A 72089-nucleotide genomic window follows, 5' to 3' on the forward strand; every position below is an offset into this window, starting at 1 on the left:
TTGGTAGGTCTGTATTGTAGTCTGGTAGTTTTGTAGGTATGAGAGATATCTGGGCTGTCTCGGTGAATGCCTTAGCGAAGCTGGGTGGTTACTAGAGACAACGTGTAAACCAGCTATTTTAATACAGTGATACAGGTGCTGTATGAAATACATATAAAATGCCAATGTGACCACAGGAAGAAGAAAATATCAGCTGAAGTATAAACAAGCAATACAGAAAACTTAACTAGAAGGATAGTTCTTAGCTTGAGTCTAGAATACTAAGAGGAATAAAACAGGTGGACAAAGAATTCCGGTATCCCAGACATTCCTTACAAAAAAAAAATGTCAAATTCTACTAATCCTAAAACTGCATGGAGCTTGGAGAATGGTGAGAAATTTCTAAATGGCCAGAAGAAATCTGTTGGACAGGTATAGCTTTAAAAATGTATAATTTACAATATTTATATTTTTAGCAAGATTTAAGTAAACAGCAAAGAAATCAACTTCTCTCAAACTTTTAACCAGGTCTAATTTTTAGCTGGTATGAAGCTGTTTATTTCTTCTGCTTATGAGGAATTGCAGTAAGATAGACACAAACTGCTACAATTATTTCTTTTTTTATGTAAATAAAAAATACAATACTTGTCACCCTGAGTGGGAGCTGTATTCCAAGAAAATATTTAGTGAATGCACTTTCTCTTTGGCCATGGCAGTAAAAGGCATGTTGGCAGAGGGCATGGTTTCTGTATTTGATCATATACTTCACAAAAGAAACTATTTGCTTTCATTAACTTAGAGTTTCCAGAATGGAATTTAAATAATCCTTGTTTTTAATGAAAAAAAAAATGTTATCCTGTATTCCACACTGAGGTGATAGGTTCAGCAATAGTAGTTGCTGTGTAAAGTGCTAAGTCCTTTCCTATGTTTGTTTCTTTCTAACACCAGGTTATGCCGTCTAGTTAAAATTTTACTAAGGCTGTAATTCAATAAGTCTTGTTTGTTAACAAGACTATGTTAATCATATCCATTGTTGTATGTGTATGTGAGAGAGAGGACGTATTTTCTCTCACGAATGTACTTTTACATAAGAAAAGATTAAAACCCCTTTTCTTAAAAATATTCAACTAAACATTTTCTTTAAAAAGTAAAAAAGAAAGGTAAAATAAATAAAAAGTATACAACCCAAATTCCAGTTCTCTGTGTTGAAAATTTTGAATTGAATCATGTAGTGTGCAATATTGAGGACTATCTAAAATTATAGATGTGTTGTACTGCTGATTCTGAGTAAACCCAGTGAAAATTATTCAACTTTTAATTTTCTAATTCTTTGAAATAAGTTTTGGCTTGCATACATCAAGGTATGTTATATAGAGCAATTATGTATATTCCATTAAGAAAGACATATCAAGGAGTGTCTGGGTCACTCAGTTAAGCATCCAATTCTTGGTGTCCACTAGAGTCATGATCTCATGGTTTGTGAGTTTAAGCCCCACATTGGGCTCTGTGCTGACAGTTTGGAGCCTGCTTGGGATTCTCTCCCTTTTTCTCCCTCTCTCTCTGAAAATAAATAAACAAACTTAAAAAATAATGGGGCACCTGGGTGGCTCAGTCGGTTAAGCGTCCAACTCTTGATTTTGGCTCAGGTCATGATCTCACAGTTTGTGAGTTTGAGTCCTGCATTGGGCTCTGTGCTGACAGTGTGGAACCTGCTTGGGATTCTCTGTTTCCCTCTCTCTCTGTCCCTCCCATGCTCATACTCTCTCTCTCCCTCTCAAAATAAATAAACATAAAAAAAAGGAAGACCTATCCAAACTAAGCTTGTATTAAGTTCCCAGGACCAACATTAGCATCCTGAGGATGTGTTAGAAATGCAGAACACTGGGCACCACCCCAAAGTACTTAATCAATATCAGCTTTTTAACAAGATCTCCAGGCGAGTCATTGTACATTAAGTTTAAGAAGCACTATTGTAACTGCACCATTATTAAATAACAGTGTGGAGCAGAAAGTTAAAATTCCTGATGAAATGCACAAACCTTTTACCTGTCTATTACTGATACACCAAAGTTTCAAAGAACTTCTAGGATAATCCTTTGGTACATGAAAGAATTTATAAAGTCTATGATGGCAGAATAGTATTTTGAGATAGTAAACTATTTCTATTTTTTCACTGTTTTATTCCTGTAGTTTTTTCTTTCCCATAACTCCCCTTCAAACAGCAAATAGACACTATGTTCACTTGCCTTACCGGAGCGATATGGTGTGGTACAAAGCAGAAATTGTATGAATGATCATGGTTTCCCAAAGGCAGAGCTCTTAGACAAGTGGTTTCAAAATTATGCTCTTCAGATTAAAAGCATACCACAGATGTGTTTTGTTAGTAAAGCACTTGTTTATTTTAGTTTTTAATGCAGAAGTATGTGGTCAAAAGGATTCTTTTCTTCTTGCCTCCATTGCCAAGAAGAGGGTTGGGAGCTCCTTAAAAAGTCAAGGCTAAACTTCCCTATTAAACTAGTGGATGTAACAAAAATGAAGATTAAGTTCTTAAAAAAATCAATACCCAATGCTCATATAGCACTTATTATGTGCAAGGGATTGTTCTAAGTAGGCCTCTTTGAGGGAGTTAGCCACACAAATGTCTGGGGAAAGGTGTTCTAAATGTAGGAAACAGCTACTATGCAGTATCCAACATGGCAGCATGCCCATCCAGTGCTAGTCAAGTAGGCTTGTGTGGCTACACCAGAGTAATCCAAGAAGAAAGCAAAAGAAAACTGGATCAGAGAGGTCACAGGGATCTTCACTGGTTTAGGCCATTGGAGAACCATGTCTTACACACTGAGTAAGACAGGACATATTTCAGGGCTAACTCTGTTCTTCATAGTGTTTGTTCCGTACTTTATTTTTTTTATTTTTGTTTTTCCAATATATGAAGTTTATTGTCAAATTGGTTTCCATACAACACCCAGTGCTCATCTCAAAAGGTGCCCTCCTAAATACCCATCACCCACCCTCTCATCCCTCCCACCCCCATCAACCCTCAGTTCTCAGTTTTTAACAGTCTCTTATGCTTTGGCTCTCTTCCACTCTAACCTCTTTTTTTTTTTCCTTCCCCTCACCCATGGGTTTCTGTTGTTTCTCAGGATCCACATAAGAGTGAAACCATATGATATCTGTCCTAATCTGTATGGCTTATTTCACTTAGCATAACACTCTCCATTTCCATCCATGTTGCTACAAAGGGCCATATTTCATTCTTTCTCATTGCCACGAAGTATTCCATTGTGTATATAAACCACAATTTCTTTTTCCATTCATCAGTTGATGGACATTTAGGCTCTTTCCATAATTTGGCTATTGTTGAGAGTGCTGCTATAAACATTGGGATACAAGTGCCCCTATGCATCAGTACTCCTGGATCTCTTGGATAAATTCCTAGCAGTGCTATTGCTGGGTCATAGGGTAGGTCTATTTTTAATTTTTTGAGGAAACTCCACACTGTTTTCCAGAGTGGCTGCACCAATTTGCATTCCCACTAACAGTGCAAGAAGGTTCCCATTCCTCCACATCCTCTCCAGCATCTATAGTCTCCTGATTTGTTCGTTTTGGCCACTCTGACTGGCATGAGGTGATATCTGAGTGTGGTTTTGATTTCTTTTCCCTGGGGAGGAGCGACGTTGAGCATCTTTTCATGTGCCTGTTGGCCATCCGGATGTCTTCTTTAGAGAAGTGTCTATTCATGTTTTCTGCCCATTTCTTCACTGGGTTATTTGTTTTTCGGGTGTGGAGTTTGGTGAGCTCTTTATAGATTTTGGATACTAGCCCTTTGTCTGATATGTCATTTGCGAATATCTTTTCCCATTCCGTTGGTTGCCTTTTAGTTTTGTTGGTTGTTTCCTTTGCTGTGCAGAAGCTTTTTATCTTCATAAGGTCCCAGTAGTTCATTTTTGCTTTTAATTCCCTTGCCTTTGGGGATGTGTCGAGTAAGAGATTGCTACAGCTGAGGTCAGAGAGGTCTTTTCCTGCTTCTCCTCTAAGGTTTTGATGGTTTCCTGTCTCACATTCAGGTCCTTTATCCATTTTGAGTTTATTTTTGTGAATGGTGTGAGAAAGTGGTCTAGTTTCAATCTTCTGCATGTTGCTGTCCAGTTCTCCCAGCACCATTTGTTAAAGAGACTGTCTTTTTTCCATTGTATGTTCTTTCCTGCTTTGTCAAAGATGAATTGGCCATAGTTTTGTGGGTCCAATTCTGGAGTCTCTATTCTATTCCATTGGTCTCTGTGTCTGTTTTTGTGCCAATACCATGCTGTCTTGATGATGACAGCTTTGTAGTAGAGGCTAAAGTCTGGGACTGTGATGACTCCCACTTTGGTCTTCTTCTTCAATATAACTTTGGCTATCTGGGGTCTTTTGTGGTTCCATACAAATTTTAGGATTGCTTGTTCTAGCTTCGAGAAGAATGCTGGTGCACATGTGATTGGGATTGCATTGAATATGTAGATAGCTTTGGGTAGTATTGACATTTTGACAATATTTATTCTTCCAATCCATGAGCAGGGAATGTCTTTCCATTTCTTTATATCTTCTTCAATTTCCTTTATAAACTTTCTATAGTTTTCAGCATACAGATCTTTTACATCTTTGGTTAGATTTATCCCTAGGTATTTTATGCTTCTTGGTGCAATTGTGAATGGGATCAGTTTCTTTATTTGTCTTTCTGTTGCTTCATTATTAGTGTATAAGAATGCAACTGATTTCTGTACATTGATTTTGTATCCTGCACCTTTGCTAAATTCATGTATCAGTTCTAGCAGACTTCTGGTGGAGTCTATCGGATTTTCCATGTATAATTTCATGTCATCTGCAAAAAGTGAAAGCTTAACTTCATCTTTGCCAATTTGGATGCCTTTGATTTCCTTTTGTTGTCTGATTGCTGATGCTAGCACTTCCAGCACTATGTTAAACAACAGCGGTGAGAGTGGACATCCCTGTCATGTTCCTGATCTCAGGGAAAAAGCTCTCAGTTTTTCCCCATTGAGGATGATGTTAGCTGTGGGCTTTTCATAAATGGCTTTTATGATCTTTAAGTATGTTCCTTCTATCCCGACTTTCTCGAGGGTTTTTATTAAGAAAGTTTGCTGCATTGTGTCAAAGGCCTTTTCTGCATCGATTGATAGGATCATATGGTTCTTATCTTTTCTTTTATTAATGTGATGTATCACGTTGATTGATTTGCGAATGTTGAACCAGCCCTGCATCCCAGGAATGAATCCCACTTGATCATGGTGAATAATTCTTTTTATATGCCGTTGAATTCGATTTGCTAGTATCTTATTGAGAATTTTTGCATCCATATTCATCAGGGATATTGGCCTGTAGTTCTCTTTTTTTAATGGGTCTCTCTGGTTTAGGAATCAAAGTAATACTGCCTCTTTACCCTTCCTACCCTCTTCCGTGGGCCTCTCATCTGTGCTTGGCTCCGGAGTCTCCGTTCTCCTAGTCTTCTGGCGGTTTTCTGGGTTATTTAGGCAGGTGTAGGTGGAATCTAAGTGATCAGCAGGATGCGCGTGAGCCCAGTGTCCTACGACGCCATCTTCCCAGGATCCCCTGTTCCGTACTTTATTTAATTCTTAGCTCTAATTTCTCCTCTTCAGAGAGACCTCCCCGATGACCAAATCCAACGTGCTTCACCTCGTATTCTCTAACTACTTATCTTGCTTTGAATTTTTATATGTTTATTACTAACTAAAATTGCTTTATGTATTTACTTTTCATCTGTGAAATCAGATCGATTTCATTTGTTGGAATGAAAAAGCCAACAGAACATGACTTTGGTCTTGCTTATTTCTCTATCTCTCTGGTCTAGGACAGTGTCTGGCTTATGATAAGCTAAATAGATTGTTGTGTTTAAAAGGCAAATAATGAATGTATATTTGTATTTTATAAAAGAACATTGAACTGCTAAGAATCATCCTTGGAAAGGTAAGAAAATTGGGCTCACACAAGTTTAGTTTGTGCATGGACGGAATATTGGAGAGGGGGGATGTTTTAAAGAGAATGATATAATGATTAACCTTATGTATTAGATTAGTCAGGTTCTGCAGAGAAACAGAATAGGACATTTTATACATATATACACACATACACATACACATACATTATCTCCTCCTACAGAGAGAGAGAGAGAGAGAGAGAGAGAGAGAGAGAGAGATGTATGTATGGAGGATTGGCTCACATGATTATGGAGGCTGAATGTGAGCTAAACAACCAGAAAAATGAATAATGCAGTTCTAGTCTGAGTCAAAAGACCTGACAGCCAAGATCACCTGTCAGAAAAAGGCCAGTGTTCCAGCTCAGCAGTCAGGCTAAGAGACTAAATTCTCCCTTTGCCACTTTTTTTGTTTTTCAATATTGAGACCCTAAATGGACTAAATGATGCTCACTTATATTGGAGAGGGTCATATGCTTTTGTAATCTATTGATGCCGATAGTAATCTCATCTGGAAACACTCTCACAGACATAACCAGAAATAATGGTAATCCAAATATAGGAGCACCTCCTGCCCCAGTCATTGGCATATCATATTCACCATCATAGCATGGAATTTAAACTAGCCATGAAAACAAGTGAAGGTAAGAACATGGTGACATGGTGAAAACTTATGAAAGTCCATAGATTTGGAGTTTTGAGATCAAAGTATTGACTGAAGAAATACTACTAGATGAGGAAAGCAGGGTGCTTGGTGGCACTATTTAGGGAACGAGAAATTAAGAAATCTCAGTTATCTCTACCCAGTTATCGGTAATGTAGTTTTCGGGCTTGTGTGGCTGAGGTTGCAAAATTTTGGAGATGACGAGTTCAAAGGTCCAAAAGTTTAGGGTGTTATTTGAGTCATTCTGATGCTTAAGCTCCCAAAGAGTAATGATGGAGAGGAGGACAGTGAGTCATGCGTAAGTTCCGTATGAATGGGGAGGGGGCTGGTGCTGTGATCATATCCAAGCTAAAATTTCGCTATATCATCATTCCTCTTATGAAATTCCTTTAAGTCCTCCTATCTCTAAAACAGGTCTATTAAATTAATGAATTAATTTTGTGTTGTGAAGATCTTCTTGATATAGCCTTTCCTTCTTCACCGTTAGCTCCTGCAGTTTCACCCAACTCACCTTACATGGAGGTATAGTGATCTCCTGTTACATGCTATGGCACATAGTATTTTCTCTGCATTAAGTGCACTTATTGTTTATTATTTTTCTGCCCTGTAAACCCTAATTATTAAGAGATGAGTGATTTCCTCTTCTGTGAAGTCTTCTTTGTTGTTGGTAGAGATAATTTCTCCATTCTGTGGCCTACTTTTGTGCCTCATTGATTTTTCACTTATTTTATTTATGCATATTGTCATAATTTGTCTTTCTCACAGGTAAGACAGTAATGTTGAGGATGTTTCATTCTAGTGTTGATACATCACATGCCCTCAATAAAGATTTCTTTGCTGAATCAGCTAATAATGATTAAATTAACAGGCTTATTAGGTGATTTATGAGTTATTGCTAAAGAATTTTTTTATTTCAGTATGGCCTAAAGGCAGTAGAAATCCTACTGTAAGTTTGCTATTGAGAAAAGTTTTGTTCCTTATTGCTGTCTAGAATGATGAACGTTTTTAAAAATTTTTTTTAATGTTTATTTTTTGAGAGAGAGAGACAGAGTACAAGCAGGGGAGGAGCAGAGAGAGGGAGACACAGAATCTGAAGCAGGCTCCAGGCTCTGAGCTGAGCTGTTAGCACAGAGCCCGATGCGGGGCCTTGAACTCACAGAAGGTGAGATCATGACCTGAGCCAAAGTGTGACGCTTAACCGACTGAGCCACTCAGGTGCCCCTAGAACGATAAACATTTTGACATTTCCTTGTAATATGTTGTAATGATGTGTAAATATAGGCCATGACCACAAAATTTATCTTCCTGTTTTTCCTCACTTCTTCTAACCAGAATTATTGCTCAAACTCTAGTATTTCTTGGGACATAATAGTTTCATAGAATGGAAATAAAAAAATCAGATCAAGGATAAGGGGTAATATCAATAAACTCTTTGCAACTGTTTAGCAGGTTAGCAAAAATGTTGCTTGATAAACTAGGTATGCCAGTAAAAAGCATTATCATGAAGGTATTCCTTTAAAAATTTATTAAAAATTAACACATACAGATTTTAGGGTAGAAATTAATATGATTATTGAAAAGATTATTATGTTTTACAAAGGAGCTGCTTAAAGTGATTAGTTTATATTTCATTAGTATCTCTTTTTTGATACTGGATAGATTAAGCAGATGGAAAATATGCTTCTAGAATGTCTTTGGAATTATGGCTATGGGTTTCTTAAATATGTTAGAAAGACTGCTGGCAGATGTGCATGAAAGCAAAGAAAACCTTTGTGTAACAACAACAACAACAACAACAACAACAACAACAAAAAGTCCATAGATTTTAAACTATGTTAAGGTACTCAGGCAAGTAAGGCATGTTTTGAATAGGATAACTGGTAGCATTGTCAATAAAATCACCTTGCTCAGCATACTTAAGCCATATTTTTGGTGGAGAAAATCCCATTGTTTTGTCAAGATATGAGAAAGTAATGGCATTTGTTCTTTCTTATATGTCTGTTTTACTGAACTAGTTTTCAACCTGTCAGGCATCTAAGAAGAAACAAGGATTTTTTCTATGTCTAGCTAACTGAAAACAAAACAAGATTGCTTTTTTTTCTAGTTATAAATATTAGATTTGTCTTTTATTCTTTATTTATTTAAAAGTTTTTTTTTAATTATTCTAGAGACAGAGAGCAAGTAGAGGAGGGGAGCAGAAGCAGAGAGAGGGAGAGAGAGAGAGAGAGAGAGAGAGGAAGAAAACAAATCTCAAGCATGCTAACTTGGAGCCCGACATGGGCTCAATCCCACAACCCTGGGATCATGACCTGAACCAAAATCAAGAGGAGGATGCTCAATCGTGAGCCACCCAGGTGCCCCCAGATTTTCCTTTTCTTCTTAAGAGAAGTGTTGCTCAGATTTCTTGGGAAAATTTGGTTTTGAGTTGGGGCTACTGAAAGGTGACACTTGGTGCAAAAAAGTAGGATACCATTTTCTTCGGATTTATCTCTTTGCAGTTCAGTGACTGAAGAAACACAGGCATTTGCAATTGGCTAAAAAGAATTCTCTTTAAATTTTTTTTAATTCTGGGAATGATCAACAACAATGAAAAAGTTTCACTCACCATATAGCTCATTTCTTATTCATCAAGATTGAGCATTTGGGTGTTCAATTCACTTTGTAAGAGTGAATAAAAATTAAGAAACTAAAGAAAGTACACTTAAAATTTTTTTTAAATGGTTATTTATTTTTGAGAGTGAGTGAGACAGAGCATCAGGGGAAGAGCAGAGAGAGAGACACACACAGAATCTGAAGCAGGCTCCAGGTTCTGAGCTGTCAGCACAGAGCCTGATATGGGACTTGAACCCACAAACCGTGAGATCATGATCTGAGATTAAATCAAAAGTAGGACACTTAACCAACTGAGCCACCTAGGCACCCCAAGAAAGTACAATTTAAGAAGAATAGGGAAATAGAACTTTAAGGCCATCAGTACTTTTTCCCTCAAATTTAATGTCCTGAATAGATGATAAAAACATTAATCTTTTGTTTCTTATAGTCCAGGTGTATCATTTTATGCTAAATTTTATCTTTTCATACTACCTTATCATTTTACTCTATCTCATAAAATTAATAATAATTAACAAAAATAAATTGAAATTATAATAACTTAAGCTTTTGATGCTTAAAAACAGGGGAGATCAGAGTGATCAGGGAAAGCCTATTAAAATTACCAGGGGCTGTTCTAGAAGGAGACTGGGCCCACTACGGTGAAATTCAGTATAAATAAGCCTTTGTTGGGGAACCTAGAAATTTTATTTCACTTCACCTAAATCTGCTAGAATGCCTAGAGTAAGACTTTTAATGCCTTTTTATATGCCTGATAGGGTCTGCATGTGATAGATGCTATCTTGAGTCATCATTCTCACATGACTCATCTTTTGAAATAAAATGGATGCACTTCATCTCATTAAAAAACATGTTATTTGAATGCATATTGTGGAGTTTCTTATGCTTTTAAAAGTGATACTATAATGTTGCTAGAATCCTAGCATTAACATTTTTAAATGACAGTGCTTCAGGTGGTAGCAGTATTTTGACTTACTTGGAAATCGGCTTTTGAGGAGGGAGTTTACTTTTACCTAATGAAGTTATAGGTATAAAATTGAGCACAAGTGGGATAAATGTTGGTTCAGTTTTCTCTTTTTAAAACACTCCTTGGATTCTGGAGCACTGTGTTGACATTGTTTCTATTTGCCTTACCAGAATCTCTTCCATTGGGAGCTCTTCTTTCTTTGGTACTCCAGTGTGGTCGGTCTTTTTCTTTCTTTCTCTTTCTTTCTTTCTTTCTTTCTTTCTTTCTTTCTTTCTTTCTTTCTTTCTTTCTTTCTTTCTTTCTTTCTTTCTTTCAGTTTACTTATTTTTGAGAGAGACAGAGAAGGTGTGAACAGGGGAGAAGCAGAGAGAGAGAGGGAGAGAGAGAATCCCAAGCAGTTTCTGTGCTGTCACCACAGAGCCCAATGCGGAGCTCAAACTCATGAAACCATGAGATCATGACCTGAGCTGAAACCAAGAGTTGGATGCTTAACCGACTGAGCCACCCAGGAGCCCCTACTCCAGTGTGGTTTTTCAGTCTATTACCTACTGCTCTCTCACCCTCCTCAAAGGATGAGGGCTGGCTTGTAGTTCCAGTTGGCCATTCACAGGCAGCAATCTAAAGGGACAGTCTATAAATATCTGCCACTGTATTTGCTCTGGTTCCTGGTTCCTGTGGCCTTGTGTTTCACCTCTTCTGTGATTCCATGAGTTAGTCTGTTCTCAAACAAACAACCCATCAGTCCCTCTAGTTTTTAAATGTTCTTACCATTGGAAAATTAATGAAGGTCTGGATACCCAAAGGAGGTGGCTGCTGATAGAGAGGAAGGCCAGGACTTAGAAAAGGGTGAGTAGTTGTCTGTGATGCAGAGGCTCACATATAACTTTGCTGAAGGCTCTTCTAAGTCATTTTGGGACTAACTGACTAGCTGTCTGGGTTGCTAGTGCCCAGTTTATAGAGCCATTATGACATCTTGCCTCACATGTTTATGGGAAGGATATTAAAACAGGTGGCCTGTCATGGGGAGATTTTTTTACCCAAATATCTAAATTTAGCTATCAACAGTTATTTGTATGTGTTGAATAAGGAAATCTCCAAGGTATAAACTTTATAGTTTTCCAGATACAATCTAAAACTCTTGTCAGCTTTGTCCTCAATATACGATAAGTGAGGATTTAGAAATCAAATATCTAGCAGAAAAAAAGCAGATTTCATGTGTCCCAACTCTGTCTATTGCTTCTCATATAAAAATCAGTTAAATATGACCTCTTTCTGTGGCTTTTATCCTGAGCTTTTGGCTGAAAAGGCAAGAATTGTTTATAGGCCAGTTAGTGTAATCTCAATATTGATTCCTACCTCTTAAGGCTTCTTCAAAGCTTTTGTCAGAACACTCACACAAGAATCAGAGTGGGCAGAAATTGATTTTGGAGAGCAAATCCTTCTTTTGAGTACACATTAAAAAAAAAGAAAAAAACTGTGACCTAACCTTTCTCCTTTTCACATTTTCTAGTGCAGTTTATTTTAGCTTTTAGATGCTTTCCTGTTTTGGTAAATAATAAGGTAAACATCTTTTTTATATGTCAACCTGGTGGATGTTGGGAAGAAGTTAGAGGGAGAAGGTAGCTACATATAAGCTGCTATTGAGGATAATACACTCAAGCTTGACTGGTCTAAACATGACTTGCCTCCTATCAGCTGGAGTGCTGACACAGGAAACTGCAATAAAGCAGCTATAAAACAGAAGTCTTAAATTTGGCATTCTTTGGTCGAGATAAATAAACTCCTATGAGACGTACTGGTTTTTCTCTCCACTAACATTTGTTGGCCCAAGAGAATTATAAATCCATCCATTGTATTTTTTGCCAAACCTACTTCCAAAGAAGTGAAGCTAAAGACTCTGGACTCAGTAAGGCAAGTAGGCAAGGCATGTGAGCTGTGAGACTGGCAGGTGAGTTTTAAGACAGGGAGCCTAGAATAATCCAGAAGCCCATGTTGGAGGTTAAATTCAGATTGAAAACACAGTGGATAGTGACAACGAAGTATCTGTCTGAATGTTGTGAGCCCTGCAGTATATCTCAGGATAAGAGGATGGATAATGGAGGCATAATCAACATAAAACTGGTTAAGAATGGGATATAGGAGGCAGAGACTCGCCAGATGCCTTGATGTATTGGAGCATATGTATGGTGGTTTTAGCAGGGACCTGTGCATTTACCTTTGGTTGAAGATGGAGCTGATAAGGACCTGTTTTTACATCTCCCATAAGTCTAGGTCTTCATCATTTTAACCATTAGAGTAATATATTCAGGAGCATTCTTGAATTAGCAGTTAGATTGCCATTACCATTGATTCCTCTAGGCAAAAACCCTACATAGTAGACCAGGTGGTGGGTTTGATCCTGAACTCTGATGAGCTCTGAAGCTTCCTTATAACATAATCCAGGTTCCATTGCAGAAAATTACTGCAGGTCTCTCAGATACAAGGAAGAAAATAAGTTCTTAGTGATTTGAACATATTAGAGAGGAATGAATAAAATATGAATGTGTGGGTGGGTTTACATTAATAGTGGCAATTAGAAACATAAATTTACCAGACTGATGACTTGTGCCATTTTTGAGGGCTTTATGCACTTAACCCCTAGCTTCTAGAATGAGTGAGGGATACATAAGTACTGGAACTATATACTGCTTGTTATTTATATATATTCTGCCTGGATTTGACATGTTCATGGATCTCCACTTCCCCTAGCAATGACCCTTGAAGTCATCTATGTGTGGTCTGTGTCTGATGTTTAGAACTTCAGCCATAACATTGAGTGAGATGGGTAGGACAAGGAGTTAGTGAGAATGGGATTCATAGTTTCTTCTAAAAAAACACTGTGAGTGTAGATAAGCAACATTAATTGTGTCATAATATTGTATGTAAAAAAGCCATATTGTCAGTCAAACATAGAAACTATGCCCATCTATAAAGAATTCCTGCTTGAGAAGTAATATTCTGCAAGGAGTATTATTTATCGCATTTTCATCTTTTTTCAGAAACCGAAACTTGATGGTAATATTTTGTTACAAATACCAGATCTGGGGGTGCCCGGGTAGCTCAGTTGGTTAAGCATCCGACTTCAGCTTAGTTCATGATCTCGCAGTTCATGGGTTTGAGCCCCAAGTCGGGCTGTGGGATGACAGCTCAAAGCCTGGAACCTGCTTCAGATTCTATGTCTCCCTCTCTCTCTGCCTCTCCCCCTCTCGTGCTCTGTCTCTCTCAAAAATAAATATTAAAAAAAAAATTTAAAGAGTGCCAGATCTGTCATGGGTAGACATTTTTTATGGAAACACATAGATATATTGGATATAGCAATCAAATTTCTTTTAGACTCACAGACCTTATATGTCAGAAAAAAGAATTTTAATATAATAATATAAATAATATAAATATATAAAAATTAATATCAATAAAAATAAATAATATAAATATATAAATAAATATATAATAATATAAATAATATAAATAAATATAAATACTGGGGCGCCTGGGTGGCGCAGTCGGTTAAGCGTCTGACTTTAGCCAGGTCACAATCTCACGGTCCGTGAGTTCTAGCCCCACGTCTTCGAGCCCCGCGTCAGGCTCTGGGCTGATGGCTCAGAGCCTAGAGCCTGTTTCCGATTCTGTGTCTCCCTCTCTCTCTGCCCCTCCCCCGTTCATGCTCTGTCTCTCTCTGTCCCAAAAATAAATAAACGTTGAAAAAAAATTAAAAAAAATAAATAAATACTAATATCTTTCTTAGTATAATTATAAATATACTTGGTTATCAATTCTAGACGTTATATTATGAATATACGTGTACTTTATTTCTTCTTTAACAAAAAAATGGTGAGGGAATTTAGCCCTTACAATGAAGGTTTTAATTCCTCTTTCCTTGGGCTTTAATGACTTCCTATGTGACTCGTGGTTTCACCCCACCTAATGTGATAGGGAAGGTCATTTGGAATAGAAGATGCATACTTACTGTGTGTCTTAGTATGGAAGGTATCAGGAACCTGAGTAAAACGAAAAAAAACAGCCACAATCCCTGCCCTCACAGAGTTTGAAATTTAATTTGGAAACAAAAGATATTATTCAAATCATCTTTTAAACAAATGGGAATTACTACAGTAAATAACATGGAAAAGAGTCATGGGAGTCACAAAGAGGATGACTTGGCTTTAGGTAAGGAATTTCGGGGGAGGCTTCCCTGAGGTGATGGTCCATTGCACTCTAGTGTGAACAAAGATTCTTAGGAAGATGTGAATATTCCAGGCTGTGGGGATGGATTGTCTGTGTGGCAGTGAACAAAGACGAAGCAGTTGAAGTGGGATCAGCAAGGCAGAGCATGATGTGAAGTGAGAGTGAGGTTGTTGATAGGTTAGAACAAAACCATGCTGGACCTTGGAACCCTGACAAAGAACCTTGCCTTTATTCTAAGAACATTGAGTATCCATCCAAAAATTCAAAAGCAGAGAGGTGGAATAATCAGATGTTTCTTTTGAAAAGATGGCTCTATCCTCAAGGTGGCGAATTGAAGGGAAGTGGAGGCCAAACTTGTCTTTTTCTGGAAGAAGAAATATCATAGCTTTTGGATTTGCAACTGGTAAAAGTTTGCCTTCAGTACATTGTTTATTGTGGATTGTTATTTGAAGATGTCTCTCCTTTAGTACTCTCTGCAAAATGTGTAATCCTAGGCACTCATTAAAGGAAAATGTTCTGTGTTTTTGTGATGCTGTGGCTTCTAACCTGAGCATTCTTACCTATATCTGTGTTCTCTCTTGTCATAAGCTCTGTGCTCCCTATCATGGCCCAAACAAAATACAACAGACTTTTTTTTTTCTTCTACTTGAGCTCTTATAAAATAAACCATAACATAAGGGTTTTGAGGGGACATGTCTTGGAAACTTATTCCTGACATTTGGGACAAATCTCCTACCTAGTTGTTTAAACTAGATCCTGCCAATTCCCTCTCTAGAATCATGTGTTTTGAAAATTAATTCATGAACCAATTTCATTAAAACCTGGAACTGTTTTTTTTTTTTTTTTTTTTTCCGTATGGGAGCCTGCTTTTCAAACTGAAGTAACAGTTTGCATACCAGGTTGGACTATAAGTTTTAAGGGAACAGAAAAGAAAGGAAAAAAAATGTTTTCAAAAGCCATTAGAAAGCTATTATGTGTTTGACAGATGGTATTGTCTCACCTTAACCTCACAATTAGATGAGGAAGTATTATTAACATCTCGAATACTGTAGCTAAGAAAAAGGATTTATTACTTTATAAATTTACATATGTAATTCTTGTTATAGACTAATGCCTTCCAGCTTCTCTATAAAATCTAGGCGGTGCATCTTTCTTTCTTTAGCTGTAACAATGAGGTTAGATAGTAACCTTTTATCCCTTGTAGAACAAGGCTGGTGAGTCTCTTTACTCCCAGACATTAGTGATAGCATAACTAGGGAAAGGGCCTGAGGCAGGATAGGTGTAGACTGAGGTAGGGAAACATTTTTCAGGAGATGAGATCCATCACTCACCCTACGACTACCACCTCTGCCATCACCATCATCACTGTCTCTCAAAATAGCACTATAACTGCTCTCATTATTGCAACTTACCACTTACTTTTGCTGGTATTCTTAACATAGTTATCAGTATAGCTATCATCAAAACACCACCACTGTTGCTATTGCCTTATTTTTATCTAAGCTATCCTGCCAGTGGAGCCACCACCGTGTCTGCTATTTATCATCACCCTCATCACCTTGATGACACTTCATGTAGCTAAGTCAGCTCTTCATTTCTTTTTATACATGGGACTGGATTTATCCACAAGGGATTCTGATCACAGTTTTAAATTCTCTGCAGCTTACTCCCAGCCTCTTAGAGAAGAATACCAAGTCTATGAAAAGCTATAGACAGGTTTCTAGAAAAAAGCACTTGACAGCAGGAGGGATAAAGAGGTACATGTTAAAAGAGATAATATGAACTGAAGAAGAACAGGCTACTTCAGAAGAGATTAAAGATCAAGTAAGTTAATACTATCAAAAGAGACAGGTTGTAACTAGAGGGATTGAAGAAGAAATTAATGAGAGAACTTGGAGTTAATTGGGAGAGGAGAAAAGATACAGACTATAACTCTAGATTAAAAGCCCTTTATTACCACTGTAGATAAATCATTAATCACCAGATACTTGGGGGGAAAATGGAAGAATTTTCCATTTTATATTTATCTGACTACTAGGAATCCATAAGATAATCTAGATAATGCTCATTCAAAACAAAATGTAAAAAGAAAAATAAACAGGGATAGAACTTAAAAAAAAACATTGGTGGTAAGAGGCAATCTCAAATGATATTCTCTATTTATTTTGAATAATAACAATATTGGTCAAAACCTGTAAGTTTTGCTTATTGTTTCTCCCTCCTTTGGCTGTAGGAAAGATAAAAAATTATAAAGTAAGTCCCTTGGATAGATTATTTCTATTTGAAATGAAGCCTCAACAGCTCACCCTTGATTGGGAAACAAAGCAGAACCCTAGAGCATCCACATAAAAATAAGGTGGGTACTTGTTAGGCAGAGTGCACTCTGGCACGTTCCTTAAAATAAAGAAAAATACAAATTTCACACCAAATTCACAGTCCTTGCCGCTTAAACTCAAACCCCTAAGCTCAACAGGAAATCTGTCTAAACCTACAAAATGAACCTTGTGACTATAGCTTTGAGAGAGATTTTTATATAGGTTCCAGATAAATTAGAAAACCAAGTGGTTCTGTCTATAACAAAAGTAGTCAAATTAAGGTCAGGATAGAGTTTACTCTTCCAAAAAATATGTACAGTAAAAAGAAAATGCTTAGTAACCTTGAAAGTGACCTCAACAGAAAAGTAAACAACCAAACAAAAGCAATCATGGAAACAATAAAATCTAGTTTATATTTAGTTATAATCGGTAATAGTCCAAACTATACATGCAAATGCATTAAATTCTCACTGAAAATAACAAGGTTCACAAGCATGGAAAAAGCATCTGTCTATTATATGCAAATGATACAGCAAAAACAACTGAACAGAGGAAATTTGAAAAGGATAGAGAAAACTGTAAGGGATATTAAAAAGAGAAGAGGAGTAGATATTTTAAATTGGAGAATTTAAAAAGCATGAATAGAAAACAGAATACAGGATTAAAGTTGAAATTTTCAGAAAAAGGATTTAACTTATGAGCATTTACCAGTTGTTAACATAGAAAGGAGATATGTAAGTCCAGATACAAAGAGATGTATGGGAAAAATGAGAGCTATGAATCAGCCTGATTCTCATTCACTTGTAGGCAACTGTTAAGATAAGGTCTGATGAAACCTGAATTGTCAAAGAAACAGACCTCTGTTCCCATTATCCAATACTGAGTTCAAGAAAGTATTTGGATCAGGCCAAGTTGGCCTGGGGAGGCTGGGTGTGAAATATGAGATATTGTTTTAGTTTTTGTTTCTTTGGGAATTTTAAAAGGTATTTTGTGTAGAGGTTACTGTTTGCCAGCATCATAGAATGCATTATATGTCTGCCTCCGAGATTAATGAGATGAACTGGCCCAGGTGAGAAGTCTGCAACACATTTATCCAGCTAAGGCTTCATGTAGAAATGCTTCATTAATGCGGGAGGGAGAGAGCTGTGCTCTCAGTAGTATCACATGACATATACTCACATGTCATCTTGCTAGGGAAGTACAGTCACCTGGAATTTCTTAGATCTGTGGTTTGATTTCTTTCTTCAGTTTTGGAAAATTCTCTGCTCTCGTCTTTTTAAATATTCCATTGCCTCGTTCTGTCTTTTTTTCTCATTCTGGGATGCCAGTACTGTGAATCTTGGAACTTCAGTCTGGATTTTTTTTTCCTGAACTATTTTCAAAATTAATAATTCAAGATTAATAATTTTCAAGATTAATAATTAACTCTTTAGCTGTATCTGATCTGCTCTTAAGCACACATGTACTAGGTTCTTAATTACATTTCCATTTCCACTTGATTTTTAGAATTTAAAAATATAGTTTTTGTCATCTGTCTAAATTCTGCATCTTATTTGTGTTCCTGAATATATTAATTTTAGCATTTATTTATTTTTTATTTAGACAACAAGCATTTGTTAACTATATACTGTCTATCAAATCCATAACAAGTGTTGGTGTTAACAAAAATGAATGAGGCTTGGTCTTTAATTGTTTATTTTATTTTATTTTTTTACTTAAATCCAAGTTAGTTAACATGTAGTGTAATAATGGTTTCAAGAGTAGAATTTAGTGATTCATCACTTACATATGACACCCAGTGCTCATCCCAAAGAGTGCCTTCCTTAATGCCCATCATCCATTAAGCCCACCCCCCCACCCAATACCCCACCAGCAACCCTCAGTTTGCTCTCTGTATTTAAGTCTCTTATGGTTTGTCTCCCTAATTATAGCAAGTTTAAAGCCTCTGTGTGATAACTCTAATGTACAGCTTACCTGTGAATCTGTTTGATCTTTTTTGTGTTGCTGCTTGAATAATTCTTGTCCTTTTTCATAACTGCTCATTTCTTTTACTGAATAATAGACATTATAGATGGAAAAATTGTAAGAATTAATTTGAGACTCAGGATGATGTTATTCATTGGATATAATTTACATTTGCTTTAGTCAGCTAGTGAGGCTAGGGATAGACGAATTTTAATTCAATCAGGGATTGAACCCATGGCAGCATTCAGTCCTTGTAACAGCCGCATTGTTTCTTTTTCTTTTTCTTTTTTTTTTTTAATGTTTATTTATTTATTTTGAGAGAAAGAGTGCAGGAGTAAGCAGGGCAGGGGTAGGGACAGAGGGAGAGAGAGAATCCAAGGAAGCCCCACACTGTCAGTGATAAAGCCCCACACAGGGCTCAATTTAATGAACCATGAGATCATTACCGGGAACCAAGATCAAGAGTGATGTTCAACCACTCAACCTACTGAGCCACCCAGGCACCCCACAGCTGTACTGCATCTGATTCATTGTTATTCTTAGAGTTTGGCCTTTCAGGATCTCTTGTATTTCAAAGAAACAAATAAACAAACACCTGCTCTGGTCCCATCTTTCCTGATAACTTTCAGACTATTTTAGGTCTCCCAGCTCTATGAGATTTTTAAAAGTTCTTCTCAGTTCTTCAGCTTCTCAGTCATCTTCAGAATAGTAAACCCTGCTAAATTTATTCGAGCGCCACCAGTCTCTAGTGTTTCCAGACATTTTTACCTATAATATAGGATACATTTTTCTCTTCTCTGTAGAATTTAAAATTCTCTCACTTTCTTCAAATTTTGAACTTTCATCTAAAAGATTTAGGTGTGTGTATTAAAAAAAAAAAAGTCCTGGTTGGTTCTTGAAGGGCTCATTCCATGAGGAAGTTTGTGATTTTTTTTTTTTTAGAAATGACAAATTTTATTTTATTTTTGATTATTTAATTCTATTCTTTCTGGAATTTCCAATGTGTAGATTTTATATATTTTTTGGAACCTATCCTTGATGTTTTCAGAAAAGGCATAATGGTGAAGTAGTAAAGAAAGTAACTTAATCAAGTTTCACTGCTTCATTTTAAAATTTAGTTAACTCTTTATACAACCTAAAAGATTACCCCAGATTTCATGGGGGATAAATGTTTGTGTCACAGTAATCCCCTAGAGGGAGGTTACAGTATCCCTGCTCAGTGTGAGTCAGCTGGTATAATAGGCTGGAGAGAGATCAGAATAAAGTCATGGAGATATTTGTGAATCCAGAAATTGACCCTACCATTGGAGATCAATCCATGCAACCCTTGACCTGATATAATCTAATTCTAGTAGGTCATTCAGATAAGATAGAGTGAAAGAGACTACAGAAAATTTTATTCATGCCTTAGGGGAAGGCCAAGAATAAAATCTTTATAAATTCTATGGCTTTAAATTCTATGGTTGTTCTTTATTAAAATGGTAAAAATAAAATATAAATAAATTTTAGTTAACTGGGTGAGCTTAGTTAAATCTGGAAAACTATGTGTGCTTAAGCTTCATTTTGAGAAAAGATAATTAATTACACATTTTCAAATTACTCTGAGAAAAAAAAAAAGTAGGTAAAACATGTAATTATTAGGTCTCATTTGTTCAACACTTGGTGTTAGTACTTTAACTTCCAGAACATTAATTTCCTCTTCACTTGTGCCATTTTATTTGATTTTTTTCCCTTTAGCAATCAATCTTAAAATATCCAATATCCCTCACTTAGTTATATAATTATTCCTTTTTGCAGATAGCCTTGCTGAGAATACAGATTTGAATTTTAAAATTCTTTTATCATTTGCATTATGTTTCATTTTAATCCATCATAGTCCCTTTTATGTTGTTAGATCTTTACTCCAAATATTTGATAATTCTTACTCATGTTTTTAAGTAAGAGTTAGACTGAGGAGTGTGGGTGGCTACGGTGTTCTTAGTGATTTGCCAGTTAGTTCCCACAATAGCATCTCTTGTGAACAGAAGAGCTGATTGTGGGCTCTGGTTCAATGGAAAGTATATGTCAAGGTAGTTTTGCTCTCTGGATGCAGTGATAGATAGCTTAAGCTGGGGATCCCCCAATCCCAAATGGGATTTGGGGAGGTGGGGGAATTACACTTATGTTTAAAGACTGCCTTGAACTAAAAATCTCTGAACTTTAAAAATATAATGAAAGCACTGGTAATGGATTCTAAAAAGAATACTCTTCCCACCTATATCATATTTTTAGGCTTTTAATTTTGTATGTAGAGCTATCTATGTATCTATGAATTAAGATTCATCTATGGGGCGCTTGGGTGGCTCAGGCAGTTAAGCATCTGACTCTTGTTTTCACTTCAGGTAATGATCTCACAGTGAGTTGGAGCCCAGCATTGGGCTCTGTGCTGATGGCATGGAGCCTGCTTGGGATTCTCTCTCCCTCTCTCTGCCCCTCCCCTGTCTGTCTGTCTGTCTGTCTGTCTCTCTCTCTCAGAATAAACTTACAAAAAAAATTCATCTACATTATTCTCAGGTATATGTTTTTTTTTTTTTGGCCTTTGTGGGAACTTTTATAAGGTTATTTTAAACATCTCTTTTTCTTTTCCAGTTAAAAAGAAAACATTTTGTTGTAGTTCTCATTCAGATCTTGTGTCATGATCACTATATTTCTTGAGTACATTTTTTTTTATCCTTTCACTGTCAAAATTAATTTATTCTACAACCCAATCTTTCTAACAGTTTCTGTCAATTTATATATCTATAAAGGAGGATATGTCAGAATCCATTTAGCACATTTCAGCTTCGTTTTGAGAAGCTTTGAGAAAAGGAAGAATATGTATGGTCTGGAATACAAATATAAAATCCACTTTTGAAATTTGGATACATTTTAATGAAGTTTTACCAGAAGATACAAAAAGACAAAGGAAGATAAAATTTCATTTTTAATATTCCTTGAGATTTTCCTAGCCACATAGAGCCTTCATACATTTCCTTAAAATATTTCTTAAAAAAAAATCACAACTTCTACGGAGTGCTGACTGAAATATTCAGCATACAGAACAAAGGTGATTGTATCACCAACCTCAGTTTATTTCTATTTGTGATAACAGAACTATCAACTTCCTAAGAAAAGGATTTGTGAAAATATTCAAAGTTGAATATACAAAATTTCATGTTGTAGTAAAAAGATCATGTACTTAGTAGAATAACAATGACAATGATAGTAAACTTTTCTTATAAATTATGTGCTGTTAAGTTACTGATTCTTGGATATATGTTTTGTCATATTAATGTATTTGTAATAAATGTATATGAATGAATATTTATAGAAACCTCATTCCAGTGTTCATAAAATTTGACCTACTTAAAAAGGCTACTTGTACACATTATTACATCCAATTTTATTCCCTAATATTCTTATACTTTACCATTTTCTTCTTTTGAAAATGAGTGAACCAAACAAGAACAAATGTGTGTGGAAAACCTGCTTTTTATTGAGGTAAATTCTATTGTAATTTTGGCTGAAATGGATATACATTATTTTTTTTCCAGTGGAGATGTTTGTTCACATATGTATGTCCGGGAAGCAAAAAAAATATTTAAAATAAACCATCATGAAAGAGGGAAAGAAAAAAGAGAACCAGTCTTCAGAAAAATCATCATTTCAACAAATGTTCTGATTTTGCTTTGTTGATGAATATATTAATGCAGCAGATCATCTAAAAACTTTTCCAGTTGTATTAGAATCTCAAATGTTTATAAATAGTTAAGATAAAGTTTAATATTTTGTTCTAACTATTAAAAAAATCTGTCTCAATTCAAATGGGGAAAAAGTCAGCTTCTCAAATATGAGGTAAAATTAAAGAAATTAAAAGTCACTAAACTTCAGTCCTTGATAAGCGTACAAACAAATAACAACTGTTTATCTGTTCTATCTCTGACAACTCAATTTTTGTTTCATATATTAACATGCTCATTTAGTGTTTGGTGGTAAATCCCATAAGCAGAAAGTGTTTATCTTCTATCCAAAATAATAATAAATACAGTTTGCAAGGTTTTAAGTACCTAAGACAACAATAGACCCAGAATTGTGGGAGTAAATTCTCATGAACAAAACTGTCTTTGCAGTATTTGGCAACTTTTAGCAATATTCCTTTTAATGTTTTATTTTTTTTTATTTTTTATCTTTTTTATGAAATTTATTGACAAATTGGTTTCCATACAACACCCAGTGCTCATCCCAAAAGGTGCCCTCCTCAATACCCATCACCCACCCTCTCCTCCTTCACACCCCCCATCAACCCTCAGTTTGTTCTCAGTTTTTAACAGTCTCTTATGCTTTGGCTCTCTCCCATTCTAACCTCTTTTTTTTTTCCTTCCCCTACCCATGGGTTCCTGTTAAGTTTCTCAGGATCCACATAAGAGTGAAACCATATGGTATCTGTCTTTCTCTGTATGGCTTATTTCACTTAGCATCACACTCTCCAGTTCCTTCCATGTTGCTACAAAAGGCCATATTTCATTTTTCTCATTGCCACGTAATATTCCATTGTGTATATAAACCACAATTTCTTTATCCATTCATCAGTTGATGGACATTTAGGCTCTTTCCATAATTTGGCTATTGTTGAGAGTGCTGCTATGAACATTGGGGTACAAGTGGCCCTATGCATCAGTACTCCTGTATCCCTTGGATGAATTCCTAGCAGTGCTATTGCTGGGTCATAGGGTAGGTCTATTTTTAATTTTCTGAGGAACCTGCACACTGCTTTCCAGAGCGGCTGCACCAATTTGCATTCCCACCAACAGTGCAAGAGGGTTCCCGTTTCTCCACATCCTCTCCAGCATCTATAGTCTCCTGATTTGTTCATTTTGGCCACTCTGACTGGCGTGAGGTGATACCTGAGTGTGGTTTTGATTGGTATTTCCCTGATAAGGAGCAACGCTGAACATCTTTTCATGTGCCTGTTGGCCATCCGGATGTCTTCTTTAGAGAAGTGTCTATTCATGTTTTCTGCCCATTTCTTCACTGGGTTATTTGTTTTTCGGGTGTGGAGTTTGGTGAGCTCTTTATAGATTTTGGATACTAGCCCTTTGTCCGATATGTCATTTGCGAATATCTTTTCCCATTCCGTTGGTTGCCTTTTAGTTTTGTTGGTTGTTTCCTTTGCTGTGCAGAAGCTTTTTATCTTCATAAGGTCCCAGTAATTCACTTTTGCTTTTAATTCCCTTGCCTTTGGGGATGTGTCGAGTAAGAGATTGCTAAGGCTGAGGTCAGAGAGGTCTTTTCCTGCTTTCTCCTCTAAGGTTTTGATGGTTTCCTGTCTCACATTTAGGTCCTTTATCGATTTTGAGTTTATTTTTGTGAATGGTGTGAGAAAGTGGTCTAGTTTCAACCTTCTGCATGTTGCTGTCCAGTTCTCCCAGCACCATTTGTTAAAGAGGCTGTCTTTATTCCATTGGATGTTCTTTCCTGCTTTGTCAAAGATGAGTTGGCCATACGTTTGTGGGTCTAGTTCTGGGGTTTCTATTCTATTCCATTGGTCTATGTGTCTGTTTTTGTGCCAATACCATGCTGTCTTGATGATGAAAGCTTTGTAGTAGAGGCTAAAGTCTGGGATTGTGATGCCTCCTGCTTTGGTCTTCTTCCTCAAAATTCCTTTGGCTATTCGGGGCCTTTTGTGGTTCCATATGAATTTTAGGATTGCTTGTTCTAGTTTCGAGAAGAATGCTGGTGCAATTTTGATTGGGATTGCATTGAATGTGTAGATAGCTTTGGGTAGTATTGACATTTTGACAATATTTATTCTTCCAATCCATGAGCAGGGAATGTCTTTCCATTTCTTTATATCTTCTTCAATTTCCTTCATAAGCTTTCTATAGTTTTCAGCATACAGATCCTTTACATCTTTGGTTAGATTTATTCCTAGGTATTTTATGCTTCTTGGTGCAATTGTGAATGGGATCAGTTTCTTTATTTGTCTTTCTGTTGCTTCATTGTTAGTGTATAAGAATGCAACTGATTTCTGTACATTGATTTTGTATCCTGCAACTTTGCTGAATTCCTGTATCAGTTCTAGCAGACTTTTGGTGGAGTCTATCGGATTTTCCATGTATAATATCATGTCATCTGCAAAAAGCGAAAGCTTGACTTCATCTTTGCCAATTTTGATGCCTTTGATTTCCTTTTGTTGTCTGATTGCTGATGCTAGCACTTCCAGCACTATGTTAAACAACAGCGGTGAGAGTGGGCATCCCTGTCGTGTTCCTGATCTCAGGGAAAAAGCTCTCAGTTTTTCCCCGTTGAGGATGATGTTAGCTGTGGGCTTTTCATAAATGGCTTTTATGATATTTAAGTATGTTCCTTCTATCCCGACTTTCTCAAGGGTTTTTATTAAGAAAGGGTGCTGGATTTTGTCGAAGGCCTTTTCTGCATCGATTGACAGGATCATATGGTTCTTCTCTTTTTTTTGGTTAATGTGATGTATCACGTTGATTGATTTGCGAATGTTGAACCAGCCCTGCATCCCAGGAATGAATCCCACTTGATCATGGTGAATAATTCTTTTTATATGCCGTTGAATTCGATTTGCTAGTATCTTATTGAGAATTTTTGCATCCATATTCATCAGGGATATTGGCCGGTAGTTCTCTTTTTTTACTGGGTCTCTGTCTGGTTTAGGAATCAAAGTAATACTGGCTTCATAGAATGAGTCTGGGAGTTTTCCTTCCCTTTCTATTTCTTGGAATAGCTTGAGAAGGATAGGTATTATCTCTGCTTTAAACGTCTGGTAGAACTCCCCTGGGAAGCCATCTGGTCCTGGACTCTTATTTGTTGGGAGATTTTTGATAACCGATTCAATTTCTTCGCTGGTTATGGGTCTGTTCAAGCTTTCTATTTCCTCCTGATTGAGTTTTGGAAGAGTGTGGGTGTTCAGGAATTTGTCCATTTCTTCCAGGTTGTCCAATTTGTTGGCATATAAGTTTTCATAGTATTCCCTGATAATTGTTTGTATCTCTGAGGGATTGGTTGTAATAATTCCATTTTCATTCATGATTTTATCTATTTGGGTCATCTCCCTTTTCTTTTTGAGAAGCCTGGCTAGAGGTTTGTCAATTTTGTTTATTTTTTCAAAAAACCAACTCTTGGTTTCGTTGATCTGCTCTACAGTTTTTTTAGATTCTATATTGTTTATTTCTGCTCTGATCTTTATTATTTCTCTTCTTCTGCTGGGCTTAGGCTGCCTTTGCTCTTCTGCTTCTAGTTCCTTTAGGTGTGCTGTTAGATTTTGTATTTGGGATTTTTCTTGTTTCTTGAGATAGGCCTGGATTGCAATGTATTTTCCTCTCAGGACTGCCTTTGCTGCGTCCCAAAGCGTTTGGATTGTTGTATTTTCATTTTCGTTTGTTTCCATATATTTTTTAATTTCTTCTCTAATTGCCTGGTTGACCCACTCATTCGTTAGTAGGGTGTTCTTTAACCTCCATGCTTTTGGAGGTTTTCCAGACTTTTTTCTGTGGTTGATTTCAAGCTTCATAGCATTGTGGTCTGAAAGTAAGCATGGTATAATTTCAATTCTTGTAAACTTATGAAGGGCTGTTTTGTGACCCAGTATATGATCTATCTTGGAGAATGTTCCATGTGCACTCGAGAAGAAAGTATATTCTGTTGCTTTGGGATGCAGAGTTCTAAATATATCTGTCAAGTCCATCTGATCCAATGTCTCATTCAGGGCCCTTGTTTCTTTATTGACCGTGTGTCTAGATGATCTATCCATTTCTGTAAGTGGGGTGTTAAAGTCCCCTGCAATGACCACATTCTTCTCAATAAGGTTGCTTATGTTTATGAGTAATTGTTTTATATATTTGGGGGCTCCGGTATTTGGTGCATAGACATTTATAATTGTTAGCTCTTCCTGATGGATAGACCCTGTAACTATTATATAATGTCCTTCTTCATCTCTTGTTACAGCCTTGAATTTAAAGTCTAGTTTGTCTGATATAAGTATGGCTACTCCAGCTTTCTTTTGGCTTCCAGTCGCATGATAAATAGTTCTCCATCCCCTCACTCTCAATCTAAAGGTGTCCTCAGGTCTAAAATGAGTCTCTTGTAGACAGCAAATAGATGGGTCTTGTTTTTTTATCCATTCTGATACCCTATGTCTTTTGGTTGGCGCATTTAATCCATTTACATTCAGTGTTATTATAGAAAGATACGGGTTTAGAGTCATTGTGATGTCTGTATGTGTTATGCTTGTAGTGATGTCTCTGGGACTTTGTCTCACAGGGTCCCCCTTAAGATCTCTTGTAGGGCTGGTTTAGTGGTGACAAATTCCTTCAGTTTTGGTTTGTTTGGGAAGACCTTTATCTCTCCTTCTATTCTAAATGACAGACTTGCTGGATAAAGGATTCTTGGCTGTATATTTTTTCTGTCTAGCACCCTGAAAATCTCGTGCCAATTCTTTCTGGCCTGACAAGTTTCAAAAGAGAGATCAGTCACAAGTCTTATAGGTCTCCCTTTATATGTGAGGGCACGTTTACCCCTTGCAGCTTTCAGAATTTTCTCTTTATCCTTGTATTTTGTCAGTTTGACTATGATATGTCATGCAGAAGATCGATTCAAGTTACGTCTAAAGGGAGTTCTCTGTGCCTGTTGGATTTCAATGCCTTTTTCCTTCCCCAGTTCAGGGAAGTTCTCAGCTATGATTTCTTCAAGTACCCCTTCAGCACCTTTCCCTCTCTCTTCCTCCTCTGGGATACCAATTATGCGTATGTTATTTCTTTTTAGTGTATCACTTAGTTCTCTAATTTTCCCCTCATCTCCTGGATTTTTTTATCTCTCTTTTTCTCAGCTTCCTCTTTTTCCATAACTTTATCTTCTAGTTCACCTATTCTCTCCTCTGCCTCTTCAAGCCGAGCTGTGGTGGTTTCCATTTTGTTATGCATTTCGTTTAAAGCGTTTTTCAGCTCCTCGTGACTGTTCCTTAGTCCCTTGATCTCTGTAGCAAGAGATTCTCTGCTGTCCTGTATACTGTTTTCAAGCCCAGCGATTAATTTTATGACTATTATTCTAAATTCACTTTCTGTTATATTATTTAAATCCTTTTTGATCAGCTCATTAGCTGTTGTTATTTCCTGGAGATTCTTCTGAGGGGAATTCTTCCGCTTGGTCATTTTGGATAGTCCCTGGCGTGGTGAGGACCTGCAGGGCACTTCCCCTGTTTTGTGGTGTATAACTGGAGTTGGTGGGCGGGGCCGCAGTCAGACCTGATGTCTGCCCCCAGCCCACCGCTGGGGCCACAGTCAGACTGGTGTGTGACTTCTCTTCCCTTTTCCTAGGGGCGGATTCACTGTGGGGTGGTGAGGCTCGTCTGGGCTACTTGCACACTGCCAGGCTTGTGATGCTGGGGATCTGGCGTATTAGCTGGGGTGGGTAGGCAAGGTGCACGGGGGCAGGAGGGGAAGGCTTAGATGGCTTCTCCTTAGGTGATCCACTTCAGGAGGGGCCCTGTGGCAGCGGGAGGGAGTCAGATCTGCTGCCGGAGGTTTGGCTCTGCAGAAGCGCCGAGTTGGGTGTTTGCGCGGAGCGAGCAAGTTCCCTGGCAGGAACCGGTTCTCTTTGGGATTTTGGCTGGGGGATGGGCGGGGGAGATGGAGCTGGCGAGCGCCTTTGTTCCCCACCAAACTGAGCTCTGTTGTCAGGGGGCTCAGCAGCTCTCCCTCCCTTTGTCCTCCAGCCTTCCCGCTTTCCGAGCAGAGCTGTTAACTTATGACCTCCCAGACGCTAAGTCGCGCTTGCTGTCGGAACACAGTCCGTCAGGCCCCTCCGCTTTTGCAAGCCAGACTCGGGGGCTCTGCTTGGCCGGCGAGCCGCCCCTCCGCCCCGGCTCCCTCCCGCCAGTCCGTGGAGCAAGCACCGCCTCGCTGCCCTTCCTACCCTCTTCCGTGGGCCTCTCGTCTGCATTTGGCTCCTGCGACTCCGTTCTGCTAATCCTCTGGCGGTTTTCTGGGTTATTTAGGCAGGTGTAGGTGGAATCTAAGTGATCAGCAGGACGTGCGGTGAGCCCAGCGTCCTCCTAAGCTGCCATCTTGCCTCTTATTTCTCCTTTTAATGTTTTAATTGACATGAACCACTCATTAAATTATACTATCTTTATTTTTAATATCAATATGTATACACATATGTGTGTGTATATATATATGTGTGTGTAAAGTACATATATATATATGCACAAATTTCTAGTTACAGTTACTTCTTGATAACATGTATGGATAATTTTAATAACCTTTATATACTTTCTCTCTAAAATTCAGGTCTTCCACAATTTAAATTCAGATAAGAATCAAGTAACTGTTATAAAATAATGAATTTTGAATTTAGGGGTTTAAATAGTACTCAAAGAATTTTTTAAGTCAAAAGAAAAAAGGACACATTGGTAAATACATGGTAAACATCATAAAAAAAAAGTTTTATGTGATCTGGCACTCAGCAACTATTCAAAATAGCTCAAACAGGGCTCAAGATGCTACTATGCAGTATGAAGAGTTCATAGAAATCAATAAAGAAAAGATGATGAGCCTCCAGGATGCCAGGGACTTGCTTTGCTCTTCTAACCAGTTTCTGCCCAATGCCTGACAAAAAATTGTTGTTCCACAAGGTAACCCCAGTAACTCTTTGTTTGAAGATCAAAATACTCAGCATTGTGATAAGAATCTGCTTATGTAGTTTTGAAGAAACATAAGTTGGTACAACCCTAATGGAGGCCATTTTGCTTTCCTAAAAAAATCTTTAAAGGTCTTCATACACTTTGAACCACAGCTCCTGTTCTGATAGTGTATCTTTAAGAGTAATTAAAAAGAAGGTAAATTCTTTATACAGAAAGATTTTTATTCTAGTGCTCTTAATAATAAGGAAAGCATGGAAGAAGTCTAATTATCCACTAATATAATATCAATTTAATGTAATATGTGGTGGGGAGCAATGGGTGAAAAAGGTGAAGGGCTTAAGAGTCCACTTAACACAATGAGCCCTGAGAAATGTCTGGAATTGTTGACTCCCTATATTGTACACGTGAAGCTACTATAACACTGTAAGGTAACGACATTGGAATTAAAATATAAGTAAAAAACTTAAAACATTCACAAAAAGCTTTAATATTGTGGTAGAAAGAGTATGTTTTAGTATTTAATTAGTAGCTAATGTATATTGAAAGCTCATTATATTTAAAACACTATTCCAAACATTTATGTAACTTTCTAATTCTCATGTTAACAAAATACAGCAAGTACTGTTATCATTCCTGTTTTATAGTGGATAACACCAAGACAGAAAGATGTTAGGTAAACTGCTTGAGCTCACATCATTAGAACACGAGAGTTGGAATTTGAACTTTGATCCCAGAAACTTTGATTGCAGATCCTGTACTCTTGTATTATTCTGTTTCTTATTGAAAAAAGGTATAAAATATGCATATAATATCACAAATATTTTATACATAAATAGACACATACATAAATGAAAAAATTAAGATGAGCATTTTTGTGTGGTAAAATTATGGGTGACTCTTCCCTTGTTTCTTTTTTTTTTTTTAATTTTTTTTTTTTCAACGTTTATTTATTTTTGGGACAGAGAGAGACAGAGCATGAACGGGAGAGGGGCAGTGAGAGAGGGAGACACAGAATCGGAAACAGGCTCCAGGCTCTGAGCCATCAGCCCAGAGCCTGACGCGGGGCTCGAACTCACGGACCGCGAGATCGTGACCTGGCTGAAGTCGGACGCTTAACCGACTGCGCCACCCAGGCGCCCCGTCTTCCCTTGTTTCTACTTTCCAGTATTGCATACACTTTTCTCTAATAGATTTATACCAGTTTTATAATGAGATAAAAGTGTATATTTTTAGTTAAAATATCAAGCCTTGTCATGACTTATTATGATAAGGCCTTATCAAGCCTTATCATTGAATTAAAAGTTTGATTCTCTTAATTGAGGATGAGTTACACAAATCAGGTCTCTGGGATGCAGAATAGGGCTTGGGATGAGTTAGCTCTCAAAAAATAGTTGCAAACTGATTGACTAAAAGAATGAATCAAATGGCTAAGTCATTCAAATCGGGTTAAAGTTGTTTCCTCTTTGTGTAAAATTTGAAGTTTATAGATTTCTTAGAGTTCACATACATGTACATATATAGGGATGACATGAATATTCATGGAATATTTTTAAACTTCCATCTCTCCAATAATACTTTCAATATGTTTTATAGAATATCAGCAATGCAAGATGATAATTTAAAACAGGATCTATTGGCAAACAGAGTTTAGAAATGCTATGTATTACCTCTCATTCTTACAGATTTAAAATGCTCATTACTATGTTAGTATTTTAAAGAAAAATCTTAAAGAAAAACAAAGTTTTATTCTTTGACCAAATTTTTTTTTTTCATTTTTTTTTTTTATTTATTTTTGGGACAGAGAGAGACAGAGCATGAACAGGGGAGGGGCAGAGAGAGAGGGAGACACAGAATCGGAAACACGCTCCAGGCTCTGAGCCATCAGCCCAGAGCCCGACGCGGGGCTCGAACTCACGGACCGCAAGATCGTGACCTGGCTGAAGTCGGACGCTTAACCGACTGCGCCACCCAGGCGCCCCTGACCAAATTTTTCTTAAGGAAACTATGGAAACTTTGCAATACTTTTTTGGTCAGCACTGCTGTAAATAATTTTTATTCCCTTCAAGATGCTTCCCGTGAAATAATATCTTTTATACTTTTGGAGCATAGATTGATTATACAGGAATGACTTTCCAGATATGAGTGTCTAGGAATTCAGGAGTCTACTCTGACTGTAGTTTCATATTTGAATTTTAGTTGTATATATTATTTATCAACAGTATATAACTTATGTCTCTGGATAATAAACCTCTCATTAAACAGCATTTGAGCCACGAAATAAAGGACCTTAAGAATTTAGTCCTGTCTGGAAAGATACAGCTTTCTAAATAGTCATTCAAAATAAACTCACTGATTTTTCACATATATATGGCAGTGCTTACATTAGGTCATCTTTTTTTGACTGCAGATTTTCTAGAAATATCCATTCAGTGATTTTGTTTGTGCTTCAATAGTATTGTTATAAAAACATAAGTATATTCATTAACAACAACAACAACAACAACAACAAAAACACCAAATAGCTCAGAAAGTGTATCTCTATGTATATAAATCAATATAGATACTGGTATGCTATTTTACATAAATGGATTTTTATTCTATGTATTATTTTAAAACCTATCTGCTTATCAATTTCCACTCATTTTCCCCTCTCCTTTGGCCCTCTGATCTATTCACAGTGCCTTTCTAATGGTACCTTGTATGTCAATATTATGGGAATTCCTTTATCTGGGATGTTTCCCCCTTAATTTTTCTTGAAGTTAACATAAGTGACACCTGTAGATATCAGCTAAATTGTCAGGTTTTTTTTTTTCAGAGAAACCGTTCTATCCTCCCTTTCTAGATAAATTTCTAATACCTTCTAGTCTTAAAAGACTGGGTATCTCTCCTTCATAGCAGCTGTAACAGATAAAATACTATTTGTTTTTCTCAGATAAATTGTCTTTCCTCAGAAGATTAAGCTTTCCATAAGGGCATGGTTCAAAACCTTTTTCTCCCCATTGGTGGTAATATTTGTTAGTACTCACCCCTGTTCCCATGCTTTTGTGTTAACTATTGCAAAGAATTGGAAACCTGAAAATTACCTTTTAAGCCTCTTTTGCAGTTGGATTTTACATAGGTTCTGCCAATAGTTGTCTCTGGACAGAGGTAAGACACCTGGTGAGAGGGATAGCCATTCTGCCTCTGGCTCCAGCATCAGAATCACATATAAGTGGCTTTGTGACCCAGGCAGCAGCATCAGCAGTTTCAGTAATGGGAGCATAGAAGCTACTGCTTAGTACATACATCTAGAAACATCAAAGTGAACTTGGGGATTTGGTCTGGGTAGTGGGAAGTCCTGATTTCTGGGCAACACCATCATATTCCTTGAGTTCTTTCAGCCCATCTATCACCTTTATAATAAATTGTTACTTTGGACCCCTCACTGCTTTACATAGATTGGTTTCTGATTTCCTAACTGGATCCTGACCAAAAAACCTAGTTCATGTCATGTATTTTCAGTGAATGCATGCACCTGCTTTTTCACTCAATAATATGCCATAGACATATTTTATGTAAATAAATGCAGATATACATCAACATTGATTTATACATCTATTTAAATTACTCCTTCTAGCTAAGCTATAAAATAGAAATAAGATTTATTAAAATCATCTCTATCTGAGTTGAGGCTACATTTAATTTTTAACATTCTATTATTGTGTCAGGCCTCAGCCTCAAATAATGGGGAACTGTAATTAGGACTTTGGAATTACATGAATTTTTAGAGAATGCATGTGGTTATATTTAAATTCAATTTTCACTAATAATTTAGACATAGGAAAATTAGTTAAGTTATTCATATTGATGAAAAAGTATCTTTCAAAGAGTATTTTAACATATTCTATTAGATGAATAGATTATTAGAAAATAAACTGATCATGAATACTAGCTGTATTTGGTATTCTATTTGAATTAAATTCTCTTGATTTATGATAATAGGGTAAAACAATTCCTCCAGAGTTATAAGTAGTCCTAAAGGCACACCTAAAGCCTCAAGAAAGTAGGAGAAAAGTTTCAGGCTTGAAGAACAATCATATAAGTGAGTAGATTCTAGTTCACCCTAACTTGAAATAACTGAAAGCAGAATAATATAGCCTTTTAAAGGAGAAAAAATATATTAAAAATATTACTATCCCTTTAAATTGGAAAATGGTTCTGATTTAATGAAACAATGAAACAGTCTTTTTGTATTAAAAAGTCATTCATTGTATTATAAACATGTCACAACATGTATAGAACAGAAAACAAGAATGACAGGCATTTGAACCAAAGAACTGATTTAATTTTTGTTTCTTTCCTATATTGAGATAATATTGACATGCAACATTGTATTAATTTCAAGTATACAATGTAATGATTCAACACTTGTTTATACTGTGAAATGATCACCACAAGTTGTCTAGTGACCTTGGTCACCATAAAAAATTTAAGAAAAGATTTTTTTTTTCTTGTGATGAGAACTGTGAAGCTCAACTCTCCTGGCAACCTTCAAATATGCTCTATAATACCACTGGGTACAGTCCTTTTGTGCTGTACAACATCCCCATGACCTTCATGTTTCACAACGGAAGTCTGTACTTCCAACCCCCCTCACCAGTTTTGGCCAGACCCCAACTTCACTTCTCCCAGCAACTACCACTCTTTTCTCTGTATCTATCAGTTTTGTTTTGTTGTTCATGTGTTTTGTTGTTTTAGATTCCATATATCATTGAAATCATATGGCATTTTCTTTCCCTATTTGACTTAGCATAATATTCTCAACATAGCCCATCCATTTTGTAAATGGCAAGCTTCCACTCTTTATTATGGCTGATAATTTTCCATTGTGGACATATATATACACCATGACTTCTTTATCCATTCACCCATTCACACTCTGCTTTCCATATCTTGACTATTGCAAATACTGTTGAACATAGGGGTGCAGATAGTTTTCTAGATTGGTCTTTTTGTTTTCTTTGGATAGATCAACAGAGGTTGGATTGTTGGATCATACAGTAATTAATTACATTCTTTAATTTTTGGAGGAACCTCCATACTATTTTCCATAGTGGCGACCCCGATTTATATTCCCCCCAACAGTACAAGAGGGTTTCCTAGTCTCTATTTTTACCAACACTTATTATTTGTCTTTTTGATAATAGTCATTCAAACAGATGTGAGGTCATAGCTCATAGTGGCTTTGATTTGCATTTCCCAAATGATTAATGATGTTGAGCATCTTTTCATGTACTTGTGGGTTATCTGTATGTATGTCTTTGGAAAAATGCATTTTCATGTCTTCTGCCCATTTTTTAATTGGATTGTCTTTTTGCTTGGAACTCATCTTTGAGAGAATGTTAGAGGTCTTTTTCCTTGAAAATGGTAAAGTAGGGATATTTATTTGAAGCAAAATAAATGAGTATTGTGTTTCTTCTGTTAAGAGACATAAAATTTTGTCTCTTCTGAAGAATTTTTCAATTAAACAATGAATTTGAAAAGGTAAAGTTTAACAATCTATAAAGAAAAGTTATAAAAGAAGCCCATCTAATGTGATTTGTTCTTTTTCTGTTAAAATACATAATTTTCACTGATAAGAATTCTTTTTTTTTTTAATTCCAGTTAGTTAACATACAGTGTGATATTGGTTTCAGGTGTATAATAGAGTGATTCAACACTTGATACATCTCCTGGTCTCATTACAGTAAGTGCACTCTTTAATCTCTATCACCTATTTTACCCATTTCCCCACCCACCTCCTTTCTGGTAACCATCAGTTCTCTATGGTTAAGAATTTCTTTCATGGGGTGCCTGGGTGGTTCAGTCAGTTGAGGGTCTGACTCTTGATTTTGGCTCAGGTCATGATTTCAAGGTTGTGAGATCGAGGCCCATGTTAGGCTCTGTGCTGAGCATGGAGTCTGCTTAGTATTCATTCTTCCTCTCTCTCTCTCTTGCTCTCACTCTCGCTCTATCTCTTTCTACCCCTTTCTCCCATTCATGAGCTCTCTCTCTCTAAAATAAAAAATAAACATTCTATTCCTTGATTTGCTTCCTTTTTTTAGTTTCCCTTTGCTCATTTGTTTCTTAAATTTCACATATGAGTGAAATCATTTGCTCTTTGTTTTTTCTCTAACTGACGTGAAAAATAAGAGTTTCTTTTAGGTCTACAGATAGTTCATTTTACCAGTTAGTCACGTAGCAGCAAGTAATTAACAATTGTTAAAAAATTTTTCTGCAGCAGCACTGTCTGCCCATCTAAGTGCTACATCTAATCACCACAGACTTCTAATTTCAGAAGAAGTTTATGATTTCCTTGTTGAAATATTGCCAAGGGCAATATAGGCAGAGAAAGTAGAAAACAAAGGAAGGCTGGAACCATATAACTCTCTAAACCTTAATTCAAAGAGCCCCTTCTGTCTAATTACTTGGGAAATACTATATAGATCCAATTTCCTGTTAACATTCTTTAAGCAGGGAACACAGAAGTCTGCAATGTCTCTGGGCATGATAATCATGATTAACTTCTGCTTTACTAAGCCCCTTCACCTATATCATCATTTGGGGACTAGTGAAAGTGATTCTTTCTGATTGTCAAATTATTCATACATATCCCCCATGTTTCCTGTTTTTCTATACGTCAATGAGGAAAATGGCGAGTCATTAGGCATGTATATTAAGATACATAGTGACCTTCCCATCTGCTCTAACGTGGTAAATACTGATGGTGTTCTTCCCACATTGATAAGTAGAATTGAACAACAAAAATTTAACCTGCAGTTCCTTTCACAATATCATTTGTCATTTGTCATTTTCCTAGCCAAGGTAACTGCAGTTTTCAAGGAAGTCCATTTGTCCTTTGTTGTCATTAACTCATTGGGCTTGTTTGAATTTCATTCTAATAAGGACATTCAGTGCTTATGCTGGATAAGTATTGGACTCATGCTTAAAATAACATTATTTGAGGCATGATTGTATTAAATACTGAGCTAGACAATGAGAGATATAAAATGTATAACAGATTATCCCTCACTGATACAAAATTACAATTCAGTTAATAGAACATTTTATACATTCCCATTACTACTGACATATGTGGTATTTTAAGCCTCTAAGAATAAAAGAATAATATTTTTAAATCACCTGTATTTTAGACTATTACTTATTTTTTATATGTATAAAAATGATAGTATCACAAAAGAGGCAGAGGCCTGAGAGAGTCATCAGAATGAACAAGAAAGCAAAAACAGGGATATAACCCAGATCACGATGGAAATCTTACTTTATATCTTACTATGTATTTAAATTCATAGGCAAATGCTTTTAAGTTTAACAGCCTTCAAAAATTTGATTTTTAGTGCCTGTGTAGCATTTTATTGTGTGGATACAACATAAAGTATTTAACTATTCATCTACTGTTAAATCCACCCCTGCATTTTATCACATAGCTAATGTTGTAGTATATTGAAATATTTTCAGTTATTTTAATGGGAACAAGTTTTTTTAAATGAAATAATTCAAGGCCATAATACATGCTGGTTTTTTTGTTGTTGTTGTTTTCAATTGTGGCCATCTTTTTTTTTTTTTAATGTTTATTTATTTTTTAGAGAGACAGAGACAGAATGCGAATGGGTTAGGGGCAGAGAGAGAGGGAGACACGGAATCTGAAGCAGGCTCCAGGCTCCAAACTGTCAGCACAGACCCCAGCGCGGGGCTGGAACTCACAAGCCATGAGATGGTGACCTGAGCTAAAGTCAGATGTTTAACTGACTGAACAACCCAGGAGCCCTTTTATAAGATTTTTTTTAATGTTTATTTATTTTATAGAGAGACAGAGACAGAATGCGAATGGGTTAGGGGCAGCGAGAGAGGGAGACACAGAGTCCAAAGCAGGCTCCAGGCTCTGAGCTGTCAGCACAGAGCCCGACACAGGGCTCGAACTCACGAGCTGTGAGATCATGACCTGAGCCAAAGTCGGCTGCTCAACCGACTGAGCCACCCAGGCACCCCCATGCTGTTTTTAATTTCTTAAATCCTCTCCCTTCTCCATATACCACCCTCTTTACTGAGTTAACTCTTACTGACTGAACTCTTGCCTATTGTCTAACATCTGTGCCACCAAGAGTATTGGTATACCACTGGGAGTCACATATAGTATGTCTAAATATTTATAAGGTATAAAACATGTTTTGTTTACCTATACAAACATACCTTCATAAATACAAACTTTTATAAAGTATTATTTTTATATTACTGAATGATGGAAAAATATCAAGATCAAAGATGACTCAATCTAATTAATATTGCCCATGTCTGGTATTCTTTGATATGTTGAAGATAGTTGGATGAAACATATCATTTACAAATTACTGAATTATCAAAATTTATTTCCTTCATTTCAAAGTCACTAGTCATGAATATTTTTCACACAATTTGTATTCCAAACTGAGTAACTTCTCTGGAATCTTTATAGTTCATAGTAGTGTTATGTGAATTAAAATTTGAAGATAATCATCTTTGCCAAGGTAGTAACAAATGGAATTATAAATAAATTTTTAAAGCAATACCTAAACTGGGAAAAAAAACATACATTTTTATGTATCATGTTGAAATATATAACGGGTTACCATATAATAAATTATCATTAGAAAATAGCCTGACATATTTTAACATCATATAAATCATTATTTTTATAATAGTATCTGTAATCTTTTACAGCAAATATGTAGAGCCATACAAGGTTTCTTCTTTCCAGTATTTTCATGCTGGAATGTTTATAAAAACAAAAACTTAAAAATAAAGCATGTTTCAGGGTGCCTGGGTGGCTCAGTTGGTTGAGTGTCCAGCTTCAGCTCAGGTCATGATCTCACGGTTTGTGAGTTTGAGCCCCCCATCTGGCTCTGTGCTGACAGCTCAGAGCCTGGAGCCTGCTTCGGATTCTGTCTCCTTCTCTCTCTGCCCCTCTCCACTTGTGCTCTGTCTCTCTGTCTCTCAAAAAAAATAAATAAATAAATGTAAAAAAAAAATTTAAAAAATAAAGCATGTTTCCCAATTTGCTCATCCCTCTGTTTAGTCATATTTATATATTGGTCCACAGAGACTAGAAAATAGACTTTGTATCAAGTAATTCATAATATTTGTATGTAAACATTTTCTTCAAGGAAACATTTCTGTATTGTATTTTATTAGACTACCACCTTTATGCAAATTTCACATGCAATTTCCTTTAATAGAAAAAAATATAAAAATTAAAAAAAATTAATGTTTATTTTTTAGAGACAGCGGGGAGTGGGGGTGGCCAGAGAGAGAGACACACACACAGAATCCAAAGCAGATTCTGAGCTGTGAGCACAGAAGCTGACGTGGGGCTCAAAGTCACGAACAGTGAGATCATGACCTGAGCTGAAGTTGGCCGCTTAACCGACTGAGCCACCCAGGTGCCCCCAAAATATAAAAATTTTTAAAAAGTATTTAAAAAGATGAAACAGCCAAACTTAATTTGTTTAGTCATTTTTTTAGAGAGCATGAGCAGGAGAGGGGAGGAGCAGAGAAAAAGAGAATCTTTTTTTTTTTTTTCTCTCAAGTTAGTTAACATAGTGTAGTCTTGTCTTCAGGAGTACAGCCCAGTGATTCATCTCTTACATATGATACCCAGTGCTAATCCCCAAGAATGCCTTTCTTTATGCCCATCACCCATTTAACCCACCACCCCTGCCACATCAACCCTAGGTTTGTTCTCTGTATGTAAGTCTCTTATGGTTTGCTTCCCTCTCTGTTTTTATCTTATTTTTGCTTCCCTTCCCTTATGTTCATTTGTTAAGTTTCTCGAATTCCACGCATGAGTGAAAGTAGAGAGAGAATCTTAAGCAGGCTCTATGCTCAGCATGGAACTCATTCCCACAACCTTGAGATTATGACCTGAGCTGAAATCAAGAGTTGAATGTTTAACCAATGGAGCCCTGCAGGCACCCCTAATTTGTTTAAAGGACTTGCTAGTATTATTAATAGCAGACAAAAGTTCTTATCAAATATATGTAGATGTACTCAAAACTTAATTTTAATTGGTGTGAGGCCCCTCTTTGCCCTTTATCTGAAAACGTTTTGTTGTTTCCCTGAACTCTTCTGATACATTGTATCTTGGCTGAGTGAAATACAGTTGCTCTAACAGCATGTTGTGTTCCCATCCCAAGATTGAGAGAGGTTGTGGGTCAAATATTTGACATGGTTTTCATCTATTTATGCTATCTTGGACAAATCCATAAAGTATCATATACAATATGTAATTATTCCAAGTAATGTTATTGATCTTGGCATTAGAGACCATTTTTCCCAATAACATATACCACCAGCGGCGAAGAAAATCTTAAGGATTTTTCAACCAAAATTCCAGCTCCTACACTCTTTGTTTATCATCTATGTTAGCAACGTTATCATGGACTTGTCTTCATTATTTCAAATCAGGGTCTACAATTGAGAGTATTAGTTTTCACTTAAATCCAAACTGCTCTTTCTATATGTCTGAAACTGACAGTTTTCAGTTTTATGGGTTTTTCCTCTAATTTTCCAACAAATAAGTAAATACTGTTCATCATGATTTGCCTTTTATTCATTTTTTTCCATAAACATATGAAGGGTATTTCCTTTTCTTTTTCTCTCTCCTTTTTTTATTCTACTAATCTCATTTTGAAGCTACTGTCTTAATTGTCAGTTGTTTCAGTATTTTAAACATTTATTCCCATGTGCACTCTACCATCACATTTCAAAATTATTTCTCCTATACATAGAAAAAGTGGTCATTGGCTTCTGTAATATGCAAATGGTGTCATAGTCATGTAAATTTTGGACATGCAGTGATAACCCCAAGAGTCAGACGCTTAACTGACTGAGCTACCCAGGTGTCTCAGAGAGCAAAAGCATTTAAAGCTTTTATTTATTTACTTTGAGAGAGAGAAAGAAAGAACACATGTGGGTGAAAGTGGCGGGGGTGGGGGGGTAGAAATCCCAAACAGCAGGCTCCACACTGCAATATCATGGGGCTTGAACCCACAAACTGTGAGATAATGACCTGAGCCGAAGTCAGACGCTTAAGTGACTGAGCCACCCAGGCATTCCCACAAGCATTTAAAAGCTCTTGCTGTATAGCTAGATTCCACTCAAGAAAGTTTGAGCATGTTAATTTGACCCAAATAAAGAAAAAATTTAAAAACAAAGTTTCATACAATTTACATGTAATAAGCATGCATAATTGGGTTTGTTTCACTTTATTTCTTACTCCTTTATTATATTTTTACTTTTCATCAGTTTGATAAAGTATTTTTAAAGTTTATTTATTTTGAGAGAGAGAGAGAAACACAGAGAGAGAAACAGCAGGGGAGGGACAGAGAGAGAGGGGACAGAGGATCTGAAGTGGGCTCTATGCTGAAAGCAGTGAACCCAATGCAAACTTGAACTCATGAGTGGTTTAATCATGACATGAACAAAGTCGGACATTTAACCGGTGAAGCCACCCAGGTGCCCTGATTAAGTATTTAAAATTTTTTTTTAACGTTTATTTATTTTTGAGACAGAGAGAGACAGAGCATGAATGGGGGAGGGTCAGAGAGAGGGAGACACGGAATCCGAAACAGGCTCCAGGCTCCAAGCTGTCAGCACAGAGCCTGACGTGGGGCTCGAACTCACGGACTGCGAGATCATGACCTGAGCCAAAGTCGGCTGCTCAACCGACTGAGCCACACAGACACCCCTGATGAAGTATTTTTAAATTGTAGTTCTTATTTATACCATTTGACTTATGAAGTTGAATATTTTTCATTTGGTCACAAATGTGTTTTACTTATTGTTTACATTATCTATATTCTCTTGATTTTACTCTGCTACTTTTCTTTGAAATAAGTAAATAGGAAGGTGGGTAGGTGGATAGATAGATAGATAGATAGATAGACAGACAGACAGACAGACAGAGTTAGGCTTATAAAGTTTTCTTTATGTACTAAAGATAATAAGTAACATTTCCTGTCAAAGACTGAAAAATCTTTTCTAGGGTATGGTTCACTTTTCTAATTCTGCTTTTGAACTTTTAATGATGATAAATTTTAAAATAGAAAATAGTTCAATATTTTCCTTCATGGTTTCAAATAGAGTTTTACACATAGACTTAATTCAACTGAATAATAAAAAAAACCAATCTGCTATATTTGTTCCAGGACTTTTTCAGTGTCTTGACTAGGTTTAAATTTTAAAACCATGTTGAATTTATTTTTTAGTATACCGTGAGAAGATGATTTAGTATTTCCTCTCCTCTCTAAAGGTGGTACAATTTTCTCAGTACTAATTATTGACTAGTTCTTCTTAAGAACCCTCCATTTTGGAAGGAAACCATACTTATAAGCATACCTTGTAAGGAAAGAAGCAAACACAATGTTTCAAATTGCGTATTTTCTAGGATTGTTATAACATTTTTATAGATGAGAATTCATTTTTATCTTATCCTAGAACATTTCTTTTTTTAAATTTAAGCATATAGAGTGCCTGGGTGGCTCAGTTGGTTAAGCATCCGACTGTGGATTTTGGCTCAGGTCAGATGTCATGATTGTGAGTTTGAGCCCCATGTCAGGTTCTGCGTTGATAGTACGGAACCAGCTTGGGATTGTCTGCCTCCCTCTGTCTCTGTCCCTCCTGTGTTCTCTCTCTCTCTCTCTCCCTCTCTCTCTCTCTCTCTCTCTCTCAAAATAAATAAATAAACATTAAAAAAATAAAAATAAAATAAAATTGGAGCATAGGTTACAAATGCACACATTTTAATTGTACAGTGAATGTTCCCAAATACATACGAGTGCAACCCAACACCCAAGTCAATGTAGAATATTTTTATGTCTGTAGAGGAGCCCTCTACCTTCTCCACTCAATACAACCCCCTTAAAGGAAATAACTTGCCCCAACACAGTCACCAGAGTTGAGTTTTCCCTGTTTTTGAACTCCATGGAAACATGTAATATACTATTTTATGTCAGGGTTTTTCAGCTCAACTTTATGTCTTTGATATACATAGTTGTTTCTTTTTCCATTGTTACACAGTACTTCAGTGTATGGATATATCACGATCTATTTAATTTTTTTTATTCTTTATGGAATTTTGGGTTGTTTTGAGTTTTAGGCTATTATAAATAAATCTGATTGAACATTCATAGGCATGTCCTTTAGTTGACATATGCACTTACTTCATTTGAATATATACCCACACTCTGCAGTAGAATTGCTGGTGATAGGATACTAATATGTTCAGCTTTAGTAAAAACTGCCAAATAGTTTCCCATTGTGTTTGTGCCAACTTACACCCACACCAGCAATGTGTGAGAATAACTGCTTTTTCTTCCCTTTGGATCTACCTCTTTTAAAGTTAAAAAAAAAAAAAGAAAGAAAAATCCTTTTTTTAAAGCTTTTAGTTGGAGTCATCCACTAAATTTGTTTTCTTTTTAACAGAGTTTCAGGGGAGCAAAGGCTATGCTTCTTAGGAAAAAAAAATTAGCAAATTGCTGACAGCATCAGCTTTGAAATCATAAAAATCCAATTTCTTTTTTTTAAAGCTTGTTTATTTATTTTGAGAGACATGGAAAGTAGGGGAAGAGCAGCATGAGTGGGAGAGGGGCAGAGAGAGAGAGAGACAGAGAGACAGAGAGACAGAGAGAGAGAGAGAGAGAGAGAGAATGAATCCCAAGCAGGCTCTGCACTGTCAGCATGCAGCCCGATACAGGGCTCTAACTCACTAAACCCATGAGATCATGACCTGAGCTGAAACCAAGAGTCAGATGCTTAACCAACTGAGCCACCCAGGTGGCCCTAAAAACCCAGTTTCTTTTCTTTTTTTTTAAATATATTTTTTAATGTTTTATTTTTTATTATTTTTTAAGCTTAATTTATTGTCAAGTTAGCTAACATACAGCATATACAGGTCACACTTGGCTTCAGGAGTATATTCCCATGATTCATTGCTTACATACAACACCCAGTGCTCATCCCAACAAGTTTCCTCCTCAAAGCCCATCACCCATTTTCCCCTCCTCCCATTCCTCATCAACCCTCAGTTTTTTCTCTGTATTTAAGAGTCTCTTAGGTTTGTCTCCCTTTCTGTTTGAAACTATTTTTTCCCCTTCCCTTCCCCCATCGTCTTCTGTTAAGTTTCTCAAATTCCACATATGAGTGAAAAAATAAGATATCTGGCTTTCTCTGACTTATTTCACTTAGCAGAATACCCTCCAGTTCCATCCACATTTCTGCAAATAGAAAGATTTCATTCTTTCTTGTTGCTGAGTAGTATTCTATTATATATATAAACCACATCTTCTTCATCCATTCATCAGTTGATGGACATTTGGACTCTATTCATAATTGGGCTATTGTTGATAGCACTGCTATAAACGTTGAAGTACATGTGTCCCTATGAATCAACACTCCTTTATCCTTTGGATAAATTCCTAGCAGTGCTGTTGCTGGGCCATAGGGTAATTCTATTTTTAATTTTTTGAGGAACCTCCATACTGTTTTCCAGAATGGCTGCACCAGTTTTCATTCCCACCAGCAGTGTAAAGGGTTCCCATTTCTCCACATCCTTGCCAACATCTGTTGTTGCCTGAGTTGTTAATTTTAGCCACTCTGGTGTGAGGTGGTATCTCAGTGTGGTTTTGATTTGTGTTTCTCTGATGATGAGAGATGTTGAGCATCTTTTTATGTGTCTGTGGCCAGATGTGACCATCTGGATGTCTTCTTTGGAAAAGTGTTTATTCATGTCTTCTGCCCATTTATTGACTGGATTATTTGTTTTTCAGGTGTGTTGAGTTTGGTAATGTTGAGTTTGGTAAGTTCTTTATAGATTTTGAATACTAACCCTTTATCTGATATGTCATTAACAAATATCTTTTCCCATTCCCTCGATTGCCTTTTAGTTTTGTTGATTGTTTCCTTTGCTGCGCAGAAGATTTATATCTTGATGAGGCCCTGATAGTTCATTTTTGCTTTTATTTCCCTTGCCTCAGAGACGTGTTGAGTAAGAAGTTGGTGCAGCAACGAGGTAAAAGTGGTTGTTGTCGGCTTTCTCCTCTAGGGCTTTGGTGGTTTCCTGTCTCACATTTAGGTCTTTCATCCATTTTGAGTTTATTTTTTGTGTATTATGTAAGAAAGTGTTACAGTTTTATTCTTCTGCATGCTGCTGTCCAGTTCTCCCAGCACCATTTACTAAAAAGACTCTTTTTTCCTTGGATACTCTTTCCTGTTTTGTCAAAGATTAGTTGGCCTTACATTTGTGGATCCAATTCTGGGTTCTTTATTCTATTCCATTGGTCTGTGTGTCTGTTTTTGTGCCAATACCATATTGTCTTGATGATAAAGCTTTGTAGTAGAGGCTAAAGTCTGGGATTGAGATTCCTTCTGCTTTCGTTTTCTTTTCAACATTACTTTGGCTATTCGAGGTCTTTTGTGGTTCCAAAAAAAAAACAAAAACCATAAAATGAATTGTTTGTTCTAGCTCAGAGAAGAATGTCAGTGCAATTTTGATTTGGATTGCAGTTGAATTCATAGATTGCTTTGGGTAGTATTGACATTTTAACAACATTTGTTCTTCCAGTCTACGAGCATGGAATGTTTTTCCATTTCTTTGCGTCTTCTTCAATTTCTTTCATAAGTTTTCTATATTTTTCAGCATACAGATCTTTTACCTCTTTGGTTAGGTTTATTTCTAGGTGTTTTATGGTTCTTGGTGCAGTTGTAATTGGGATCAATTACTTGATATCTCTTTCTGTTGCCTCATTATTGGTGTATAGAAATGCACCCGATCTCTGTACATTGAATTTGTACCCTGCAACGTTGTTGAATTCATGTATCAGTTCTAGCAGTTTTGTGGTGGAGTCTTTTGGGTTTTCCACGTAGAGTATCATGTCATCTGCAAAAAGTGAAAATCTGACTTCTTTGCCAATTTGGATGCCTTTTATTTCATTTTGTTTTCTGACAAAATGTTTTCTTTGTTTTCTGACACCCAGTTTCTCATTGAGCTCCTTCACCTATTTAGTGTGTGATCTTGAGTAAGATCATTAAATTATGTACGTGTTGGTTTCCTCATCTGCAGTTAGTGAATGCTCCACAAAATACTCATTGAATAATGTTTTTTAGCTCTGGTGAAAAGAAATCAGGTACCATCCTAGCTAGATTCATGGAGTACTCAAAAGATGGTGCTAATAACAATAATAATAAAATAAAATTCTTATTGTCTATCCTTTTTATATCTACATCTGGAATATACACATGTTGTATGATCTCAGAACCATTGGAATTTAAAATCCATTTTAATTGGCTCTACATTATTGAAGCTTTTCACATGGGCATTGACATACTTTTGGTTTGTCTTGACTCATGAAGAGTTGATTACATTTAAAGTAGCAACACAAGTACAGATTTTGAGTATTTAAAAAGAACTGTGACCAACCAAAAGTTTAAATTTTGTCTTTTATATCAAATTCTATAATACAACATATCAAGGGAACTTCTGCACATGGAGAGGGTGTGAATGGAGATAGATGTCAGAGGCAGAAGCAAAAGACAAAACCAGAATAGGTGAGGAGAAAATAAAATATTGTCTAGGGATCAGGTAAGGAAACTATACAAATCCAAAAAGGACACAGAAGCCGGGTAGCACTCCAAATCAGGGTGCAGTCAGGAGTCAGGAAATAGCATCTATGTAGAAGTCAGTGGTCATGCCATCAATTCAAAGGCCAAGCAAGACGTTCAGAGTCAAGGATTATACAAAATCTGCTTATGGGCAACAGAAAGGATGAGACAGAAGCCTCTTATTTGCTTATGTACAAGAACAAGAGCCAGGGAGTTGCTCAAAATCAGAAATAAGCTATCTCTCTTCTTACTGTGTTTTGTATGATGGGATATGTGCCTGTAAAAAAGAGTAGAAATAGTTCACAAGGAAAACTGTAATGAATCTTTTCTCTTTTCTCCTTCCACTCATTTTGTAGCAAATTCTCTTGAAAATTGCCTACCGGTATTAGTGATTGTAATAGATATAATTCATAAATTTTATCAAATTATTCAAAGTCAAGTTCCCTTTATTGTAGCAAACTTTTCCCCTTGAAGTAAGAGGAGTCATAGCTGCAAAAGTTTCCGTAGGTACTGAGTGCTGAACACAAAGACATTTTTTTAAATCAGTGATTCTGGAATAGTTTTCCTTTATCTCATCAGTATTTAATCTATCTCCTTGTAGGTCTGCTTGAAATTGGGAAAAAATTAGTGCATCCTCATAAATTACTAGAAAGTAAATTTAGAACATTTGGAGCTTACTTCTGTTGTCACTCTCTACCATGCCTTGTATTGTTTTCTTCCAATTAGTGGAGAGATTTAATAAGTGAATAATAAAATGAGGTCCCTCTAAAAAACAGTTAAGTTACAATATGTTTATTTACTTTGTTGCTAGACAGCCAACCAAGCCCTCTGTTTCTGGTAAGCACTTCACAAATTTACTGTCACTGTTGGGCATAAAATGTAACAAAATTGATTCCTTTACTTTTAACACCAAGGTTATCCATTTGAAGGGGTACATAAAGATTAAATGACAGCAGGAGTATGGCCCTTTACTTTTGCATCTTGGTCTATTGCTCTGCTGGCTTTTTTTTTTTCCATTCTCATTACTTTGCAACATTAATGGATTCTTTTGAAGTTGATGCCTTATAAACAAGAGTCCTAGATGAATTTTATTTCTAACATTATTGCAGTTTGAAAAGCAATATGCACCCACTTCTTTAACATGTGGAAAAACAATAACATGGCAAAGTGAAATTATGAGCAGGGTGTATTGGGAAGAGCTGGAAACCAGAAATCAATCAACTTCCGTAACTAGTTAGAGAACCCTGGGTAAATCATTTAACCTCCGTGGGTCACAGTTTTCTTATTTATAAGAGGAGGAAATTTGTATTAGATGACCTCTGGATCCTTCCAAGTGGAAATTAGTTCTTTTATTTATCATTATTCTTTCCAGGTCTCTTTAATCAATACTTTGCTTGAGAATCAAAACAAAAAAAAATGTCATGAATTTGTAGGTGTTTGCTTTTTTCCCCCACTTAATCTTTTACAGTGGCATAAATAAACAATTTAATTCCCAACAGGTAAATAGCAGGGGGAACAGAGGAGTATGAAATTGAATAATTTTTAAATTGGAAAAAATGAACATATTATAGAATAAAAATTGTTCTGTTTCTGGCCTCAGCTGGTTATTTCATTCTAAAACAAACAATGTAAAATTCATTTCTAATACCTGTATTAGAAAAAAATACTTTAATATTGGAACATTTCTATGATGTTGAAAAAATAATCACATAGAGAAGTAAATTTATTTGTCTCATTCTATGCAATGCATTGTTTCCCTCTTTCAAACTGGATCACATGGTTGATATTTGAATAGTATTCATTCAAACTGCATTGGGGATGGATATATATACTCATTTTTAGCTTTTTGGCTTTGTTTTAGGAGAAGAATAGAGTATTGCATTTGTTTGCAAATCACTTATTGTACTGAGAAATGATATGAATATACCAGAAAGATTTATTTACATTCACTGACTATATGTGTGTGTGTGTGTGTGTGTATACATGTGTATATATACATGTGTATATATATGTATATATATGTGTGTATATATACATGTGTATACATATATATACATATTTATTTATTGTAGCTCACTTTCAAAGTACTTCAAAACCTCTTATTAAGATTTCGAGGGGCGCCTGGGTGGCTCAGTCGGTTGAGCGTCCGACTTCAGCTCAGGTCACCATCTCGTGGTCCGTGAGTTCGAGCCCCGCGTCGGGCTTTGAGCTGATGGCTCAGAGCCTGGAGCCTGCTTCTATTCTGTGTCTCCCCCTCTCTCTGCCCCTCCCCCGTTCATGCTCTGTCTCTCTCTGTCTCAAAAATAAATAAAACGTTAAAAAAAAAAAAAAAGATTTCGAAAGATGCGTATTATGCCATCTGTAATGTAGATGGATAATAAATGTGACAGAAAAAAAGAACAAAGAAATCACAATCATGTGTTTTATCCAAATGTAATCATTGCAGTAGTTTTGGAAGAGTAATTGTATTTATTGGATGAACTTTGTTTTTTTTTTTTTTTATGAAATTTATTGACAAATTGGTTTCCATACAACACCCAGTGCTCATCCCAAAAGGTGCCCTCCTCAATACCCATCACCCACCCTCCCCTACCTCCCACCCCCCATCAACCCTCAGTTTGTTCTCAGTTTTTAACAGTCTCTTATGCTTTGGCTCTCTCCCATTCTAACCTCTTTTTTTTTTTTTCCCTTCCCCTCCCCCATGGGTTTCTGTTAAGTTTCTCAGGATCCTCATAAGAGTGAAACCATATGGTATCTGTCTTTCTCTGTATGGCTTATTTCACTTAGCATCACACTCTCCAGTTCCATCCATGTTGCTACAAAAGGCCATATTTCATTTTTTCTCATTGCCACGTAATATTCCATTGTGTATATAAACCACAATTTCTTTATCCATTCGTCAGTTGATGGACATTTAGGCTCTTTCCATAATTTGGCTATTGTTGAGAGTGCTGCTATGAACATTGGGGTACAAGTGCCCCTATGCATCAGTACTCCTGTATCCCTTGGATAAATTCCTAGCAGTGCTATTGCTGGGTCATAGGGTAGGTCTATTTTTAATTTTCTGAGGAACCTCCACACTGCTTTCCAGAGTGGCTGCACCAGGTTGCATTCCCACCAACAGTGCAAGAGGGTTTCCGTTTCTCCACATCCTCTCCAGCATCTATAGTCTCCTGATTTGTTCATTTTGGCCACTCTGACTGGCGTGAGGTGATACCTGAGTGTGGTTTTGATTTGTATTTCCCTGATAAGGAGCGACGCTGAACATCTTTTCATGTGCCTGATGGCCATCCGGATGTCTTCTTTAGAGAAGTGTCTATTCATGTTTTCTGCCCATTTCTTCACTGGGTTATTTGTTTTTCGGGTGTGGAGTTTGGTGAGCTCTTTATAGATTTTGGATACTAGCCCTTTGTCCGATATGTCATTTGCGAATATCTTTTCCCATTCCGTTGGTTGCCTTTTAGTTTTGTTGGTTGTTTCCTTTGCTGTGCAGAAGCTTTTTATCTTCATAAGGTCCCAGTAATTCACTTTTGCTTTTAATTCCCTTGCCTTTGGGGATGTGTCGAGTAAGAGATTGCTACGGCTGAGGTCAGAGAGGTCTTTTCCTGCTTTCTCCTCTAAGGTTTTGATGGTTTCCTGTCTCACATTTAGGTCCTTTATCCATTTTGAGTTTATTTTTGTGAATGGTGTGAGAAAGTGGTCTAGTTTCAACCTTCTGCATGTTGCTGTCCAGTTCTCCCAGCACCATTTGTTAAAGAGGCTGTCTTTTTTCCATTGGATGTTCTTTCCTGCTTTGTCAAAGATGAGTTGGCCATACGTTTGTGGGTCTAGTTCTGGGGTTTCTATTCTATTCCATTGGTCTCTGTGTCTGTTTTTGTGCCAATACCATGCTGTCTTGATGATGACAGCTTTGTAGTAGAGGCTAAAGTCTGGGATTGTGATGCCTCCTGCTTTGGTCTTCTTCTTCAAAATTCCTTTGGCTATTCGGGGCCTTTTGTGGTTCCATATGAATTTTGGGATTGCTTGTTCTAGTTTCGAGAAGAATGCTGGTGCAATTTTGATTGGGATTGCATTGAATGTGTAGATAGCTTTGGGTAGTATTGACATTTTGACAATATTTATTCTTCCAATCCATGAGCAGGGAATGTCTTTCCATTTCTTTAAATCTTCTTCAATTTCCTTCATAAGCTTTCTATAGTTTTCAGCATACAGATCCTTTACATCTTTGGTTAGATTTATTCCTAGGTATTTTATGCTTCTTGGTGCAATTGTGAATGGGATCAGTTTCTTTATTTGTCTTTCTGTTGCTTCATTGTTAGTGTATAAGAATGCAACTGATTTCTGTACATTGATTTTGTATCCTGCAACTTTGCTGAATTCCTGTATCAGTTCTAGCAGACTTTTGGTGGAGTCTATCGGATTTTCCATGTATAATATCATGTCATCTGCAAAAAGCGAAAGCTTGACTTCATCTTTGCCAATTTTGATGCCTTTGATTTCCTTTTGTTGTCTGATTGCTGATGCTAGAACTTCCAGCACTATGTTAAACAGCAGCGGTGAGAGTGGGCATCCTTGTCGTGTTCCTGATCTCAGGGAAAAAGCTCTCAGTTTTTCCCCGTTGAGGATGATGTTAGCTGTGGGCTTTTCATAAATGGCTTTTATGATCTTTAAGTATGTTCCTTCTATCCCGACTTTCTCAAGGGTTTTTATTAAGAAAGGGTGCTGGATTTTGTCGAAGGCCTTTTCTGCATCGATTGACAGGATCATATGGTTCTTCTCTTTTTTTTTGTTAATGTGATGTATCACGTTGATTGATTTGCGAATGTTGAACCAGCCCTGCATCCCAGGAATGAATCCCACTTGATCATGGTGAATAATTCTTTTTATATGCCATTGAATTCGATTTGCTAGTATCTTATTGAGAATTTTTGCATCCATATTCATCAGGGATATTGGCCTGTAGTTCTCTCTTTTTTACTGGGTCTCTGTCTGGTTTAGGAATCAAAGTAATACTGGCTTCATAGAATGAGTCTGGAAGTTTTCCTTCCCTTTCTATTTCTTGGAATAGCTTGAGAAGGATAGGTATTATCTCTGCTTTAAACGTCTGGTAGAACTCCCCTGGGAAGCCATCTGGTCCTGGACTCTTATTTGTTGGGAGATTTTTGATAACCGATTCAATTTCTTCGCTGGTTATGGGTCTGTTCAAGCTTTCTATTTCCTCCTGATTGAGTTTTGGAAGAGTGTGGGTGTTCAGGAATTTGTCCATTTCTTCCAGGTTGTCCAATTTGTTGGCATATAAGTTTTCATAGTATTCCCTGATAATTGTTTGTATCTCTGAGGGATTGGTTGTAATAATTCCATTTTCATTCATGATTTTATCTATTTGGGTCATCTCCCTTTTCTTTTTGAGAAGCCTGGCTAGAGGTTTGTCAATTTTGTTTATTTTTTCAAAAAACCAACTCTTGGTTTCGTTGATCTGCTCTACAATTTTTTTAGATTCTATATTGTTTATTTCTGCTCTGATCTTTATTATTTCTCTTCTTCTGCTGGGCTTAGGCTGCCTTTGCTGTTCTGCTTCTAGTTCCTTTAGGTGTGCTGTTAGATTTTGTATTTGGGATTTTTCTTGTTTCTTGAGATAGGCCTGGATTGCAATGTATTTTCCTCTCAGGACTGCCTTTGCTGCATCTCAAAGCATCTGGATTGTTGTATTTTCATTTTCGTTTGTTTCCATATATTTTTTAATTTCTTCTCTAATTGCCTGGTTGACCCACTCATTGTTTAGTAGGGTGTTCTTTAACCTCCATGCTTTTGGAGGTTTTCCAGACTTTTTTCTGTGGTTGATTTCAAGCTTCATAGCATTGTGGTCTGAAAGTAAGCATGGTATAATTTCAATTCTTGTAAACTTATGAAGGGCTGTTTTGTGACCCAGTATATGATCTATCTTGGAGAATGTTCCATGTGCACTCGAGAAGAAAGTATATTCTGTTGCTTTGGGATGCAGAGTTCTAAATATATCTGTCAAGTCCATCTGATCCAATGTCTCATTCAGGGCCCTTGTTTCTTTATTGACCGTGTGTCTAGATGATCTATCCATTTCTGTAAGTGGGGTGTTAAAGTCCCCTGCAATTACCACATTCTTATCAATAAGGTTGCTTATGTTTATGAGTAATTGTTTTATATATTTGGGGGCTCCGGTATTCGGCGCATAGACATTTATAATTGTTAGCTCTTCCTGATGGATAGACCCTGTAACTATTATATAATGTCCTTCTTCATCTCTTGTTACAGCCTTTAATTTAAAGTCTAGTTTGTCTGATATAAGTATGGCTACTCCAGCTTTCTTTTGGCTTCCAGTCGCATGATAAATAGTTCTCCATCCCCTCACTCTCAATCTAAAGGTGTCCTCAGGTCTAAAATGAGTCTCTTGTAGACAGCAAATAGATGGGTCTTGTTTTTTTATCCATTCTGATACCCTATGTCTTTTGGTTGGCGCATTTAATCCATTTACATTCAGTGTTATTATAGAAAGATACGGGTTTAGAGTCATTGTGATGTCTGTATGTTTTATGCTTGTAGTGATGTCTCTGGGACTTTGTCTCACAGGGTCCCCCTTAGGATCTCTTGTAGGGCTGGTTTAGTGGTGACAAATTCCTTCAGTTTTTGTTTGTTTGGGAAGACCTTTATCTCTCCTTCTATTCTAAATGACAGACTTGCTGGATAAAGGATTCTCGGCTGCATATTTTTTCTGTCTAGCACCCTGAAAATCTCGTGCCAATTCTTTCTGGCCTGCCAAGTTTCAAAAGAGAGATCAGTCACGAGTCTTATAGGTCTCCCTTTATATGTGAGGGCACGTTTACCCCTTGCTGCTTTCAGAATTTTCTCTTTATCCTTGTATTTTGCCAGTTTCACTATGATATGTCGTGCAGAAGATCGATTCAAGTTACGTCTGAAGGGAGTTCTCTGTGCCTCTTGGATTTCAATGCCTTTTTCCTTCCCCAGTTCAGGGAAGTTCTCAGCTATGATTTCTTCAAGTACCCCTTCAGCACCTTTCCCTCTCTCTTCCTCCTCTGGGATACCAATTATGCGTATGTTATTTCTTTTTAGTGTATCACTTAGTTCTCTAATTTTCCCCTCATACTCCTGGATTTTTTTTATCTCTCTTTTTCTCAGCTTCCTCTTTTTCCATAACTTTATCTTCTAGTTCACCTATTCTCTCCTCTGCCTCTTCAAGCCGAGCTGTGGTGGTTTCCATTTTGTTATGCATTTCGTTTAAAGCGTTTTTCAGCTCCTCGTGACTGTTCCTTAGTCCCTTGATCTCTGTAGCAAGAGATTCTCTGCTGTCCTGTATACTGTTTTCAAGCCCAGCGATTAATTTTATGACTATTATTCTAAATTCACTTTCTGTTATGTTATTTAAATCCTTTTTGATCAGCTCATTAGCTGTTGTTATTTCCTGGAGATTCTTCTGAGGGGAATTCTTCCGCTTGGTCATTTTGGATAGTCCCTGGCATGGTGAGGACCTGCAGGGCACTTCCCCTGTGCTGTGGTGTATAACTGGAGTTGGTGGGCGGGGCCGCAGTCAGACCTGATGTCTGCCCCCAGCCCACCGCTGGGGCCACAGTCAGACTGGTGTGTGCCTTCTCTTCCCCTCTCCTAGGGGCGGGATTCACTGTGGGGTGGTGTGGCTCGTCTGGGCTACTTGCACCCTGCCAGGCTTGTGATGCTGGGGATCTGGCGTATTAGCTGGGGTGGGTAGGCAAGGTGCATTGGGGCAGGAGGGGCAGGCTTAGATGGCTTCTCCTTAGGTGATCCACTTCAGGAGGGGCCCTGTGGCAGCGGGAGAGAGTCAGATCCGCTGCCGGAGGTTTGGCTCCGCAGAAGGGCAGAGTTGTGTGTTTGCGAGGAGCCAGCAAGTTCCCTGGCAGGAACTGGTTCTCTTTGGGATTTTGGCTGGGGGATGGGCGGGGGAGATGGCGCTGGCGAGCGCCTTTGTTCCCCACCAAACTGAGCTCTGTTGTCAGGGGGCTCAGCAGCTCTCCCTCCCTTTGTCCTCCAGCCTTCCCGCTTTTTGAGCAGAGCTGTTAACTTATGACCTCCCAGACGCTAAGTCGCGCTTGTAGTGGGAACACAGTCCGTCACGCCCCTCCGCTTTTGCAAGCCAGACTCGGGGGCTCTGCTTGGCCGGCGAGCCGCTCCTCCGCCCCGGCTCCCTCCCTCCAGTCCGTGGAGCGCGCACCGCCTCGCCGCCCTTCCTACCCTTCTTCCCTGGGCCTCTCGTCTGCGCTTGGCTCCGGCGACTCCGTTCTGCTAATCCTCTGGCGGTTTTCTGGGTTATTTAGGCAGGTGTAGATGGAATCTAAGTGATCAGCAGGACGTGCAGTGAGCCCAGCGTCCTCCTAAGCCGCCATCTTGCCTTTAGTCTATTGGGTGAACTTTGGATGGAAGGATATGTTTATATAGCTCTGATTCCTCTGGACTCTGCTTATTCCTGCAGTGATCACACATTCCTCTCCACCTGTCCTCCTATTGGTACACCCCAGGAGCATGAACCATTTTAGGTGTCTTGAATACACATACATGATCCTTCGTATTTCAGGGTCTTTTCATATATGTTATCATCTTCTTGAAACCATCTTCTGTTCACTTTTTGCATAACCAATTCCTTCTTATGCTTTAAGACTTGACTCAGTGATCATTTCTGGATTTTAGACCAAGGGTTTCCTCTATATAATTATCTTATTTTCATCTTATATCTTATTATATTATTTATCTTAAGTATTCTTTCTTTCAGTTGTAAAGTGAATAGTTAAGTAATTGTTTAACATCTATTTTCCTGGCTCAGCTGTAGGCTCTTTAAGGGCAGTGAAGCTGTCTGGCCCTGGACTTTTGTTTGATGAAAAGTTTTGATTGCTGACTCAGTCTCCTTACTAGCAATCAGTTTTCTTTTTTTTTCCGGGTTTTCTGTTTCTTCCTTATTCAATCTTGGAAGATTATACATTTGCAGGAATTTATTCATATCTTGTAGGTTGTTCAACATGTTGAAATGTAATTATTCATAGTAGTGTCTTAAGGACCTTTGTGTTTTTCTAATGTGGGTTGTAACCTTTTAATTTCTGATTTTATTTATTTGAGTCCTTTCTGTTCTTGGTTAGTGTAGCTACGGTTTTGTCAATTTTGTTTATCATTATTGAAGAATCAGCTCTTATTTTCATTGTTCTTTTCTGTTTTGTCTTTAGTCTCATTTATTTCTATTCTGATCTTTATTATTCCCTTCCTTCTAACTTTGGGCTTTGTATGTTCTTCTTTCTCTAGTTACTTTAGGTGTAAAATCAGATTCTTTATGTGAGATTTATTTTTTCTTGAGGTAGGCTTCTATTACTGTGAACATTGCTCTTAGCACTATTTTTACTACATCCTGATCTTAGTATTTCTTTTTTTTTTCTGTTTTCATTTGTCTCTAGGCATTTTCTTTTCTTTTGTTTCAAATGTTTCCTCTAATTTCTTTGAAGACCCAGTGGTTGTTGAATAACATGTTGTTGAATCTCCAAATATTTATGTTTTTCTTTCAGTTGTCTTGTAATTGATTTCTAGTTTCATACTGTTGTGGTCAGAAATGATGGTTGATATGATTTCAACCTTCTTGAATTTATTGAGACTTATTTTGTGGCTTAACATGTGAACCGTCCTGGAGAATGTTGCATGTGTCCTTGAAAAGAATATGTATTCTCCTGCGTTTGGATGTAATGTTCTGAATATATCTGTTAAGTCCACCTGGTCCAATATGTTATTTAAAGCCATTGTTTCCTTATTGAATTTCTGTCTGGATGATCTATCCATTGATATAAGTAGTGTTTTAAATTCCCTGCTATTATTGTAGTGCTGTTAATATCCCCCTTTAGGTATGTTAATATTTTCTTTATATATTTTGGTTCTTGTATATTGGGTGCATATATATTTATAAATGTTGAATATTCTTGCTGGATTGGTCTCTTTATCAATATGCAATGCCCTTCTTTGTCTTTTGTTACAATCTTTGTTTTAAAGTCTATTTTGTCTGAGATAATTATTGCTACTCCAACTTTCTTTTTTCCTCCCATTTTCATAGAATATTGAGAATATTTTCCCATCCCTTTCAGTCTCTGTGTATTCTTAAATCCAAGAATAAATGTTGTTAAAATGTCAATACTACCCAAAGCAATCTACACATTCAATGCAATCCCCATCAAAATTGCACTGACATTTTCCTCAGAGCTAGAACAATCCTAAAATTTGTATGGAACCACAAAAGGCTCTGAATAACCAAAGCATTGTTGAAAAAGAAAACCAAAGTGGGAAGCATCACAATCTCAGACTTTAGCCTCTACTACAAAGCTGTAATCATCAAGACAATATGGTATTGGCACAGAAACCGAGACATAGACCAATGGAATACAATGAAGAACCCAGAAGTGGACCCACAAATGTATGGCCAACTAATCTTTGACAAAGCAGGAAAGAGTATCCAATGGAAAAAAGAGTCTCTTTAGTAAACGGTGCTGGGAGAACTGGACAGCAAAATGCAGAAAAATGAAATTAGACCACCTGGTTACACTGTACACAAAAATAAACTCAAAATGAATGGAAGACCTAAATATTAGACAGGAAACCACCAAAGCCCTAGAGGACAAAACATGCAACAACTTCTTTGACCTCCACCGCAGCAATTTCTTGCCTGATGTCTCCAAAGGCAAGGGAGATAAAAGCAAAAATAAACTATTGGGATCTCATCAAGGTAAAAAGCTTCTGCATTGCAAAGGAAACAATCAACAAAACTAAAAGGCAACCAACAGAATGGGAAAAGATATTTGCAAATGACATGTCGGATAAAGGGTTAGTATCCAAAATCTATAAAGAACTTACCAAACTCAACACCTGAAAAACAAATAATCCAGCAAAGAAATGGGCAGAAGAATGAATAAACACTTTTCCAAAGAAGACATCCAGATGGCAAACATACACATGAAAAGATGCTCAATGTCACTCATCATCAGGGAACTATAAATCATAACCACATTGAGATACCACCTCACACCAGTCCAAGTGGCTAAAATTAACAACTCAGGCAACAACAGATGTTGGCAAGGATGTGGAGAAACGGGAACTGTTGATGGGAATGCAAACTGGTGCAGCCATTCTGGAAAACAGTGTGGCGGTTACTCAAAAAAAAAAAAAAATAGAACTACCCTACAACCCAGGAATATCACTTCTAGGAATTTACCCAAAGGATACAAGAGTGTTGATGCATAGGGGCTCAATGTTTATAGCAGTGCTTTCAACAGTAGCCAAATTATGGAAAGAGCCTAAATGTCCATAAACTGACGAATGGATAAAGAAGATGTGGTTTATATATACAATGGAATACTACTCGGCAATGAGAGAGAATGAAATCCAGCCATTTGCAACAATGTGGATGGAGCTGGAGGGTATTATGCTAAGTGAAATAAGTCAGTCAGAGAAAGCCAGGTATCATATGTCTTTCACTCATATGTGGAACTTGAGAAACTTAACAGAAGGCCATGGGGGAATGAAAGGGGGAAAGTAACAGAGAGGAAGGGAGGCAAATCATAAGGGACTCTTAAATACAGAGAACAACCTGAGGGTTTTGGGGGGGGGGCACGGGGGAGAAGGGAAAATGAGTGATGGGCATTGAAGAAAACACTTGTTGGGATGAGCACTGGGTGTTGTATGTGATGAATCACAGGAATCTACTCCCCAAACCAAGAGCACACTGTATACATACACTGTATGTTAGCCAATTTGTCAATAAATTATATTTAAAGAAAAAGCATATGGTTGAATAGAGATGGTGTGCATGTCTACCTTAAAGTTCTGTCAGGAAAGGTGAATGGGGAGTGGATGTCAGGGAGGCAACCGACCGTCTCCAATATACCTGATTGACAGGAGGAAGCCCAATTAGGTGAAGTTCTAATGTGTGGGTATTTTTTTTTTTTTTTCCCAATGGCTGTGGGAAGCAATTTTTTTTCTTTTTTTTATTTTTTTGGCCTTTGAATGTAAATGAAGAAGCATGTAGCCTGGGTTCCTACTGACAACGGAGAGAGTCATTCTGAAAATGAAGCTAGCCATAGGGCCAAAGCACAGGGATTCATAGAGAAATGGATAATTAGAGCTGGAATCCTGACTAATCTATGTGTGAGGTCTGGACTTAGACTTTTCAGTTACCCAAACCATTACTACTTAGGCTAAAAAAGAAAAAAAGAAAAAAGTCACTCTCTTGGAGGCAGTACATAGATAAGTCTTGTTTTATTATCCATTCAGCCACTATATGTCTTTTGATTGGAGAGTGTAATACATTGACATTTAATTATTCATAAGAATGTACTTATTGTTATTTTGTTGATTGTTTTCTTGCTGTTTTTGTTCTCTGTTTTTTCATTCTTCTCTTTCTCTTTTCCCTTGTGATATGATGTCTTTCTTTAGTGTTATATTTAGATTCATTTCTCACTTTCTTTTGTGTATTTGTTTTGTGTATAAGTTTTGTCTTTGTGGTTACATGTGAAGTGTTTATATATAACATCATACATGTATAACAGTCTTTTCTAGGTTGATCACTTAAATACATTTCTAAACTCTAAATGTTTACTTCTCTTAAGTTTATGATGTCACATTTTGCCTCATTTTATTTTATCTATCTCATAATTATTGTAGTTTTAGCTAATTTAACTACTTATGTCTTTTTTTTTTTTATCTTCGTGCTAGCTTTATAAGTGATTTATCTACTATCTGTATTATGTATTTACCTATCCAGTGAGATTTTTACTTTTGTATATTTTCTTGTTAATTAATGTTGTTCCTTTTTTAGCTCAAAGAATTCCCTCGAACTTTTCTTGTAAAATTGGGTTCGTGGTGATGAACTCTTTTAGCTTTAACTTTTCTGGAAAACTTTTTATCTCCCCTTCAATTCTGAATCACAACCTTCCTGGGTAAAGAGTACTCTTGGTTAGAAGTTTGTTCTATTGAGATGTGTGAATCTGTCATGCCACAACCTTCTCTGGGCTGCAAAGTTTCTGCTCAAATATTTGCTAGTAATCTAGTGGGTTTTCCTTGTATATAATGAGTTGCTGCTTTTAAAATTATCTCTTTTTTTTTAATTTTGACATTTTACTTATAATGTGTCTTGGCATAGATCTGTTTTAGTTCAATTTGTTTGGAACTCTCTGGACTTTCCTATACCTGGATTTCTGTTTCCTATCCCAGATTAAGCAACTTTTTAGTCATTGTTTCCTCAAATAAGTTTTCTGCATCTTTCTCTCTTTCCTCTCTTTCTGGGATGCCCATAATGTGAATGTTAGTCTCTTTGATGTTTTCCCTTAGGTCTTCACTTTTTAAAGTTTATATTTCTTTTTCCTACTCTGTCTGGGTGACTTCTAGTGCTTTGTCTTCCAAATTGCTGATCTGTTTCATCTGATTTGATATGGAACTCTTGTAGTATATTTTTCAGTTCAGTTATTCTGTGACTTCTTTGATACTGTCTTATATACTCTCTTTTTTCAAGTTCTCACTGTGTTCACCCATACTCATGAGTTTGGTGAGTACCTTTATGACCATTACTTTGAATTCTTTATCAGGTAGATTACTTATCTCCATACCTACAAGGTCTTTTTCTGAGATTTCATCTTGTTCTCTTGTTCCGAACATTTCTTTGTGTCCTCATTATGTTTGCTTTTCTGTGTTTTTTTTTTCTGTGTAATAAGTGAAATAGCTACCTCATTCAGTCTTGATGGAATGTCCTTCTGTAGGTGATAAAACTTCTTGCTCAACCTTGCTATAGTTCTTTGTTGTCTCTTTAACCTTTGTAGTTGTCTAAACAGCATGATTTATTGTTGATAAGTCCCTGTTGTTGAAGGTGTGCCAAGACCTGTCAGTTGCCCAAAGGAAGGGATCTCATTTAACACAGCAGCTTTTAAAGTATGCAAATATATACAGCCCTGTGGTGCCATAATCATACTCTCTATTGACCTCCACACCATTTGATCTGGAGGTTCCCTCAGATCAAACTGCAGGTTCCAGTTAAATGTATTAGCTCTTTCCTGAGAGGTCTTGTTGAATTGTAGTGAGGTGTACAAGGATAATGTCACCCTGCTTATGTTCTCTGCAAGCCACTCCATATTCTTAAAATGTGAGGAAATCTGGATCCTGCCCCTCAGGCTGAAGCAGCAGGTTTAATAAATAAACATTTTCCCAGGAAGATTGGGGTTATGTTTCAGTCTTTTATCTGTGCAGTGCCCTAGGAATGTTAGCCTGCCAAGAACTGTGATTCTAATTTTCACAGTGACTTAGAACTCAGGAATGCCAGCCTCCTTGCCCACCAGGGCCAGGTGAACAAGGGACATCCCCTGTGTGGTTTGCATGTCTCTGCCAGCTTTACCAGGTAATCTGGAGAGTGTAGTGGAACAGGCAGACAGTCGATGGCTCCAGAAAGGCAGAGGAAAAATGCTTTGACTGAATGCACCCACAGGCCACCTGGATGCTGCTGGCAAGAGTGCACATGCATCTGTGCACATGTATTGGCCCCGGGTTGGGAGCAAGGGGATGCCATGGCTGTGCTTACATGCCCCAGCCAGAGTGGAGGATTAGTATGACTGCCTAAACTCTCCAGCCTTAGCAGAGCAGTGAGATAATGCAGTGACCACTCATTCCTCCCAACCCAGTGGGGCAGTGGGAAGGTACGGCATCCCAGAAGGGCTACTAGCAGTAACAGGATAGATGGAGAGTGCACAGAAGGCATCTGCTAGCCTTCCATCTCCAGAGAGATCCCAAACTTTCCCCTGACCCTCAAGCACATGTCCCCACAACAGCAAATAAGACCCCTTCACATATAGTATGGGTGTTTTTCAAATTGTTGCTTTTGGACTGTATCCCAGGGTGAGTGAGATGTATATGAGTCTTGTAAAAGGAGAGTCTTAGTTTCCTATAGCACTCTAGGTCTCTCAGAAGTTAGTCCCATTGGTTTTCTAAGACAGATGTTTTGAGGAGCTCATCTCTCTGGTGTAGATCCCAAGGATTGAGGTGTTTGATGTGGACCATTACCCCCTCACTCCTCCAGAAGTGCTACACTGGTACAATTCCTTCCTATTGTATGTTGCCACACTTGGTATGGCATTTTGTGCTAAGATCCTGTCTCTACCTCTTCCACCCATCTAGATGAGGTTCTTTTATCCTTCATTGTGGGGAAGTACTTCATCTAGTTTTTATATATTTTTTCAGAGAGAACTGATCCATATGTAGCTATAGATCTGTTGTATACTTTGTCTCTCACATTTTTAAAAATATTTATTTATTAAAATTCAAATTTGTTGCATTTAAGTTAAAATTTATCAACATTGACTCACGTCTTGAGCTCTAAATTAAAACCTCACTTGGGGGTTCCTGGATGGCTCAGTTGGTTACGAGTCCAACTCTTGGTTTTGGCTCAGATCATGATCTCACAGTTCATGAGTTCAAGCACCACATTGGACTCTGCTCTGACAGTGCAGAGCTTCCTTGGGATTCTCTCTCTCCTTCCCTCTCTGCCCCTACCTCTCTCTCTCTCTCCCTCTTTCAAAATAAATAAACTTAAGACAAAAAACAAACTTCAATTGGGGTGCCTGGGTGGCTCAGTTGGTTTAAGTATCCAACTCTTAATCTGGTCTCAGATCATGAACTCGAGGTTAATGGGATCGAGTCCCACATTGGGCTCTGAGCTGACAGCTCAGAGTCTGCTTGGGATTCTCCGTCTCTCTCTCTGCCCCTCCTCTTCTAGTGTGCATATGCATGCTCTCTGTCTCTCTCAAAATAAAGTTAAAAAAAATCACTAAGAAAAAAACTTTTCTAAGAAAGCTATTTAACTTCAAACAAGATGAATTAACACCCACTGTGAGCCATTTTTATAACTATATAAAGAATTTTTCAATTAGTTCAGTGCTATAGCCAGAAGAGTTAAAATGAAAAGTACAAATGAGAACATAATTGGCACTGAAATTAAAAAAACAGAGTTCTATACTGTCTACACTCATGAGATGTCATAAAGAGTTATCACAGTGACTCAAAAGTATAAGTCTGTTGAGAGGCCATCTATCCTAATCAGATGGAAACTCTTTCCACAATAATCTCTAGTAAGCATTTTGAACATTTCTAAGAATAAGTATTTCATTACCTTCTCAGACATTTCCTTCCATTGTTGGGTATCCAATATTATTAGAGAGTTTTCCTTTATGTTGACATAAAATATTTAATTTTACAACTTCTCCACATCCCTACCTTTTGTTTGGATACATACAAAGCACAGCACACTTACTCTTTATTGAACATTTGTAAAGCACATTTTCACTGCTGCACCAAGATGGCTGTTGATATTTGAGGAATCTTTTTTGAAGTTCGATTTGGTACTCCAGAAGTAGTTAATTTAGACCAAGAGGCTTGATCTCATTGGCAAAGCGTAGGTATACTCCTTATATTATTCGACATATTTTTTAATGTTTATTTTTGAGACAGAGAGAGAGAGACAGAGAGAGAGAGACAGACAGATAGACAGAACATGAGCAGGGTAGGGGCAGAGAGAGAGACACATACAGAATCCCAAGCAGACTCCAGAGTCTGAGCTGCCAGCCCAGAGCCCTATGTGGGGCTCAAACTCCCGAGCTGTGAGATCATGACTTAGGCTGAAGTCCAGTTGATTAACCAACTGAGCCACCCAGGAGCCCCTGTTCAACCTCTTGATCTTTGGTTTCCTCTTTCATGTCTATTCATGTCTAAAGGTTATCCTCTCTGAAAGAAAAGATAAAAGCAATATAGCAAGAGGAAAAATACAACGGTGTCATCCATTATTATTGCGGTAGTCATAAATGGGCTGTGCTCTGGAAGGAAAAGAATACATGCACAAATCCACTCTTGTGCAGTATCAGGTCAGGAAGTGTAGTTCTGTACTGTCCTCCTCTTTTGCCTTAATTAAACTAAAATTTTTCTTTGTATTGCCATAATTATTAATCACAATTCTAACTTATTCAGAAATCATCCTTGATACTAGTGATATGCTTAAAAATCTAGGCTGACTTTTAAATTTCTTCTTGAATATACATTGTATTGAAAACTGACATGGGCAGTTTAGACAGGCACAGTTAGTAAATTCTTTTGGGGGTAGATATGACTAACTTTCAATAATTAGACATAGAAGAGGCTATTGTCATCCCTTCAACCCAGATTAAACTCTGACACACATTCTGCTGTTAACTAGCAAATAGACAAAATTAAATGACTTATGTGACCTGGATGGCTTCTGATGATCAATCCTTTTAGGACTCAAATAGCATCTGGCCTATAGACCTAAGACAAATTTAACATAATTTTAGTAGCAGGATTTGTCTTTATAGACTCGGACAATGGCCCTCTGAATTAGTGTAAGGATATAGGTGTATTTAAAATTCGAAGATTAAGTAAATGGATGGTAAATGGTGCTAACTAGGTTTCTCACACTGTCAGGGAGGTTTCAAATAAGCGAGGCAGGAGGGTAAAATGACTTATATGGCGCTGAATTAGCATTGAAGACACTAATATGAATGAATGTTTAACTTAACATTAATACTGCTTGGTAGATATATAAATTACAAGCATGTCCATATTCCACAGGGTGGTATTTATATACATATTTCCTAGCTCTGTCCACTTAGGGGATCTAAAAGCAATGATCCTCCAGTGGCAGTGAGACTACTTGATCATATCTTTGTTTCTGGTGTCATTCTCCAATGAAAGAAAACAATGCTCTGTAGATAAAATGGCTGGTTCTAAGACTTGGGCAGGAAATACATAAAATAAGCTTGGAGCATCTTTTACAGTTAGAAAGTAAGGAAGTACTCAACAAATAAAGCAATGTGGTATATTAAAGAGATGGAGGAGAGCCAACGGGAAGAACTCCCAATGGCTAAAACTTGAACAATTTGAGTAACAACAACAACAAAAGGTAGTAATAGATTATAATTCAAATTATATAATAAATATGCATGAGTCCATAGTGATATAAATAACTGATTATATTAAGTAAACAGATGAGAAAGAAGAAACATCTTTCTCATACATAAAAATTCCAAATAATTTATGTAGATATATTCCTTTTCCAAAGATGATGACACATAACTTTCAACTCCTTATTTGTGAGTATATTTATTGACTTTCTTCCAAACAGTATAGTATAGAAAGGGGAAAAATTAACTTTATGGTGGAAAATCTAGAAAACACTAATTTAGCCAGGTGATCAAGATTAACATCATTAGTGATAAATATACTGATAGCATAGGTCCTTGATATGTGTTGAAAATGGTACTTCATATATGTGGTCTTCTATCCTGAAACCCATAACTTCTCTCTAATCATGAGAAAACATCATCCAAACATAATTGAAAGGCATCTACAAAATACTTAGCCAGGATTCAAAGCTGTCAAAATCATCAAAACCAGATAAAAAAAGGTAGGAAATTGTCATGGCACAAAAAAGCTTAAGGATGCATGACAACTAAATGTCATATGGTATCTTGGGTGGAACCCTGGAAGAGAAAAAGTACAGTAGGCAAAAACTAATGAAATCTAAATACAACATATGTGTGTGTGTGTGTGTGTGTGTGTGTGTGTGTTTCCATATATATCTATGTCTATATCTGCATGTATGCATATTAAACCTTTTAATGTCAATGTAAACATATATGTGTATATACTTATCAGATTTTGTTTTATACATCATCTAGTGAAGAAAATCTCTAGTGAAGTTTCACACCATTTCTTTTTTCTAGAACAAATCTTTTTCTCAATAAATCTTGAAAAACTAATTTTACCAATAAAACCCCATTACTAATATACATTATGCTAATTAATAAAAATTCTCATAAAGTTAGTCAAAGCACTTGTTAATCTTTAAAGTGATATATACCTTTAGAGTATATATTTCCAGTTATGTTTACTAAATATCCCATGAATATGTATTGAAGCTCTGGAAACACACACACACAAACACTCATATCCACTGTCTATGCTGAGGAGTTTTACAAAAAATTATGCATATCACAATGCTCTTATTTTGATCTTATTTTTTGAGGTTATCTCTTTTTATACATAACATTTCCACAGAGCGTTTTGTGCAGCCTCATCTATTTCTTTAGACACATTTGTCATGCTTTATTAGGTGTGATTCGTCATGACTACCAGTCAAGACTTTGTTTCAGAGAATTTCCTAACTATGTTTTCACTTTCACATGCAGACTTTGCCCATATTAGCCATTTTGCTGTCATATACTATAAGACACCAAGTTGTCTTTCACAAAAGGTTCTTGTAATATTTCTCCCCCAATTGGAACTTGTCTTTACATTCATGTTATGCCAAGAAAGGTAGCTTAATTTATTTAGTATTTTGTTTTGAAATTGAGATATAATTGACATATAACACTGTATGAGTTTAAAGTGTACAAAGTGTTGATTTGATATATTTATATATTGCAATATGATCACTCCTGAAGTGTCAGCTAACACCTCTATTACTTCACATAATTACCATTTCTTTTTTGTGATGAGAACTTTCGAGATCTTTCTTATTTTCCCTTTCTACCTTGTCAGATATAATTTTCAACCTGTCAACTTTTTCAGATGTTTTATATTTATCCAGACGAGATACTCTTCTATGTATTCCTTCATTAAATTTTTTGAAAGATTTACTATATATGGTAAACATAACTGAGATACACACCTTGCCACCAAAATGTTTTAGCTTAATGTGTGGGTGGAGACAGGTAATAAACAGATAGTAATTATACTATGTGACAAAATTTAGGGTAAAGGTGTGTATTAGTGTTTATGAAAACTTATTCAAAGAGTTTCTATACCAGCCTTTCTGGGAGTGATTGGTTATAGACAGCTTTGAGTACCTTCCCAGAGGAGGGGTCACTTGAAATGAGTCTGAAAATATAAAGTGTGATGGATGGGAATATATGGAAGAGACAATGCAGGGTGAACTTTAGTTCAATGTTAAGAAATGCTCTGGGATGCAATTAGATAAGGAAATGAAGGTTGGATGTAATTGAAGAGTAGCAAGAGATGAGACTGCAAAGGGAAGCAGAGAATATATCATGATAGGTTTTCTATGTCATGTTAAAAAGTTTGAGTTATGTCAGGGACTTGACATAATCAGGTTTGTGTATTATAAAACTCATTCTAGGAATAATAAAGAGACACGATTGAAAAGGGCATAGTAAGAATCAGGCAGAACACAGCTGTTACCACTAAGATTTAGTTGAAAAATGATGAGGTAATGAATTATAACAATGGAAATATGAATGGAAAATGAATCTCCAGTGTCAATCATCATACCCATTAAAGTAAGCACCTAAAAACTTTAATAAGTGCATTAATGAATAAAATTAACAAATTTAAGGTACATATTTGGATAGGCATGTAGAATGTCTGACTTTGATTGCATGAGTTGCAATGATGACAATTTTGATGTAAGCACAGGTAGAGGTAGAAGAGCCAAGTGGCAGGAAATTTAAAGGAACATATTTCCAGCAAAGAGAAAACTATTGTTCTTAGGACTCTAATGGTTCCAGAAATACTTTTTAAGACATAAATCTTAGATTACTCATATCTGAGAAATACATACACTACCATAAAAATACATATTTATGTTCTCTTATGTCCACCAAAATGTTATTTTCTGGTTTATAAATTTCCATATAAGTATCATATTACAGTCTAACATACAATACTCCTCTGCTTTCTTCCTAGTCTCTCTGCCTCTTTTTCCTTCTTCTTTAAACCTGTGTACATCATTAGCCATGTGTTCTAGTCTATCCTGAATATAACTTGCAGGACTTTAATCTGTGCCTACAACTTCTAACCTGTTTGGACTACTTAGGGAAAAGAACCAGGTCAAGCGTTCAAGTCTGTTTTGATTTGACAAGCTGCCAATCCAGTTACAGCATTTCACAGTGTCTGAAAGTATGGGCCAGTAGAGCCTGGAAACATCAGTGCCCGCTACATAACACTATCCCACCTCCATGTTCCTAAGCATGTCTCAGAAAAAGACAAATGGACACAAGGAAAGCCTTAAAGAACTCTACTTCTACCATGAAAGTTAGGAGGATCCATTGCAGATTTGTCAGCAGCTCTCTTTTAAAGTCTTTGAATTTAGCAGACATGTTCAAAGGGAACACTGTGAAGACAAATTGTTAGATTTAACCTAATCTTCCTGCACTTCACATTTCTACAAAATGTCTTCAAGCTTTCTTGTTTTTTATCTGCTCTGTTAGGCTTCTGTCTACTTGATTTGGCTTCCCCCAAGGTTTTGTTTTTTGCTTTAAAACTGGTGTTCTCCATCCTCCTTAGGTATGATATGAACAGTCACTACCTTTTCTCATCTCTCTGGCTTGATCTTATTCCTCCATGGATTGGCCCTAACTCTCTTAGGCCAGCCTATGCTTCTGCAATTACCCTCTGGAGGACAAGGCAGGACAAGAGTGTTATGGAAATGATGGAGAGGAAATGTCTTTTACTTACAAGAACTGTCTTTTAAAAGTATTCCTTCTAGATGCCAATCATTGTTTCAAGGAAAATAAAAGCTGATGAAATGAAAGTACCTGTTTTTATAGTCACCAGGTTAAGGATACTGGATTTGGACTAGTCAAAACTGAAGAATCTCTTTGGTATTGATATTAGCTGATATATAGATGATTTGAAAACAAAAACTGATTCAACCATATATTTATTGTCTCAGTAGCATAATCTTACCTGTATAGCTTATAATTTTAAAATATCCATTTACAGATAAGGAAATGAGTTTTATGGTAATATACAACTTGATTAAGGTCACTCAATATTTATATATGGTTCAGCCTTTCTACCCCCTCTGAACTAGGGATCTGTTAACATGAGTTCATATTTCTAATTCACATACATATTTCATCATAATAAACAGACTCTGTATATGTTAAGACTTAAAATGTTGACTGTGATATGCATTTTAAGATTTAACATATACTTCTCCTAATTTAAAAGTGATGGTACCTTTTGTACAGGTGAATTGTCTTTAGAAATAAGATTATATTTAGTTCCAAACCCTTAAATCATGAATGGATTATGAACTTACTCTGAGCATTGAAAGGCAACAAAGCATAAGACTTAAAAATTTCTTCTTGAACTTGATTACCCAGGTCAGTTTCTGGGATTGCCACCTGTTAGCTGTGTGACTTTTATAAACTTTTTGTGTCTAGTTTTTTTCTTTTTTCATGTATAAATTAGGAATAAAATATCTTTCTTAGAAGGTTGTTACAAATATCAAATAAGATGCAAATATCAAACCACTGGCCCATAGAAAATGATACCTAGATGTGCTCGTTAAATAATTAAGAAAATGCTTTACCATAAAACATTGTACAGAGTTAATGATGAGAGATGTTCTGTTAAAGTAGTGGCAATTTCCTTCAACTTGGAATAATACTCAGATTCCTAATATTGAGAGACAAGACAACAAGGCATTCTAATAAAATTAGAATTTCAATGTTATTTTCTTTCTAAATATGTTGATTTTATAACTCAGATTTCTATGTGTATATTACTAATATTTTTATTATCTGTTTAAAATGTGATATATTGTAACATACAAGTAAAAATAATAATAATGTGGTCAAGAAAACCAATAGGACTGACCACATTGCTTATTCATAAAATTTGATTTATAGCAATTATTATCAGTGTTGTTTAGTTTTCATATGTAGTGTCTTATCAACAAATAGTATGACTCTTAAAGGTCAAATATGAAATAAAAAATGTATTGTGCATCTGCTAGTTCATTGTATTTTAAATGGCAAAGTGGTTGGCAATTGCTTTATTGAAAATTTAATTTCCTTTTCATATCTTTCATCCTCTGTGGTTATATAAATGGCTGTATTTGCAATCATGTCTTTTCACAGATAAAAGTCCTTTGGGTTCAGTCATTGGTTAAACTTTTAAAATAAATACTGTTAAGAGAATTATATATACCATATTTTTCCCATTTACTTAATCCAATTATGGCCAAATTATTTATATTACTGAAACTTAACTTTCTCTATCAAGTCCTTTTACATTGCTGCTATTTGAAATTTGTTTTCTTCATTGCTGTACTGGTTTTTTCCTTTTATTATCATGGCTGAAGAACTATGTAGAAAAAATGTGTATAAAATAAGATGACCTTATTTTCCTTAAAATTTTTTTTAACACTTATTTATTTTTGAGAGACAGAGCTTGAGTGGGGGAGGGGCAGAGAGAGGGGGAGATACAGAATCCAAAGCAGGCTCAAGGATCCTAGCTGTCAGCACAGAGCCCGACATAGGGCCTGAACCTAGGAACCATGAGATCATGACCTGAGCCAAAGTCGGATGCTTAGCTGACTGAGTCACCCAGGTGCCCCAGAAGGTGGCTTTATTTTTACTGGTGAATTAATTTTATAATCTTTAGATGTCTATCAATTGAACTTTCTTGGTCAAAATATATTCTGTATGCTACAAAAGAATTCAAACATACTCTTGTTGTTGAGGAATTATTGTCACAGTAAAAGATAAAATATGTTCAAACACATATCAAGACATTTTTGATTTTTGTTTCACATTAAAATGAGAGAAAAACACCATTTTCATATTTCAAAATTTTGATTGAATTAGCAATATTTACATTGTTTAAAAAAATCCTTCTTGTTAAAATATGAAAATTTTTGCCCAAAACCTTTGGATTTTCATTTTGATTATTCAAAATTCACTTGGGTCATTGTTTTTTCTTTCCATTTTAGTTACTACTGTAACGTGATTAAAAAAATTTTTTTCAGTGTTTATTTTTGAGAGGCAGAGAGAGACAGAGTATGAGTAGGGAAGGGGCAGAGAGAGAGAGAAGGAGACACAGAATACAAAGCAGGCTCTAGGCTCTGAGCTGTCAGCACAGAGCCCGATGCGGGGCTCGAACCCAGGAACTGTGAGGTCATGACCTGGGCCGAAGTTGGATGCCCAACCGACTGAGCCACCCAGGCACCCCTAACATGTGCTTTATCTAAATACAAAAGGGTTGATCTAAAATTCTCCCATGATTGGTGGCCCTTATCTCTCACACAGAAATTCATGGCCATTTTATTTTTTGTTGATACACTTAGTTGTGGTCAAGTGAGGCAATAGCTATCTCTATTTACTATGTTTTATTTTTTTAGTTTATTTATTTATTTTGAGATAGAGAGAGAGAGAGAGAGAGCGAGAGTGTACACATAAGTCAGGGAAGGGGAGAGAGAGAATCCTAACCAGGCTCCATGCTGTCAGCACAGAGCACAATGTGGGACTAAACTCACAAACCTTGAAATCATATCTTGAGCTGAGATCAAGAATCAGATGCTTAACTGACTGACTTGCCCAGTGCCCTAGTGAATTGGAGCTTCTATAAAGTGGAGATGCCAGGGATCAAACCTGGGGCCTCATACATGCAAAGCATGTGCTCTACCGTTGAGCTACATCCCCATGTAATTAAAAACAATGTCTAAACATACACTATTACAGATGCATCCACTTTTTGTTTACAATACAGGAAAATATTTATTCATACAGACACACCAAGATCAAGCCATATGTACAGATTTTTGCCTGGTATGTTTTTTGTCTTTATTTCTTATTTACTAGAGAACTTCATATTAGTGTATGTCCTTATTCTGTATGGATAGTATGAAGACTCTTCTTTTATCGTTTGGTCCTGCAGTGTTTCTTGTATTATGTCTTCATTTAATCCTGAGAGGGGTTATTCTGAAATATTAAATTTCTTTTATGAAAGTTGACATGCTAGTTGCATACAGTTCTGAACATGTGCAATTTCCCAAACTTTTCACTTCAAAGTATAGACCAACACTTTGCAACTTTGTTCAATAGAACATCAGGATCCCTCTGTTAGATTTGGAAACTATAAGCTATTTTATCTTACCTTAGGATATCTATAATTCACATTACCATGTTAAAGGCTATAGAATGTCATACTCTGAAGAAATCAGCTTAATTCTGTTTACACTAGTGTTTTCCCATTTTAGACCATCATATATTTATTATTATTTTCCTTAACTCTTAGATAGTGGTGTAAATAAGCACTCTGTATAACTGGAAAGTATTGTAATTTCTTTGGCTCTACTAATACCTTTCTTATAAATACTCTGAAGATCTTTGCAAAGCTATGACCTAGTGGGTTGAGATTCTTCCCTGTTGTCCATTTTATGAAATATGCCTGCTGCATGTGCCTAAGAGTGAATGCCATCCCCATCTTTTCAGCAGTGGTGGGAATTTATGTAAACCACCTTGACTGTAGAATAGAATTAATTTGGGGCTAAGTAATACTTCAGTGATTGCTCCTTGCTTAATCAAAAGAATTACTTTGCTTACTTTTGTCCATGCCTAATTCATCTTACATTGTAAATACTAAAACTAAGATTTTGATGTTTAATTTTGTCATGCTAAGCTTTTCTGCTTGAAATGACTGGACTAAGTAGTTGATCAAGTCGTATGTCAATACTTATATCTGTATACACATTTTTTTGTCTACACACACACACACACACACACACAGACACACAAATAATATCCTGTATAAAATATCTACTAAGACAGGCAAAGCAAACTTACCTTCCTGTAGTTTAGAGACTAATATGTACACAGTATGTGTCTAACTTCCTCTGTACTGTCAGTCACAAATCTCTAAACTGTTTTTTTAGCTAGGAAAGAAGTGGATGCTTACTTAGACATTGAAGAAATGTTCAGAACCAACATTTTAACATGGAGATTAGCCCAGCAGAAACAGATGGCAAAGTAGGAGTCCAACCTTTTTTTGGTGCTAGGAAGTATGGTTGGACAGGTGCCCCTCCTGTGACCTTGTATCCACTCTTTTTGAGGACCTGGATCCTGGTGGATTGATGCAGAGCCATGGAAGAGTTTCGCAGCAGAGGAGAGTTCCCACAA

The 72089-nt window shown here is 36.7% G+C and overlaps 1 long non-coding RNA gene and 1 other non-coding gene across 2 annotated transcripts; both read right to left on the reverse strand.

Annotated features, from left to right (window-relative positions):
- Nucleotides 1–17927: 17927 nt before the first annotated feature.
- On the reverse strand, nt 17928–32567 carry LOC122475213. Its single transcript, XR_006295124.1, has 3 exons — nt 32484–32567; nt 18723–18799; nt 17928–18120 (listed from the first exon to the last, which is right to left on the reverse strand). It is a non-coding gene; the product is annotated as an uncharacterized LOC122475213 (long non-coding RNA).
- A 37974-nt stretch (nt 32568–70541) lies between these two features.
- Nucleotides 70542–70613, reverse strand: TRNAA-UGC. The gene has a single exon. It is a non-coding gene; the product is annotated as a tRNA-Ala (tRNA).
- Between the last annotated feature and the right edge of the window lie 1476 nt (nt 70614–72089).

This window comes from Prionailurus bengalensis, chromosome A1 (genome assembly GCF_016509475.1).
Source record: "Prionailurus bengalensis isolate Pbe53 chromosome A1, Fcat_Pben_1.1_paternal_pri, whole genome shotgun sequence".
NCBI lineage: Eukaryota > Metazoa > Chordata > Mammalia > Carnivora > Felidae > Prionailurus > Prionailurus bengalensis.